This window comes from Vulpes vulpes, chromosome X (genome assembly GCF_048418805.1).
Source record: "Vulpes vulpes isolate BD-2025 chromosome X, VulVul3, whole genome shotgun sequence".
Taxonomy (NCBI): domain Eukaryota; kingdom Metazoa; phylum Chordata; class Mammalia; order Carnivora; family Canidae; genus Vulpes; species Vulpes vulpes.
In genome coordinates this window covers 46052724-46124812 of record NC_132796.1, presented here as the reverse complement: position 1 = coordinate 46124812, position 72089 = coordinate 46052724, and the positions used below count along the sequence as shown (strand labels likewise).

The 72089-nt window shown below is 38.6% G+C and overlaps 2 pseudogenes; both read right to left on the bottom strand.

The window, feature by feature from the left end:
* Positions 1 to 25840: 25840 nt before the first annotated feature.
* LOC140596197 (ubiquitin-conjugating enzyme E2 E3 pseudogene) lies at positions 25841 to 26477 on the bottom strand (annotated as a pseudogene).
* Positions 26478 to 41257: 14780 nt separating this feature from the next.
* Positions 41258 to 42875, bottom strand: LOC140596109 (zinc finger protein RFP pseudogene; annotated as a pseudogene).
* Positions 42876 to 72089: the final 29214 nt, after the last annotated feature.

Sequence of the window (72089 nt, the reverse complement as noted above, 5' to 3'; positions counted from 1 at the left end):
TTACTCTTTGGCCTAGAAATTCTATCTTGTAGGAATTTATCCAAAACTGTTACTAATAAAAATGAAAACATACTCCTACGTACACATATAATGCATTCATTGCAGCATTATTTGTGATAGCAATTGGGCATATCTGAACACTGAATATTTGATGATATTAAGAAATTATTGTTAATTTTTATATGTGATAAAGATGTGGGAAACAAAGGCAAAAGAAAAATTAAATTTCCTTACTACCTATAAGGACAAGTCCTTACCTACCCACTGACAAGTCCTTGAAGCAGGCAGAGTGACATTCCTCTAGAAACTCAGCTGCCTGGATGTTAATACTTTGCTAAGGGCAAAAGGCAATCTAAGCCGGACCCCCCAGGATCCTGTAAGTCTACTTTAACATATAAGAATTCATTTGGAAACTTCCTTTATCTCTATCCACCACCACAACCACCCTCTGCTCAAGATACCTGTTAGCAATCATCTCCCAAGCATATAGCCCACCGATATACATCTGAAGAGTCTCATGACTGAGTTTTTACTAAGTAGTAATAAATGACCTTTTCCTAACAATATCTAGCCCCCTTGGGATCCTGGAAACCTTGTTTCTGAAATGCCTGGGAGGCTTACGCTATCCCTAATTCATATTATATGAAACCATATAATCAGTCACTCTTTACAACCCCAGTACAGCTCTTTCTTCCCATGGTTCCTGTCCTTGTGCTTTAATAAAACCACCTTTTTTGCACCAAGATGTCTCAAGAATTCTTTCTGGGCCATTGGCCTCAAACCTTTAACATCTTTCCTACATCAATAATAGGATCATGGTTATGCTTTAAAATAATCTTTGTCTTAGAGATTAATTCAGATACAGAGAATAATTTGTATTATTTGTAATACAATAATTTGTAATAATTTGGTATCTGTGATTTGTATTATTGTATATTGTATTGATTGTATTATTTGTAATACAATAGTTTGTAATGATTTGGTATCTGTGATTTGCCTGAAAATAATTGGTGTTGGCTAATGGATTAAGAAAAAAAAAAGATAGCCATTGAAGCTGGGTGATGGGAACATGGAAGGTCCATTCTGTCTTCTTTGTATGAGTTCAGAATTTCTCATGTTAAGAGAAACTAGTTCAAGGTGGAAAATTGGAAAATTATAGAAAAGTGTAAGTCAATAATAATAATTTTGAAATCCACTGTCAGTTTTCCTGCGTAAGAATCCCATCTCTGTCATTTATTAGCTGTCTAATGTTGGACAGGGTACTTATGTTCCCTAGTCTCAGTGTTTCCATTTATGCAATGAGAATGATACTGTACTGTATATTGCCAAATCCAGTCAATAGTAAGATGCACTATTATTATTTATTTGGTCTACCATGGGAAAAAAAAACCCTTCCAAGTATACTGATGCACATCTTGAATTCAGAGCTGATAGAATATGACAATATATGAATCTTAGATCTAAGGAAATATAGTGGTGACTACCTCATAGGTTTTTTTTGACAAGTAAATAATTTTAATGACCATCAAATGTGTGATACCTGGGTACTCATTTAATATGAGTTATCATTATCCTCATTGCCATCATCATGAGTGCCATCTAGGAGTGCTTATGTAGTCAGCTTCATGCATGTTTCTCCCACTTAAACAAGAAGGGCAAATTATCTGGATCTTGTTTGGGGTTTAATAGCCATAATACTGGGTGGTGGATTCTCTTGGAATATTCTAAATTGATAATGTATGAAAATATCATTGCATTATGGTTGATGAAGGGGAAATATTTGTAGTAGTCTAAATGCCCAGCAACAGGAAATGTCCCAAAGACATTATGGAGATTACTCTCTAAGATATTTACACTGTGCAATATGGGGAAAGAATGAGGGAGGAGCTAGATGTACTGACAAGGCAAGATATCTCTGTCATAATGATTAGTAAAGAAAGCAAATCATTAAACAAAATGTATAGTTGAAGTAGGAAACAGCTTATCTTCTTTATACATGTGTGTATGTGTGTGTGTGCATGATGATAGGTAGGCTCCAAAACTCTTAAAATGCTTGCCTCTGAAGGATGAGATTTGGATCAGAGGGAGCTGAAATGACACTTTTATTTTTCCCCCTATGTAATTAGTATTGTTTGATATTTTATACTGTGTATTACTTTTGTAATTAAAGCATAATTTGGGGGACGTCTGGGTGGCTCAGCGGTTTGGAGCCTGCCTTCGGCCCACGGCGTGATCCTGGAGTCCTGGGATTGAGTCCCACATCGGGATCCCTGCATGGAGCCTGCTTCTCCCTCTGCCTGTGTCTCTGCCTTTCTCTCTCTCTCTCTCTCTCTCTCTCTCTCTCTCTTTCCCCCCCCTCTGTCTCTCATGAGTAAAAAAAATAATCTTTTTAAAAAAGCATAATTTTGAAAGAGTCAAGCTTGAAATTTTTTTTGAGAGTATACGAATCAACTCAGTAAGTTTTTCTACTAAAATATGTCCCTTTAACATCTTGCCATAAGCTTGTACCATGAAACTTTTAAGAATAAAATGAATAAAGCTTAACACACTCTATATTTTTGCCAAACCCACCTTCTACAAACTGTGATGTTCTCACAGCCAGGACATTGTGGCAAGTCCTCAAGTGTTAAGCCCGTTAATAATGGACCGTGTATGTTATTAATATATAACACATGACTATTACCATAGCCTAAAACTATTAATTACATTTGTCCCCAAACAAGATTTGATAAGAGATATCATAGACATTAACTTTAGGGTTCCTCACACTAAAATTGGAATACAGAGAAATTTTATTCCATCTATAGGGAAACCACAAAGTATTTTTCAAAAGTCTTCACAACGAGTTCATGTGAAATTTGAGCTGCCTATAGTCTGATTTTTTTTAGGTTGATTATTCCAGTATACCTCACAGGAAAATATACCCTTAAGGGCTTGGGTTGGTGGGAGATCCTTTCTTAGTGACCTAAAGCTTCAATACGGCTCTAAGCTCCCTCTCTCTGCCCTCTCATATCAAGCATAGATTTTTTAAATTTATTTTCACTTTTATTTTAGATTTTACTTATTTATTCATGAGAGACACAGAGAGAGGCAGAGACATAGGCAGAGGGAGAAGTGGGCTCCTCACTAGGAGCCTGATGCAGGACTCGATCCCCGGACAGGGAGTACACCCTGAGCCAAAGGCAGATGCTCAACCACTGAGCCACCCAGGTGTCCCAAGCACAGATTTTTATAAGATATATTCTAAAATAGGAGTTACCATGATCGCTTAATTTTTTGCTAGTCAAGCCTTGAGAATGAACAAATAGCCCTGAGAACTCACTAACTTACAACAACAAAGATTTGTTCACATTACTCGTTAGCTGTGGGGGTGTTCTATGTATCATTTTATTTTAGAATCTAGGTTGGATGACTAGCCCTTATCTGAGACAAGTTATTCTTGTGATACAATGCAAAGAGGAATGATAGAGCCATGTGATGTCTCTTAAAGCTTAGACATGGAACACACCAACCTTCAACTTGACATCAGTAGGTCAGGAAAGCATAATCCTCCTAGGGGAAGAAGTAGCAGATAGTGTGCAACACTAAGGCAATATACTGCACACGGTATTTGACACGTTGTAATAATTTTGCAACATGATATGCATCAATTTATATGGATACACATTAATAATTACAATCAAAAGGGAGGCCGATGTGGGACTCGATCCCAGGACCCGGGGATCATGACTTGAGCCAAAGGCAGACCCTCAACCACTGAGCCACCAGGCATCCCAGGATGTGACCTTTAATCTCATTTTCAAAATAACTCAGAGCTCTGCGGGTCAGTCCATACTCCTTGCAGCAGAAAGAAAAGAAAAATGGTGCAACTTGGTGGTAGGCAGAAGTCGCATACCAGCTATCTTTTAATGAGTTATTAGGAATCTGTCACATTGTCTTTCTACTTAAAACCCATTGACCAGGGGGCAAGATGGAGGAAGAGTAGGGTCCCCAAGTCACCTGTCCCCACCAAATTACCTAGATAACCTTCAAATCATCCTGAAAATCTACGAATTCGGCCTGAGATTTAAAGAGAGAACACCTGGAATGCTACAGTGAGAAGAGTTCACGCTTCTATCAAGGTAGGACGACAGGGAAAAAAGAAATAAAGAAACAAAAGGCATCTAAGGGGGAGGGACCCGCGAGGAAGCGGGCTAAGGCCGGGGCGAGTGTCCCCAGGACAGGAAAGCCCTGCCTGGAGAAGCAGGAGTTTCACTAATCTTCCTGGAGGGAGAGGCGCTCAGCAGGGAGTTAGAGCAGGATCCCAGGAGGGGCGGGGATGCCCTCAAGCTCCCTGGAACACTAACAGAGCACCTGCGCCCCAGGGAGAGCGCGCCACACCCCCCCGCGGCTGAGCTCCCTAAAGGGCTGCAGCGTGCGCAGGGCACCGCCAGGGAGCAGGTCGGAAGCGGCTCCAGCAGAGGCTCTACGCCGAGGGGGCAGCGCGGCCAGGAGCACGAATCCAACAGCGCAGGCCCGGGACCACAGGGGGCCGGGGACACAGCCTAAGATCCGGCGCTCCCCCTGGACAGGCAGAAGCCAGGAGGGCACAGGACAACAAAGACACTCCTACCCCAGGCTGAACAGATCAGCGGCCCCGCCCCCGGAGCATCCAGGCCCCTGCAGACTGAGAGCTCCATAGTTACTGCGGGAGCTGAATCCAGGGCTGGAGACGTGGCCTCCGCTGACACTGTTGTTCCACCTGGGGCCTCACAGGATAAACAACCCCCACTGAGCCTCACAGTGGCCTCACCTGATGAACAGGGTAAACATCTTTGTCTGAGCCCTGCCAGGCAGTGGGCTGAGCAGCTCCCCCAAGGGCTAACACCTGAAAATCAGCACAGCAGGCCCCTCCCCCAGAAGACCAGGTAGACAGACAGGGGAAAAACAAATTAATGACCAAGCAGCACTGGAAAGTTCCAGGGGAAGTCGAGGGACTTACAGTATACAGAATCAGAGGATACTCCCCCTTGTTTTTATTTTGTTTTTTGATTTCCGTTTGCTACCCCCCTTTTTTCTTCTTTTGTTTTTCTTTTTTTCTCTTTTTTTCTTCCTTTTTACTTTTTTCTTTTTCTTTCCTTCTTTCTCTTCTCTCTTTTTCTCCTTTTCCCAATACAACTTGTTTTTGGCCACTCTGCACTGAGCAAAATGACTAGAAGGAAAACCTCACCTCAAAAGAAACAATCAGAAACAGTCCTCTCTCACACAGAGAGGAAAATCTGGATTTACAATTACAAAATCTGGATTACAATTCAATGTCAGAAAGCCAATTCAGAAGCACAATTATAAAGCTACTGGTGGCTCTAGAAAAAAGCATAAAGGACTCAAGAGACTTCATGACTGCAGAATTTAGATCTAATCAGCAGAAATTAAAAATCAATTGAATGAGATGCAATCCAAACTAGAGGTCCAAACGACGAGGGTTAACGAGGTGGGAGAACGAGTGAGTGACATAGAAGACAAGTTGATGGCAAAGAGAGAAACTGAGGAAAAAAGAGGAAAACAATTAAAAGATCATGAGGATAGATTAAGGGAAATAAGTGACAGCCTGAGGAAGAAAAACCTACGTTTAACTGGGGATCCCGAGGGCGCCGAAAGGGACAGAGGTCCAGTATATGTATTTGAACAAATCATAGCCGAAAACTTTCCTAATCTGGGAAGGGAAACGGGCATTCAGATCCAGAAAATAGAGAGATCCCCCCCTAAAATCAATAAAAATCATTCAACACCTCAACATTTAATAGTGAAGCTTGCAAATTCCAAAGATAAAGAGAAGATCCTTAAAGCAGCAAGACACAAGAAATCCCTAACTTCTATGGGAGAAGTATTAGGTTAACATCAGACCTTTCCACAGAGACCTGGCAGGCCAGAAAGGGCTGGCAGGATATATTCAGGGTCCTAAATGAGAAAAACATGCAGCCAAGAATACTTTATCCAGCAAGGCTCTCATTCAGAATAGAAGGAGAGATAAAGAGCTTCCAAGACAGGCAGGAACTGAAAGAATATGTGACCTCCAAACCAGCTCTGCAAGAAATTTTAAGGGGGACTCTTAAAATTCCCCTTTAAGAAGAAGTCCAATGGAACAATCCACAAAAACAGGGACTGAATAGGTATCATGATGACAGTAATCTCATATCTTTCAATAGTTACTCTGAACATGAATGGGCTTAATGACCCCATCAAAAGGCACAGGGTGTCAGACTGGAAAAAAAAAAGCAGGACCCATCTATTTGCTGTCTGCAAGAGACTCATTTTAGACAGAAGGACACCTACAGCCTGAAAATAAAACGTTGGAGAACCATTTACCACTCAAATGGTCCTCAAAAGAAAGCAGGGGTAGCCATCCTTATATCAGATAAACTAAAATTTACCCCGAAGACTGTAGTGAGAGATGAAGAGGGACACTATATCACACTTAAAGGATCCATCCAACAAGAGGACTTAACAATCATCAATATGTATGCCCCGAATGTGGGAGCTGCCAAGTATATCAATTAATAACTAAAATCAAGACAAACATAGATAATAATACACTTACTCTTGGTGACTTCAATCTAGCGCTTGTACACTCGATAGGTCTTCTGGCACAACATCTCCAAAGAAACAAAGGCTTTAAATGATACACTGGACCAGATGGATTTCACAGATATCTACAGAACTTTACGTCCAAACGCACCTGAATACATATTCTTCTTAAGTGCACATGGAACTTTCTCCAGAATAGACCACATACTGGGTCACAAATCAGGACTGAACCGATACCAAAACATTGGGATTACCTGTGCGTATTCTAAGAACATAATGCCTTGAATTTAGGACTAAATCACAACAAGAATTTTGGAAGGACTTCAAACACATGGAGGTTAAGGACCATCCTGCTAAAAGATGAAAGGGTCAACCAGGAAATTAAGGAAGAATTGAGAAGATTCGTGGAAACTAACGAGAATGAAGATACAACCTTTCAAAATCTTTGGGATGCAGCAAAAGCAGTCTTGAGGGGGAAATACATCACAATACAAGCATCCATCCAAAAACTGGAAAGAACTCAAATACAAAAGCTAACTTTGAACGGAAAGGAGATAGACAAAAAACAGCAAATAGATCCTACACCCAGCAGAAGAAGAGAGTTAATAAAGATTCGAACAGAACCCAGTGAAATCGAGACCAGAAGAACTGTGGAACAGATCAACAGAACCAGAAGTTGGTTCTTTGAAAGAATTAAGAAGATAGATAAACCCTTAGTCAGACTTATTAAAAAGAAGAGAGAGAAGACTCAAATTAATAACATCATGAATGAGAAAGGAGCGATCACTACCAACACCACGGAAATACAAACAATTTTAAAAACACATTATGAACAGCTATACGCCAATATATTAAGCAATCTAGGAGAAATGGATGCATTTCTGGAAAACCAAAAACTACCCAAACTGGAACTGGAAAAAAATAGAGAAAGATTGCTAGAACTCATCCAGCAATTTGGCAGTGTGCCAGGATACAAAATCAATGCCCAGAAGTCAGTGTATTTCTATACACTAACAAGGAGACTGAAGAAAGAGAAATTAAGGAGTCAATCCCATTTACAATTATACCCAAAAGCATAAGATACCTAGGAATAAACGTAACCAAAGAGGTAAAGGTTCTATACCCTACAAACTATAGAACACTTCTGAAAGAAATTGAGGAAGACACAAAGTGATGGAAAAGTATTCCATGCTCATGGATTGGCAGAATTAATATTGTGAAAATGTCAATGCTACCCAGGGCAATTTACACGTTTAATGGAATCCCTATAAATATACCATGAACTTTCTTCGGAAAGTTAGAACAAATTATTTTAAGATTTGTGTGGAATCAGAAAAGACCCCGAATAGCCAGGGGAAAATTACAAAAGAAAACCATAGCTGGGGGCATCACAATGCCAGATTTCAGGTTGTACTACAAAGCTGTGGTCAGCAAGACAGTGTGGTACTGGCACAAAAACAGACACATAGATCAATGGAACAGAATAGAGAACCCAGAAGTGGACCCTGAAATGTATGGTCAACTAATATTCGATAAAGGAGGAAAGACTATCCACTGGAAGAAAGACAGTCTCTTCAGTAAGTGGTGCTGGGAAAATTGGATATCCACATGCAGAAGAATGAAACTAGACCACTCTCTTTCACCATACACAAAGATAAACTCAAAATGGATGAAAGATCTAAATGTGAGACAAGCTTCCATCAAAATCCTAGAGGAAAACACAGGCAACACACTTTTTGAACTTAGCCACAGTAACTTCTTGCAGATACATCCACAAAGGCAAAAGAAACAAAAGCAAAAATGAACTATTGGGACTTCATCAAGATAAGAAGCTTTTGCACAGCAAAGGATACAGTCAACAAAACTGCAAGATAACCTACAGAATGGGAGAAGATATTTGCAAATGACATATCAGATAAAGGGCTAGTTTCCAAGATCTATAAAGAACTTCTTAAAATCAACACCAAAGAAACAAACAATCCAATCATGAAATGGGCAAAAGACATGAAGAGAAATCTCACAGAGGAAGACATCAACGTGGCCAACAGGCACATGAGAAAATGCTCTGCATCACTTGCCATCAGGGAAATACAAATCAAAACCACAATGAGAATCCACCTCACACCAGTGAGAATGGGGAAAATTAACAAGGCAGGGAACCACAAATGTTGGAGAGGATGCAGAGGAAAGGGAACCCTCTTGCACTGTTGGTGGGAATGTGAACTGGTGCAGCCACTCTGGAAAACTGTGTGGAGGTTCCTCAAAGAGTTAAAAATAGATCTGCCCTACAACCCAGCAATTGCACTGCTGGGGATTTACCCCAAAGATACAGATGCAATGAAACGCCGGGACACGTGTACCCCGATGTTTATAGCAGCAATGTCCACAATAGCCAAACTGTGGACAAATACCCACCATTTGCTTCTACATGGATGGAACTGGAGGGTATTATGCCGAGTGAAATAAGTCAATCAGAGAAGGACAAACATTGTATGGTCTCTTTCATTTGGGGAATATAAATAATAATGAAAGGGAATAAAGGGGAAAGGAGAAAAAATAAGTGGGAAATATCAGAAAGGGAGATAGAACATGGAATACTCCTAACTCTGGGAAACGAACTAGGGGTGGTGGAAGGGGAGGAGGGCGGGGGGCCGCAGTGACTGGGTGGTGGGCACTGGAGGGGGCACTTGACGGGATGAGCACTGGGTGTTGTTCTGTATGTTGACAAATTGAACACCAATAAAAAATAAATTTATTATTTAAAAAAAAAAACAAAACATTGACCAGGGCCGCCGCAGTGGCTCAGTGGTTTAGCTCTGCCTTCAGCCAGGGGCGTGATCCTGGAGTTTCGGGATGGAGTCCCGCATCTGGCTCCCTACATGGAGTCTTCTCCCTCTTCCTGTGTCTCTGCCCCTTCTCTCTCTCTGTGTCTCTCAGTGAATTAAATCTTTAAAAAAAAACAAAAACAAAAAACAAAAAAAAACATGGACCGGGGATCCCTGGATGGCTCACTGGTTTATTGCCTGCCTCTTCCCAGTGCGTGGTCCCGGAGTCCTGGGATCCAGTCTGACGTCAGTCTCCCTGCATGGGAGCCCGCTTTTCTCTCTTCCTGTGTCTCTGCCACCCCCCGCCCCGTGTCTCTCATGAACAAATAAATAAAATATTAAAAAAAAAACATTGACCTTGGGGCACCTGGGTAGCTCAGTGGTTGACTGTCTGCCTTTGGCTCCAGTCAGGTCGTTATTCTGGGGTCCTGGGATTGAGTCCCACATCAGGCTCCCCACGGGGAGCCTGCTTCTCCTTCTGCCTATGTCTCTGCCTCCCTCTGTGTGTCTCTCATGAATAAGTAAAATCTAAAAAATAAAAATAAATAAATAAAACCCATTGACCGGAATTTATTCTCATGGCCACAGATGAGAAGAAAGGCTTGGAAATACAATCTTTAGTCTAGAAAATCATGCATTCATTTGAAGTCTATTCTTGAGAAATGACAGTACACGATTACCAACCTTTGCTCTATTTATTTGTAGGGTTATAGTAATCAGTAAGTGCATGTCAGCTTTTTCTCCTCCATTAAATTTTTATTTATTTATTTATGATAGGCACACAGTGAGAGAGAGAGAGGCAGAGACACAGGCAGAGGGAGAAGCAGGCTCCATGCAGCGGGAGCCCGACATGGGATTCGATCCCGGGTCTCCAGGATCGCGCCCTGGGCCAAAGGCAGGCGCTAAACCCCTGCGCCACCCAGGGATCCCCATTAAATTTTTTAATTACAAAGATAATATTTACAGTTCAAGCTCATTGTAAGAATCCAAATAATACACAAGTATATACAGTCAAGAATCTCCTCCCTTTCTCTGAGGAGTTTAGCATGTATTCTTTACACCTATTGTTATGCTTGATGGTCTGCACATGTATACATGTATCCATCCATTCATCCAGATATACGTACCTACATATGTATATAACTTTTTGTTTCTGTGTTGTCCCCTTAAGCAAGAACAAGCTTGTGTAATAACATCTTACTCTGTGACAGACAGTGTCATGAATGCAATTGTGCATGTTTCATATCACTTAATGATATGTGCCTGCTCATATGGTCAGCTTGTCCAGAAATGTCTTAATGAAACTAATTTCTTTTTGCAATAACATGTTTTAGTTCTTTTCTTACTTATAAAAGTAATATCTCATCGTTATAGGAAATTTGAGTAAGTATACATGTGATTGCATAATAAAGCAAGAGCAAAATAAACTAGAATAGACTGCAGTTGCTTTGCTTTCCAGAGTAAATGGCATAATTCATAGCAGTGTGGAAATAAATATCTTTGTTGCTCTCTTCTCTCCAGAGTAGTAGGAACAGGAAGAAAGAAGTGTGACATTAAAATGTCAAGGCCTGTGCTGATTTTTGTGTGTGTGCTTCTGTAGTGTGGGACTGAAACAGATGGTCTGCCTTTTAGCTGTTTATCGGAGCCCATTAGTCAGTCTTTGGATAGGTAGAAGAAGATGCACAGTATAACTTAATATTTATAAGGAGTGGTGGTGAGTGTTATGTGTGTGGTGGATGAGGCCTGAGGGAAAGGTCCTTAGAAAGAGGGGAAGCAAAGCATCTAGAAGTGATAAATGGGGCCAAGAAAGAAGGTGCAAGATTGGAGCCCACAAAAGCAGTGAACAAGTGAAAAATTACACCTTACAATGTCTCCTTTTAGGTTGTAAATGTTCAGTGTTTGATTATTTCCCATGTCTTCTTGTAATCTCCCCCTCTGCTTCTCAGACCATCAGTAATGTGTAAACTCACACAACTATCTTGGTTAAGTGATTCTGAAGTGTGACTATCATGGAAACAGCTGTTTATCTGCAAGTAAATTAAAACAATGATGAGTTGGCATTTTAATTTTTTTTCATATTGCCATGGAATAAAAAGAATGACAGGTGAGTGATCATCATGCATTAGTTTCCAGTCCATTTAATCGGTCTGACAAAGCAGTAGAGACCATTCCTGGGTTCTTGACTCATTACACTGTGATCCCAGTACACAGGATGTATTTTTGTGTCCAGTCAATATTTCTACTTTCATTTTAAAATTGTGGTCTTTGGGGGAGAATGTAGGCTAGGGAAATGGGAAGTGAGAGGAGGCAAGCCCTGACTAGAGTGCTAGAATATGTGATCTTGGTAAGGTTTATTGCCCAACTGTTAATGAAGGAGAGAAAAGGAGAGATCAGAAGTGGGAATAGGAGAAAGGAATTAAACTTAGACCTTTTATTTCTCAACGAAATGTCTTCCTACAGATGAAGAGTATCCAATGGCTGGAATTATGCAGTATTGTAACATCTAAAAATATAGATGACTTCTACCCAATTAGGAAGGCAGTTTTGGGGCAGACCATGACCCCAAGCTTCCTTGATGAGATCACCACCTAGATATTCAGGAGAATAATCATAGATTAGTCAACTCTCCAATTATGGCAGTATATTTGCAAGTATAGAATAACTTTTTTAAAAATATTTTATTTATTTATTCATGAGAGACACATAGAGGCAGAGACACAGGCAGAGGGAGAAGCAGGCTCCCTACGGGGAGCCCGATGTGGGGCTCAATCCCAGGACCCCGGGATCACATTCTGAGCCAAAGGCAGATGCTCAATCACTGAGCTACCCAGGTGCCTCTAGGATATCTTTTTTTAAAAAGAGTTTTTTTACTATTTATTCATGAGAGAGAGGGAGAGAGAGAGAGAGAGAGAGAGAATGAGAGCATGAGCAGGGGGAGGGTCAGAAGGAGATGAGAAGCAGACTCCCTGCTGAGCAGGGAGCCCCACACCGGGTTTGATCCCAGAAATCCAGGATCTTGACCTGAGCTGAAGATGGATGCTTAACAGACTGCGCCACCCAGGCACTATAGAATATCATTTGTGACATTTATGAAAGGTCCAGAAAATATAAGATAAATATTACCTTAGCATCCTCTCTTTCCCTCATGGGGTGACCAAAGTCACAACAGTGACCAACCCAGTTTGCCCAGGTTTTCCTGGTTTTAGCACTGAAAGATGTGCATTCTTGGAATTCCCTCAGGCCTGGGCAAACCGGGGTTGGTCACTGTACTCCAAGCCTTCCTCTCTTGCCCCACCCCCACCCCCATCATCCACCTCTTCCACTGACCTAGTTTTGGGAGCCTTAGCGCGGTCTTTTCCTTCTTCAGGAAACCTATCATCCAGGATGCCTGGGTGGTTCAGTGGCTGGGTGTCTGCCTTCGGCTCAGGGCGTGTTCCCGGAGTCCCGGGGTGGAGTCCCACATTGGGCTCCATGCATGGAGCCTGCTTCTCCCTCCGCCTATGTCTCTGCCTCTCTTTCTGTGTGTCTCTCACGAATAAATAAATAAAATCTTAAAAAAAAAAAAACCTATCATCCAAACAACATGAGGAAAATGAAGGTGCTCCAATGACATTACGAATAAGGAAAACCTAAGATTGTTTTCTATCCTTAACAGCAACAAGAAAAATTAAGTAGTCTTCATGCCCAGCGTGGAGCCCAACATGGGGCTCGAACTCACAACTGTGAGATCAAGACCTCAGCTGAGATCAAGAGTCAGATGCTCAACCAACTGAACCACCCGGGTGCCCTAACAAAAACATTTTTTAGTATTCCCTCATTTAAATTTCAATCATATTAAACTTTAAGGTTTTTCCTGAGCTGTTACCCAACTATTAGAGTTGTCTATAATTTTACATTCTTTTTGTATATATATAAAACAATGGTTTTTTTTTTTTTTTTGTATTCTTTACTGGAGTGTAATTGGCACACGATGTTACATTATTTTCCAGTGTACAGCATAGTGATTCAACAACAACTGTGTGCTTTATGCTATGTTCACCACAACTGTAGCTATCATCTGTCACCATGCAACACTGTTATAATACCACTGACTGTATTCCCTATGCTGTACTCTTTTTTCTGATTTATTCCTTCCATAACTGGAAGCCTGCCTCTCCCATTCACCTTCAACCATTTTGCACCCACCATTGGAGCACCTAAATACATAAAACAAATGTTTTTTTCTAAGTTAGCTATAATCTTTTTTAAAAAAAGATTTTATTTATTTATTCATGAGAGACAGAGAGAGAGATAGAGAGAGAGAGAGAGAGAGAGGAAGAGACACAGGAAGAAGGAGAAGCAGGCTCCATGCAGGGAGCCCGACGTGGGACTCAATCCTGGTCTCCAGGATCAGGCCCTGGGTAAAGGCGGCGCAAAACCGCTGAGCTACCTGGGCTGCCCACATAAAGCAAATCTTAAGGGACATAAAGAGAGAAACTGATGGTAATACAATAATAATAGGGGACTTTAACACCTCATATCAATGGATAGATCATCCAGGCAGAAAATCAATAAGGAAGCTGTCTTTGAATGTCACTTTAGACCAGTTGGACATAGCAGATACATACAAAATATTCCATCCCAAAAGAACAGGATACACATTATTTTTCAGGTGCACATAGAAAATTCTCCAGAATAGATCACGTGTTAGGCAAAAAACCAAGTCTCAGTAAATTTAAGAAGATTGAAATCATACTACATATGTTTTCTGACGACAACAGTATGAAACTTGTAATCAGTTGCAGGAAGAAAACTAGAAAAACCACAAATATGTGGAGGCTAAACATGCTACCAAACGGCAAATGGGTTGATGGAGAAGAAATCAAAGACAATTTAAAAAATACGTGCTTTAATTCTTCTTTAAATACTTGATAGAATTGTCCAGTGAAACTATCAAGGCCAGGAAATTTCTTTTTGACAGTTTTTAAAATATAAATATGGAAACTATTTCCATCACAATTAAAGGAATATTAAACCTATGTATTTCATATCGGATGAGTTGTGATAGTTATTTGTTTCCTACAAATTGGTGAGACATGTAAGTTGTCAAATTCATTTGTGTAGTTATTCATTGTATTCTTTTATTATCCTGTTGTCTGTAAGACTTGTAGTGATAGTCCTTTTCATTCCTTATACTGCTGAGTTGTTTCTTCTCTCCTTTTGTTTTTGTCAGTCTTGCTAGAGGTTTGTCCATTTTTATCTTTTCCAAAGAACCACTTCCAACTCTGGCAACCACTAATACGTTTTCTATATTTCTGAGGGATTTTGTTTCTGTGTTTGTTTTAATTTCAAATATAAGTGAGGTCATACGGTATTTGTCTTTCTCTGGATGACTTATTTCACTTAGGATAAGGCCCTCAAGTTTCCTCCATATTGTCACAAAAGGAGGGTTTTCACATTTTTTGTGGCTGAATAATATCCAATTATATATAATATATGAAATATTATATATAAAATCACATTCTCTTTCTTTATTCATCTGTTGTGGGCAATTAAGTTGTCCTCATGTCTTGATTATTGTAAATAATGTTTTAATGAACATGGGGTTACAGATACAGATAACTCTTTGACATCATGATTTCATTTCCTATAGATAAATATCTAGAAATGTAATTATTGCTGGACCATGTGCCAAATTTATTTTTAACTTTTTTGAGGAAACTCCATATTGTTTTCTGTACTAATTGCACTAGCTTATATTTCCACCAACAGTGCACATGGGTCCCCTATACTCCACATCTTAGTCAACAGTTATTATTATTGTTTTTTGTAATAGCCATTCTAACAGATTTAAGGAGATATATTGCTGTGGCTTTGATGTACATTTCCTCAGTGATTAGTAATGCTGGGCACTTTTTCATGTACCTATTGGCCATTTGTTTGTCTTTGGAAAAATAACTATTCAGATCCTCTGCCCATTTTTTTTAAAGATTTTATTTATTTATTCATGAGACAGAGAGAGAGAGAGAGAGAGAGAGGCAGAGACACAGGCAGAGGGAGAAGCAGGCTCCATGCAAGGAGCCCGACACGAGACTCGATCCTGGGACCCCAGGGTCACACCCTGGGCCGAAGGCAGGCACTAAACCACTGAGCCACTCAGGGACCCTCCCCCCCTGCCCATTTTTAATTGGATCATTTGCTTTTTTTCCTATTGAGTTGTGTAAGATATTTTTATATTTTGGATATTAAACCTTTATCAAATATATGGCTTGTAAATATTTTCTCCAATTCTGTAGGTTGCCTCTTTATTGGCTGATAGCTTCCTTTGCTGTTCAGAAGCTTTTTAGTTTGCTGTAGCCCCCCATGTTTATTTTTGCTTTAGTTGCCTTTGCTGCTGGTGTCCAATCCAAAAATATCATTGCCAAGATTGATGTCAAGGAGCTTAGCCTCTTGTGCTTTCTTCTAAGAATTTTATGGCTTCGGGTCTTATGTTAACTCTTTAGTCCATTCTGAGTTTATTTTTCTCTATGGTGTATGATAGTGGTCCAGCTTCATTCTTTTGCATGTAGCTGCCCATTTTTCCAGTAGCCATTTATTTAAAAAATAAAAATATTTATTATATATTCTGTCTTCCTCTAAATTAATTCAGTATTGTGTGTATATACACACACACACACGTATATATATATTTTTCTGGACACTTTATTCTTTTCCATTGACTTATGTGTCTTTTTTCATGCCAATGCCACACTGTTTTAATCATGCTAGCTTTCTAATCTTGTTTATTTTTTAAATTTTTAAAAAGATTTCATTTATTTATTCATGAGAGACACACACAGAGAGAGAGAGAGAGAGGCAGAGACACAGGCAGCGGGGGAAGCAGGCTCCATGCAGAGACCCCGATGTGGGACTCGATCCTGGGTCTCCAGGATCATGCCCTGGGCCGAAGGTAGATGCTCAACCGCTGAGCCACCCAGGCGTCCCTCTAATATAGTTTAAAATCTGGAAGTGTGATGCCTCCAGCTTTATATTTCTTTCTCAAGACTATTCTGGACAGTCTAGGTCTTCTGTGGTTCCATGCAAGTATTTGGATTATTTGTTTTAGGAATAATTTTCTAAATTTCCTTTCAGGATTGTTTATTGCTAATGAATGGAAATACAACTGATTTACTTTTTTTTTCCAACTGCAGATTATTTTTTGTCCAGCAAATTTGCTGAATTTATTAGTTCTAACATTTTCTTGGGTAAATCTTTAGACTCTCTTACATACAAGACTATTTTATTTCCACGTATAAATGATTCTAGACCTTCATTTCCAAATTTTATTTCTCTTTCTTGCCTAATTGTCCTGGCTACAAATTCCACTTTATTGTTGAATAAAGTTGTCAAGAGCAGTCATGTTTTTTTCAGATTTTTATATCAGAGTAAATGTTTTTGGGTTCTATATTCAGTATGATGTTTGTGGTGGGCTTTTTTCATTTGTTAATTTTTTAAGATTTATTTATTTATTTGAGAGAGAGAGACAGAGAGACAGAGAGAGAGGTGGAAGGAAAGAGAATAAGAGAGTCTCAAGCAAAATCCCCACTGAGTGGGGAACCCAACAGGGGGCTCGATCTCATGACCCTGAGATCATGACCTGAGCTGAAATCAAGAGTCAGATGCTTAACTGTTGAGTCACCTAGGTGCCCTTGCTGTGGGCTTTCTATATATGGCTTCTATATATATGGTTAGAGAGTTGTCTTCTAGTTTTTTTTTAAGATTTTTAATTTATTTATTCATGAGAGACACAGAGAGAGAGATAGAGAGAGAGAGAGAGAGAGAGAGAGAGACAGAGACAGAGATACAGGCAGAGGGAGAAGCAGGCTCCATGCAGGGAGCCCGGTGTGGGATTTGATCCCAGGACTCCAGGATCATGCCCTGGGCCGAAGGCAGGCTCTAAACCACTGAGCCACCCAGGCATCCCATCTTCTAGGTTTTTTTTTTTTAATTTTTATTTATTTATGATAGGCACACAGTGAGAGAGAGAGAGAGGCAGAGACACAGGCAGAGGGAGAAGCAGGCTCCATGCACCAGGAGCCTGATGTGGGATTCGATCCCGGGTCTCCAGGATCGCGCCCTGGGCCAAAGGCAGGCGCTAAACCGCTGTGCCACCCAGGGATCCCCATCTTCTAGGTTTTTTAAATTGTTTTTGTGTGATAAAAGGGTGTGGAATGTTCTCAAATGCTTCTTCTGCATTGACATGATCCTGTGTCTTTTTCTTCATTCTGTTAATGTAGTCCATTTCAATGATTGATTTGTACATGTTGAACCATCCTTGCATTTCAGGAATTAATTCCACTAGGTCCCACCATATAATCCTTCTTTTAGTGTGCTGTTGAATATGATTTGCCAGTATTTTTCTAGGGATTTTTATGTGACTATATAACATGAATATTGTTCTTTAGCTTTTGTTGTTTTTCTATTGTCTGGTTTTGATATCAGGGAAATGCAGGCCACATTGAACGAGTGGGATATGTTTTATCCTCTTTGGGCTTTTTGAAGAGGTTGGTGTGATTGGCATAAATTCTCATTTATGTGTTTTGTTGTAGTAGTAGTAGCAGTAGTTGTTGTTGTCATTTTAATTCACCAGTGAACCTTTGGACCCGGGCAATTTTAGTTTTTGGATGTTTTTGGATTAGCGATTCAATCTGTTTACTTAGCACAAGGTCCATTTAGGTTTCCCATTTAGTCATGCTTCTGTTTTAGTAGTTGAGTGTTTTGAAGAATTTATCCATTTCTTGTAAGTTATCCAATTTATTGTTCAACAATTATTGGTAGAATTTTCCTTTTCTTTTCTTCTAAGCTTTTATTTAAATTCCAGTTAATGGGCATACAGTATAATATAATTTAAGGTGTAAAATTTATTGATTGAACACTTGGCTAAAACGTCTAGTGCTCATCACAAGTGCACTCTTTAGTCTCCGTCACCTATTTAACCCACCCCACCCCACCCACCTCCCTGCTGGTAACTATCAGTTTATTCTTTTAACTATAGTTAAAAGAGTCAATTTCTTGGTTTGCCTCTCTCCCTCCCTCTCCCTTTCTTTACGCTCATTTGTTTCCTTTCTTAAATTCTACATATGAGTGAAATCATAATGGTATTTGTCTTTCCTGACTGACTTGTTTTGCTTACCATCATATTTTCTAGCTCCCTCCATGTTTTGGCAAATGGCAAGATTTCATTCTTTTTTATGGCCGAGTAATGTTCCGTTGTATATATACACCACCTCTTTTTATCTATTCTGTAGTCTTTGACATCTGGACTCTTTCCATAACTGGGCTATTGTAGATAATGCTGGTAAAATCTCAGGATGCTTGCATTATGTCTAATTAATATTTTGTATTTTGGGGGTAAATACCTCATGGTGCAATTGCTGGATTATAGGGTAGTTCTATTTTTAACTTTTTGAGGAACCTCCATCCTGTTTCCCAGTGTTGGTGCACCATTTTGCATTCCCACCAACAGTGTAAGAGGGTTCCTTTTTCTCTACATCCTCACCAACACCTGTTGTTTCTCGTGTCGTTGATTTGTATTTCCCCAGTGATGAGTGATTTTGAGCATCTTTTCATGTGTCTGTTGGCCATCTTCATGTCTTCTTTGGAAAATGTTTATTCATGTCTTCTGCCCATTTTTATAATTGTATTATTTGATGTTAGGGGATGATGAGTTTGCAAAGTTCTTTATAGATTTTGGATTCCAAACCTATCAGATATGTCATTTGCAAATATCTTCTCCCATTCTGTAGGCTGCATTTAAGTTTTGCTGATTGCTTCCCTTGCTGTGCAGAAGCATTTATTTTGATGAAGTCCCAATAGTTTATTTTTGTTTTTGTTTCCCTTGCATCAGGAGACATATGTAGTAAGAAGTTGCTAAGGCCAACATCAAACGGGTTACTGCCTGTGTTTTCCTCTAGAAATTTAATGGCTTCCTGTCTTATTTCTTCCTTTTGCATGTTAGTCCAGTTTTCCCAACACCATTTGTTGTAAATACTGTTTCCCCCCCCCTTTGGATAGTCTTTCCTATTTTGTAGAAGATTGGTTGACCATATATAGTGGTAGGTTCATCTCTGAGTTTTCTATTCTGTTCTAGTGATCTAGGTATCCATGTTTGTGGCAGTACCATACTGTCTTGATCACTACAGCTTTGTAATGTAAGTTGAAGTCCAGAATTGGGATGCCTCCAGCTTTGATTTTCTTTTTCAAGGTTGCTTCATTTATTTGGGATCTTTTGTGGCTCCATACAAATTTTAAGATTATTCTAGCTCTGTGAAAAATGATCTTCGTGGATGGCATTAAATGTGTAGATTGCTTTTTGTGTAGCATAGACATTTTAACAATATTTCTTCTTCCAATCCATGAGCAGGGAGTGTCTTTCCAATTCCTTGTATCATCTTCAATTTCTTTAATCAATATTTTATAGTTTTCAGAATATAGAACTTTTACCCCTTTGGTTAGGTTTCTTCCTTGGAATCTTATGTTTTTTGGTGCATTTGCAAATGAGTTTGATTCCTTGATTTCCGTTCCTGCTGCTTCATTATTGGCGTACAGAAATGCAACTGGTTTGTACGTTGATTTTATATCCTGTGATTTTCTGAATTTGTGTATCAGTTCTAGCAATTTTTTGGTGGAGTCTTTTGGGTTTTCTACGAAGACTATTGTGTCTTCTGCAAATAGTGAAAATTTGACTTCTTCCTTGCTGATTTGGATGACTTTTATTTCTTTTTGTTATGCAATTTCTGTGGCTAGGACTTCAATGTTAAGTTACAGTGGCAGGAGTGGATATCCCTGTCCTGTTCCCGACCATAGGGGGAAAGTTCTCAGTTTTCCATCTAGTAGGATGATATTAGCTGTGGGTTTTTGGTATATTTCATATATTCTTGTATTTATTAGGTTGAGGTATGTTTCCTCTTCCTACTTTGTTGAGGGTTCTTATTGTGAAAGGTTGTTGTACTTTGTCAAATGCTTTCTCTGCATCTATTGAAATAATCCAATGGTTCTCATCATTTATTTTATTAATGTGGTGTATCACGTTGATTGATCTGTGAATATTTTTTTAAGATTTTATTTATTTTTTCATGAGACACACACACACACACACAGAGAGAGAGAAAGAGAGAGAGAGAGAGAGAGGCAGAGACATAGGCAGAGGGAGAAGCAGGCTCCATGCAGGAAGCCTGACATAGGACTCGATCCCGGGTCGCCAGGATCTCCTGAGCTGAAGGGGCGCTAAACTGCGGAGCCACCTGGGCTGCCCTGATCTGTGAATATTGAACCACCCCTGTGGCTCAGGAATATATCCCACTTGATTGTGGTAAATGAATCTTTTAATGTACTGTTGGATTTGGTTTGCTAGTATTTTATTGAGAATTTTTGTATCCACGTACATCAGGGATATTTGGCCTGTTGTTTTCTTTTTTAGTTGAGTTTTTATCTAGTTTTGGTATCAGGGTACTTCTGGCCTCATAGAATGAATTTGGAAATTTCCCTTTCCATTTTATTTTATTTTATTATTTTACTTTTGGATAGTTGGGGAAAATAGGTATTAACTCTTCTTAAATGTTTGGGAAAGTTCATCTGTGAAGCCAGGTAGCCCTGAACACTCGTACGGTGGGATTTTTTTTTTTTTTTTTGATGACTGATTCGATTTCTTTACTCTTGAAGTTTTCTATTTCTTTTTCTTTTAGTTTTGGTAGATTATAGGTTTCTAGGATTTATCCATCTTTTTTTCTGGTTGTCTGAATCCTTGGCATATAGTATTTTATAATATTTTCCTAGAATTGTTTGTACTTCCATGGTGTTGGTTATTACTCCTCTCTCATTTGTGATTTTGTTTATTTGGATCTTTCCTCTTTTCTATTTGATAAGTCTGGCTAGAGGCTTATCAATTTTATTTTATTTTTTTCAAAGAACTAGCTCCTGGTTTCTTTGATCTGTTCTATTGGGGTTTTGTTCGTTTGTTTTGTTTTGTAGTATGTGTGTGTTTGTTTTTAGTTTCTATATCCTTTGCTTCTGCTCTAATCTTCATTATTTCCTTCCTTCTACTTGCTTTAGGCTTTGTTGGTTTGTTGTTGTTGTTGTTTTGTAGCTCCTTTAGGTGTAAGGTTAAGTTGTTTTGGGGATTTTTCTTGCTTCTTAATATGGGCATTTATTGCTCTATACTTCCCTCTTAGGACCACTTTTGCTTCATCCCAACGGTTTGGGACCATTGTGCTTCATTTTCATTTGTGTCCATGTATTATTATTTTTTAAAATATCTTCCCTGATTTCTTAGTTGACCTATTCATTCTTTTCTGACATGCTGTTTAGCCTCTATATATTTGTGGTCTCCCCAGGTTTTTTTTCTTGTGGTTGACTTCAACTTTCATAGTATTGTGGTCAGAAAATATGCATGGTATGATCACAGTCTTTTTGTACTTTTTAATACTTGGTCCTCATTTGTGACCTAGTATGTGATCTATTCTGGAGAAGGTCCCATGTGCACTTGAAAATAATGTGCGGGGAGGCCTGGGTGCCTCAGTGGTTGAGTGCCTGCCTTTGGCTTGGGGCATCATTCCAGGGTCCCGGGATCGAGTCCTGCATCATGCTCCCTGCGAGGGGTCTGCTTCTCCCTCTGCCTGTGTCTCTGCCTCTCTCATGAATAAATAAATACAATCTTTAAAAAAAACGAGAGAAAAGAATGTGTATTCTGCTGCTTTAGGATGAAATGTTCTGAATATATCTGTTAAGTTCATCTGGTCCAGTGTGCCACTGAAAGCCATTCTTTCCTTGTTGATTTTCTGTTTAGATTATCTCTCCATTGATGTAAGTGGCATGTTAAATTTCCATACTATTTTTGTATTATTATCCATGAGCTTCTTTTGTTTTTGTTATTGTTTTACATATTTGGCTGCTCCTATGTTGAGTGCATATTTATAATTGTTAGATATTATTGTTGGATTGTCTCCTTTATTTTTATTTCTTTTAAGATTTTATTTATGTATTCATGAGAGACAGAGAAAGGCAGAGACACAGGTAAAGGGAGAAGCAGGCTCCATGCAGGAAGCCCGATGTGGGACTCGATCCTGGGACCCCAGGATCACACCCTGAGCCGAAGGCAGATGCATTCAACCGCTGAGCCACCCAGGTGTCCCGATCGTCTCCTTTATTATGATATAGTGTAGTATGCTTCCTTACCATCTTTGGTTTAATGTTTCGTTTGTCTGATATAAATATTGCTAATCTGGCTTTTTTTTGACATCCATTTCCATGATAAATATTTGTCCATCCTCACTTTCAATGTGCGGGTGTCTTTAGGTCTAAAATGAGTCTCTTGCATGCAGCATATAGATGGGTCCTGTTTTTTTTTTTTAAATTTTTTAGTCCATTCTGACACCCCATGTCTTTTGATTGGAGCTTTTAGTCCATTTATATTCATTAATTATTGGTAGACGTGTATGTATTTCCATCTTGTTATTTGGCTTGTCATTGTTTCTGGAGATTTTCTCTGTTCCTTCCTTGCCTTTGTTGTTTTTGGTCTTTCCTTTGCACTCAAACAATCCCCTTTAATATTTCTGCAGGGCTGGTTTAGTGGTCATGAAGTCCTTTCGTATTTGCTTGTCTGGGAAACTCTTTATCTCTCCTTCTACCCTGAATGATAGCCTTTCTGGGTATTTTTCCCATTCAGCACGTTGAATATGTCATGTCACTCCCTTCTCGCCTGCCAAATTTTGTTGAAAGATCTGCAGCTAGTCTTATGGGTCTTCCCTTGTCAGTTATGTACTTTTGTCTACCTTCTCTTAAGATTTTTTTTCGTCACTATAGTTTGCAAATTTAATTAAAAGATGTCTTGGTGTTGGCCTGCTTTTGTTGATGTTGATGGGATTTTTTTCTGTACCTCCTGGATCTGAGTGTCTCTTTCCTTCCCCAGATTAGGGAGATTTTCAGCTGTTATTTCTTCAAATAGATTTTCTGCCCCCTTTTCTCTCTCTTCTTCTGAGACTCGTATAATATGAATGATGTTACATTTGATGGAGTCACTGAGTTCCCTAAGTCTACGCTCATGTTCCATAATTCTTCTTTCTCTCTTTTGTTCAGCTTCATTATTTTCCATTATTTTTTCTTCTTTATCACTGATTCATTTCTCTGCTTCTTCCGTCCTGTGTCCATTGCATCAAGCTTATTTCCACTCTCAGTGAATTGCATTCTTCATTTCTGACTGATGGTTTTTTTAAACTCTTTTTTTTTCTCTGTGGTAAGGTCCTCCCAGAAGTCTTCCATTCTTTTCTCAAGCCCAGTGAGTATCCTAATGATTGTTGCTTTAAATTGGCCATCAGGCATGTTACTTATATTTGTTTCACCTGGATCTCTGGCCATGACCTTACCTTGTTGTTTCATTTGGGATGAATTCCTCCATGTTGGTGCATTGTCGAAGTCTCTGCCTTCTTCTCTGTGTTAGAAAAGCCCATTATATTTCCTGCTCTTGAGAGTAATGACTTCATGAAGAAGAGGTCATATAGTGTCCAGGGCCTGACACTTCAGGGAGTCTCTCCGGTGTGTGCTGCCTTCACTCTGCTGTTGTGTTTTGGCTACTCTGTCCTTCAGGGTGGTCTTCTGCAGAGACTCCCCTTGCCTGTAGTGGCAGTGTTTGGTCCTCGGCCGGTGTGGTGAATTTTAACAAAATGTACTCTGGTCTGCTTGCGAAATGAGACCCAATGCTATTTCGACTAGATTTGAAGCTGTGTAGAATTCTGTTCAAGGGATATGGTGTGGGTGGAGGTTTCAGCTGGTCCTCTGGGGGAAGGGGTATGCCACACTGGGACTGAGGCAAGCTTGACCAAGAGGGGCAGTCTTGCATGACTGCAAGCGTGTGGGACTTGGTGTCAGCAGGTTAGGACACCAGGATTGGTGCTTGCACTGCTTACTGCAGGTGGTTTTGTGATTATGCTGAGGGGTAGGCATTGGAAATGTCCTGTGTCTTAAGGGGCCAATCCCTGAATGCTGCTTCTCCTTTCTGTGTAGCCCCAGGCATTCTCCAGATTGCTGTTTCCACAGTGTCTGCCCCAGTATTATTTGCCCACCTTCTCTCCAGGAGTAGGGCAGAACCCTGCCCTCAGGGTTCTGTCTCAGCCAAGCCTGGTGACTTTAAGCCCTGCTGTTTGAAAAACTGATGAAAATCAGCCCCTCTCCTCTCATTTTCCCTGCCAATGGCTTTGGGGAAATGTTCTCCTCCTGCATTCCATTTTGTGCTCCTCCCTTTCTCTCTCTCTCTCTCTCTCTCTCTCTCTGTCTCTCGCTCTCGCTCTGCTCTCGCTCTTGCTCTCTTTCCCCCCTCCCCCCTGCTCCCCCAGCCCAATCTACAGCACCCAAGATCCATTTCTCCCCTAAACCATGTCTCTGCACTTTCTACTTTCTTCAGTGTGGCTTCCTCTCTCCCTTTAGTTGTGGAGTTTCTTCTGTCAGGCTTCAGGTTGATTTCTGGGGTATCTAGAATGATTTGATAGTTATCTAATTGTGTTTGAGGAAAGAGATGAGCCTAAGGTAATCCTGTTCTGTTGCCATCTTCAACCTCTCCTCCATAGTATTTCCTTATACTGCTTTATTTCTTCCTTGTGACCTCAGTGGTAATAACTCCTCTTCCATTTCTGATTTTAGTATTTGGGTCTTGTTTTTTTGTTTGTTTTGTTTTGTTGTTTTTATGTTGTTGTTGTTAATCTCGCTGATGTCAGTTTTAGTGATCTTTTCAAAAAGCCTACTTATTTTTTTTTCAATTTAACAATTCATTTATTCGTACTCGTCCTTAATAGTCAGTCTTCATATCCACATTTTTATTTCATCAACAATCATCTCAGACACACCCTCTAACAGGAGTGACTTAAAATATTACGACAGGAAACTATGCCATGCTTATTGTGTTTGAGATGATACATCAGGTGCTCTCTGAACTACAAAGGGTAAAAGGAAACCCTCTCATTACAAACTGACAAAGGTAAAAGGTACAACATTTTTCACAACACATGAACCACATATTCAGAAATAGATCTGAGTTTAATACAAATGACATAATTCCTAGTCAACTACGGCTACTTTTATAACTTCATATAGATAATGAATTAGGCTACAATGCACTATAATATTTGGTAGACTTCAGGGCCAGTATCCTTAGTACATCACAATATACATTTTGATATCCCAAAGAAGCAAGACTTGCAAGTAGGCATTTTAAACATAACTAATCTACAGCTACAAAGTTCTACCCTTGATAGCATTTACCTTTTTGGGGAGTCTCCCAGTCTCCAAAGGATAAAGGCAGAGAGTAGAATCAGTATAACAACGACAACAACAAAAGGAATCAGTATAACATTTACACAGAAGTCCGTATTGTAAAAGCTATAAAGACTTGCAGCATAGTGGGAAGGGGCCTTCCGCTCCTTCACACTGCATACAAGTTCTGTAAATTATGTGGCATATCTCTTGGTCCACTGTCTGGCTATCCTGTCATGTTCTGCTCTGTTGGTCAAATACGGAGTGGCTATGCTTCCAACCAGAGGATCCACAGGGTTGCAATCAGTCAAAAGAGAACAAATCGACAGCAAAATCTTTGAAATAGTCGAAGCAGGACTCCAGTTGTCTTTAAGGATGTCCAGACAGATGACTCCCTGACTGTTGATGTTGCAGTGATAGATTCTGGTGCAGAAAGTAACCTTCGGTGGTTTAAATGGATAATCAGATGAAAAAGTGATATCCAGAAAAAACACACCACCTTCATATACAGAACCTGGTGGACCAAGTATAGTCAATCTCCATTCATAAATGTTATCTCCTTTAGGCCCAGCACTGCAGTTAGGAGGAAGATCAAGAGATATTTCAGCTAGCTCCTTCTGAATTCTTTTAGCACTAGTGGATAACAGCAGTGGTTTTGCTAGAGAGTTTGGTGTTTTTCTTCTGCTGGGTGGTAGAAAGTTTTCTTTCTTCTTGTTCCTCAGGTTCTGGAGCGGCCGAGTCTCGCTGGTCTGCACCTGAACTACCACTGCCGGTGCTGGGGCTCTCATCATTGGACCTTTGCCTATCACTGGACATCTTGGTGAAGTTATTTCTTGGAAAACTCAGCTGCCTGCCTGGCCCGCTCACACGCCGCTACCAAGCCTACTTAGTTTTTTTAAATTTCTCTTCTCTTTGGTTGATTCTGCTCTAATATTATTACTTTCTTTCTGTAGATTTGGGTTATCATTTCTTCTTTTTTTTACTTCTGTGACGATAGCTTTGGATTTTTGATTGGAGATGATTCTTTTTTGAATATAAGTGGTCACAGCTATCAACTTCTGTCGTAGCACTACTTTTACTGTGTTCCATAAGATTTGGTAGATTTTGTTTTGTTTTGTTTTCTCAATATGTTTTATAAGTCCTATTTTCAATTCTTCAGTCTATCAGTTGTTGAATACTGGATTGTTTACTTTCTACGTATTTGTGAATTTCTCAGTTTTCTGTCTGCTACTGATTCATTCCGTTATGGTTTAAAAAAAAAGGTATTTTGTATTATTTCCATCTTTTTAATTTTGTTCTGTGGCTTAATATGTGGTTTATATTGGAGAATATTGCATATGCACTTGAGTAGGTTATGTATTCTGCTTTTCTATATGTTTATTAAGTCCAATTGTTCAATAGAGTTTTTTAAGTCTTCTACTTCTTTATTGATCTTTTATTTGGTTGTTCCATCCATTATTCAATGTGATTATTAAAGTCTCCTTTATTGTTGTGTTCTTGTCTTTTTCTCCCTTAAATTCTATCAATGTTTGCTTCATTTGTTTAGTGGTTCTGATATTTGGTGCATATACATTTATTATTATATACTTCTGGTAAATTAACTCTTTAATTATATAATGTCCTTCTTTGTATTTTCTGTTGAACTTAAAGTCTGTGTTGTCTGATATTATCAGATCCCTGCTTGCTTGTGGTTCCCATTGGCATAGGATTTTTTTCATCCTTTCACTTTCAGTCCATGTTTCCTCAAATATAAAGTGAATGTTTTGTAGCCAGGATATCTTTAAGTCCTTTTTAAAATTTTTTCTTTTGTTTATTTATTCATGAGACACACACACACACAGAGAGAGAGAGAGAGAGAGAGAGAGAGAGAGGCAGAGGGAGAAGCAGACTCCCTGTGGGGAGCCCGATGTAGGACTCGATCCCAGGATCCCAAGACCATGACCTGAGCCAAAGGCAGACACTCAACCACTGAGACACCCAGGTGCCCCTTTAAGTCCCTTTTTAAAAAGACAATATTATGCCCATCTGTGTTTTCTATTGAGGAGTTTAATCCACTTACATTTAAAGTAATTATTGATGGGGAAATAGTTACTACTGTCATTATCTTAATTGTTTTCTATATACTTGGTATGTTTTCTGGTCCTCATTTCCTCTTTAACTGATTTCCTTTATATTTTGTTACTTTTCTAGTGATGTGCCTTGACTCTCTTCTCATCTCCTTTTATGTGTATTCTATATACATTTTCTTTGTGGTATGAGAAATATATAAAATATCTGAAAGAACAATATATTTAAAACGAATGGGAACTCAATTTCAATCACATGGAAACTGTTCTTTACAGTGCTGCCCCACCGACTTTATGTTATTGATAACACAAACTACATTTTTATATTTTATGTACTCATTACATAGACTTTCAGTGCTTTCTATGGTTTTGGTTTTGAAATTATATTCCAGAATTAAACTCACCAAAATTGGCATATACAAGATTCTCTATTTATTCATATATTTACTTTATATGAAAATTTTATATTTTCATATGGCTTCATGTTTTTATCTTGTGTCCTTTTATTTCAATTTGAATTCAACTTTTCTCATAAAGCAACTCTAGACTTAATGAATTCCCTCATCATTTGTTTCTCCAGGAAGGCTGTAATTTTTTCATTTCTGAAGCACAGGTTTACCTATATCTGTACTCTGGGCTGAAATTTTGTTCTTTCATCTTTTAAATATATGACCTCACTGCCTCTGGCCTGCATGGTTTTTGCTTATAACTTCATAAAAGCTCCTTTGTACATGACACATCACTTTTCTCTTGCTGCTTTCAAGGCTTTCTTTTTTCATTTGACTTTCTACTATTGAAGTGTGTCTCAATATGGATCTCTTTGGGGCGGAATGGGGGGAAGCTGGGTGGATTAGTTGGTTCAGCATCTGCCTTTGGCTCGGATCATGATCCTGGGGTCCTGGGATCTAGCCCCACATCAGGTTCCTTGCTCAGTGGGGAACCTATTTCTCCCTCTCCTATCATCTCCTGCTCTCTCTTGCTATCTCTGTGTCTCTCTCTGTGTCTCAAATACATAAATTAAATCTTAAAAAAAAACAAATGTTTAAAACATTGTTTAGGGATCCCTGGGTGGCTCAGCGGTTTAGCGCCTGCCTTCAGACCAGGGCGTGATCCTGGAGTCCTGGGATCAAGTCCCACATCGGGCTCCCTGCATGGAGCCTGCTTCTCCCTCTGCTTGTGTCTCTGCCTCACTCTGTGTGTCTCTCATGAATAAATAAACAACAAAAAAAATTTTGTCCCTCTCTCTCCCTCCTTGCCCCCAGCTCTCTCTTTCATTTGACTGCCTAGCAAAATGTTGTCAATTTGAAAATAATTTTATTCAAGAAACCGAGTTTTTAAAAATTTCTTCTTTTGCATTTTTTTCTCTATTTTATTTCCATCATAATATAATATTTTTCCTTTCCTCTGCTTTCTTTATGTTGAGTTTGCTCATTTATTTTAGTTTTTTAGTGTGGATTTGGGGGGTTTGATCTGAGATTTTTATTATTTAATAATCTAGGATATCAGAGGTATTAAATTTTTCTTAGATCTTTTTTTCTTTCCTTTTCTTATTTTATTTATCTATCTATCTATCTATTTATTTATTTATTTATTTTCTGTATTTTTTTATTGGAGTTTTATTTGCCAAAATATAGCCTATCACACAGTGCTCATCCCGTCAAGTGCCCCCCCTCAGTGCCTGGCAACCAGCTACCCCATCCCCCTGTCTACCTCCCCTTCCACTACCCTACGATCGTTTCCCAGAGTTAGATGTCTCTCATGTTCTGTCACCCTCTCTGAAATTTCCCACTCATTTTCTCTCCTTTCCCATTTAATCCCTTTTCCCTTTTTTTATATATTTCCTGTGTGAATGAAACCATATGTTTGTCCTTCTCCGATTGACTTACTTCTCTCAGCATAATACCCGCCAGTTCTATCCACGTTGAAGCAAATGGTGGGTATGCGTCACTTCTAATGGCTGAACAATATTCCATTATATATATATATATATATATATATATATATATATATATATACACTACATCTTCTTTATCCATTTATCTTTCGATGGACACTGAGGTTCCTTCCACAGTTTGGCTATTGTGGACATTGCTGCTATAAACATCGGGGTGCAGGTGTCCCGGCATTTCACTGCATCTGTATCTTTGGGGTAAATCCCAGGCAATGCAATTACTGGGTCCTAGGGTAGTTCTATTTTTAACCCTTTGAGGAACCTCCACACAGTTTTCCAGAGTGGCTGCAACATTTCACATACCCACCAACAGTGCAAGAGGGTTCCCCTTTCTCCACATCCTCTCCAACATTTGTTGTTTCCTGTCTTGTTAATTTTCACCATTCTCACTCCTGTGAGGTGGTACCTCATTGTGGTTTTAATTTGTATTTCCCTGATGGCAAGTGACGCGAAGCATTTTCTCATGTACTTGTTGGCTATGTCTATGTCTTCTTTGGCGAAATTTCTGTTCATGTCTTTTGTCCATTTCAGGATTGGATTGTTTCTTTCTTTGCTGTTGAGTTTAATAAGTTCTTTATAGATCTTGAATACTGGCCCTTTATCTTGAAATGTCATTTGCAAATATCTCCTCCCATTCTGTGGGTTGTCTTTTAGTTTTGCTGACTGTTTCTTTTGCTGCACTGAAGCTTTTAATCCTGGGTAAGTCCCAGTAGTTCATTTTTGCTTCGGTTTCCCTTGTCTTCACAGATGTATCTTGCAAGAGTTTGTGCTGTGGCTAAGTTCAAAAAGGGTGTTGCCTGTGTTCTCCTCTAGGATTTTGATGGATTCTTGTCTCACATTTAGATCTTTCATCCATTTGAGTTTATCTTCATGTCTGTTGTAGGAGATTGGTCTAGTTTCATTCTTCTGCACGTGGCTGTCCAATTTTCCCAGCACCATTTATTGAAGAGTCTGTACTTCTTCCAGTGGAAAGTCTTTCATGCTTTGACAAATTTGAGATGACCATAGAGTTGAGGGCCCATTTCTGGGTTCTCTATTCTGTTCCATTGATCTATGTGTCTGTTTTTGTGCCAGTACCACATGGTCTTGATGATCAGAGCTTTGTATTACAACCTGAAATCCGGCATTGTGATACCCCCGACTCTGGTTTTCTTTTCCAGTATTCCCCTGGCTATTCGGGTTTTTTTCTGATTCCACAGGAATCTTAAGATGATTTGTTCCAACATGGTATTTCGATAAGGATTTCTTTGAATGTGTAAATTGCCCTGGGTAGCATTGACATTTCACATTACTAATTCTTCCAATCCAGGAGCATGGAATATTTTTCCATCTCTTTGTGTCTTCCTCAATTTCTTTCAGAAGTGTTCTGTAGTTTTTAGGGTATAGGTCCTTTAGCTCTTTGGTTAGGTTTATTCCTAGGTATCTTATGCTTTTTCGGTGCAATTGTGAATGGGATTGAGTCCTTAATTTATCTTTCCTCAGTCTCATTGTTAGTGTACAGAAATGCCACTGATTTCTGAGCATTGATTTTGTATCCTACCACACTGTTGACTTGCTGCATGAGGCCTAGCAATCCTGGGGTGGGGTCTTTTGGGTGTTCTATGTACAGTAACATTTCATCTACGAAGAGTGAGAGTTTGACTTCTTCTTTGTCAATTTGAATGCCTTTCATTTCTTTTTGTTGTCTGATTGCTGGGCTAGGAGTTCTAGTACTATGTTGAATAGCAGTGGTGAGAGTGGACATCCCTGTCTTGTTCCTGAACGTAGGCTCCCAGTGTTTCCCCATTGAGAATGATATTTGCTGTGAGCTTTTCATAGATGGCTTTTAAGGTGCTGAGGAACATTCCCTCTATCCCTACACTCTGAAAATTTTTTATCAGAAATGGACTGTATTTTGTCAAATGCTTTCTCTGCATCTATTGAGAGGATCATATTATGGTCCTTGTTTTTTCTCTTGTTGATATGATCTGTGACGTTGATGGCTGTATGAGTGTTGAACCAGCCTTGCAAGCCGGGGATAAATCCCACTTGGTCATGGTGAATAATGTTCTTAATGTACTGTTGGATCCTATTGGCTAGTATCTTGTTGAGAATTTTTGCATCTGTGTTCATCAGGGATATTGGTCTATAATTCTTCTTTTTCATGGGGTCTTTGTCTGGTTTTGGAATTAAGGTGATGCTGACCTCATAAAACGTTTAGGAAGTATTCCATCCCTTTCGATCTTTCGGAACAGCTTTAGTAGGATAGGTATTGTTTCTCTTTAAATGTTTGATAGAATTCCCCTGGGAAGCCATCTGGCCCTGGACTTTTGTGTCTTGGGAGGTTTTTGCTGACTGCTTCAATTTCATGCCTGCTTATTGGCCTGCTCATGTTTTCTGTTTCTTCCTGTTCCAGTTTTGGTAGTTCGTGGTGTTCCAGAAGTGTGTCCATTTCTTCTAGTTTGAGTTGTTTCCAATTTTTTGAGCGATGCTTGTATTGCGATGTATTTCCCCCTCAGGACTACTTTCGTTGTATCCCAATTATTTTGAACAGTTGTATCTTCACTCTCCTTAGTTTCCATAAATATTTTTAATCCTTCTCTAATTTCCTGGTTGACCCATTCATCTTTTAGCAGGATGCTCTTTAATCTCCACCTGTTTGATTTTCTTCCAAATCCCTTCTTGTGATTGAGTTCTAGTTTCAAAGCATTGTGGTCAGAAAACATGCAGGGGACAATCCCAATCTTTGGGTATTGGTTGAGACCTGATTTGTGACCCAGTATGTGGTCTATTCTTGAGAAAGTTCCGTGTGCACTTGAGAAGAAAGTGTATTTGGTTGCGTCGGGATGCAAAGTTCTGTATATATCTGTGAAATCCATGTGATCCAGTGTATCACTGAAGGCCGTTGTTGTCCTGGTGATTTTGTGCTCAGATTATCTGTCTGTTGCAGAAATTGCCTTGTTGAAGTCTCCCAGTATTAGTGTATTATTATCTAAGTATGCGTTTGCTTTGGTTGTTATTTGATTGATATACTTGGCAGCTCCCACATTAAGGGCATAAATATTGATGATTGTTAGGTCCCCTTGTTGGATAGATACTTTAAGTATGATATAGTGTCCCTCTTCATCTCTTACTACAGTCTTTGGGATAAACTTTCATTTACCTGAAATGAGGATTGCTACCCCAGCTTTCTTTTGAGGACCATTTGAATGGTCAGTGGTTCTCTAGCCTTTCATTTTCAGGCTGGAGTTGTCCTTAGGTCTAAAATGAGTCTGTTGTGGATAGCCAATAGATGGGTCTAGCTTTTTTGTCCAGTCTGAAACCCTGCATTTTTGATGGGATCATTTAGCCCATTCATGTTCAGAGTGAGCATTGAAAAACATGAATTTAGTGTCACTGTAATACCTATTCAGTCCCTGTTTTTGTGGATTATTTCTTCGTGCTTCCTCTTTCTTTTATAGGGTCCTCCTTAATATTTCTTGCAGAGCTGGTTTGGTGGTCACATATTTTTTTCAGTTCCTGCCTGTCTTCGAATCTCTTTATCTCTCCTTCTATTGTGAGTGAGATCCTTGCTGCATAGAGTCTTCTTGGCTGCATGTTCTTCTCATTTCGGACCCTGAGTATATCCTGCCAATGCTTTCTGGCTTGCCAGGACTCTGTGGATAGGTCTGATGTTAATATAATAGTTCTCCCCATATAAATTAGGGATCTCTTGTCTCTTGCTGCCTTAGGATTTTCTCTTTATCTTTGGAATTTGCCAGTTTCCCTATTAAATGTCGAGGTGTTGATTGTTTTTATTGAACTGGGGGGGGGGGAACTTCTCTATCTCCTGGATCTGAATGCCTATTTCCCATCCCAAGTTAGGAACGTTCTCAGCTATGATTTGTTCAAATATGCTTTCTGGCCCTCTGTCCCTCTCGGCACCCTCTGCAACCCCAATTAAACGTAGATTTTTCCTTCTGAGGCTGTCATTTATTTCCCTTAAGCTTTCCTCATGGTCTTTTCATTGTTTTCTCTTTTTTCCTCAGCTTTCTTCTTTGCCATGACCTTGTCTTCTATGTTGCTCACCCTTTCTTCTACCTCATAACCTTCGTCTTTAGGACCCCCAGTTAGGATCTGGTCTCATTTAATTGATTCTTAATTTTGGCCTGATTGGGTCTAAATTCTGCAGTCATGAAGTCTCTTGAATCCTTTATGCATTGTTCCAGTGTCACCAGTAGCTTTATATTCATGTTTCTGAATAGCTTTCTGACATCGAATTGTAATCCAAATTCTGTAACTCTGTTGAAAAGAGTACTGGTTCTGATTCTTTCTTTTGAGGTGAGTTCTTCTTTCTCGTCTTTGCTCAGTGTAGAGTGGATATATGAGTGGGCTGAGTCAAGAATATCAACCACTTCCTAAGTAAATTTCACGCTAGATGATTCTGCTGAGGTCAGAGACCAGATATTGAAAACAGAGATCAGAACGAAATAAAACCAAAGGATCAATAAAGTGAAAAACAAATTTTAAAACACAGTGGTAAAAAAATAAAGGGCAACGAATCCCAAAGAGCAAGAGGGAAAAAAAAGAAAAGAGAAAAAAAAGTGGAAGAAAACAAAAGGGGGGGTACTGGGAGATGGTGGTGGTGATGAAGTTGTAGTGGAGGGAGAATGTAGTCAACCTGAGGGATTTTAGAGGGTAATCCTCTTGTTTCTGAGCATATGAATTTCTCTACGGTAGAAGTTGCTCAGTTCCAAATCTATATAAACCAGAAATACTTGTGGAGGACCCCAACATTGACCACCAAAACATAAGAGATAAAAGAGGGGCCAGAATGAGAATGAGAAGTCTCACAGAATGAACCAGCATGGTATACCACTTGGTTCTGGGTGAATGCTGGTCATGTTTTAGAAGGTATTGACTTCTGCCATTTTAGAACCAAATGAATCAGAGAAAACAAAAAATATAAAACAAATATATCTTGTGTATGTCCCAAAATTAAGTTCAGTATGTTGAGGGGAATCTAGAAGTGGAAAATATATCCACTTATAGAAGTATGGAAGTCAAGAAGGCAGAATCTTAAAAATGAAGAGGTGGTAAATTATTGTAGTTAGGTGGGAAAAGAGTAAAAAAAATTGGAAATTTACAGTCTGATGTAAAAACGAAGTGTACTGGAAAAAGGAAGAAAAAAATAGAAAGGATACCCTCTGGTTCCATATACTGTAAATCCCTGGACTTGTCTTGGAATTTTCCAGTGCTGCTTGGTCAAGAACTTCCTCTTCCCCTGTCCTTCCAGCTGCTCTTCTGGGGGAGGGGCCTGCTGTGCTGATTCTCAGGTGTCTGCACCTGGGGGAGCTGCCACGCCCCCTGCAGGTGCTGGGCTCAGTGGGCGCTGTTTACCCTGTTCCCTGGTGGCCATGCCTCTCCCAGGCACAGGGTGATACCAGGAGGAACAACCATACTGCCACTGCCAGCGGCCAGGTCTCCAGCTCTGGAGTCATGCCCCCCACCCCCCGTAACTACTGTAGTCTCGCAGTCCACACTGGCCTAGGTGCTCCTGGGCCAACACGGGTGCACTGATCTGCACAGCTTGGGTGGCGGCCAGTGGCAGAAGAGTCCTCGCTGTCCTGTGCCCTCCCTGCTTCTGCAATATTCCCCTGGGTATTCAGGGTCTTTCCTGATTCCACACAAATCTTAAGATGATTTGGTCCAACTCTCTGAAGAAAGTCCATGGTATTTTGAAAGGGATTGCATTAAATGTGCAAATTGCTCTGGGTAGCAATGACATTTTCACAATATTAATTCTTCCAATCCATGAGCATGGAATATTTTTCCATCTCTTACACCATACACAAAGATAAACTCAAAATGGATGAAAGATCTAAATGTGTGACAAGATTCCATCAAAATCCTAAAGGAGAACACAGGCAACACCCTTTTTGAACTTGGCCACAGCAACTTCTTGCAAGATACATCCATGAAGGCAAGAGAAACAAAAGCAAAAATGAACTATTGGGACTTCATCAGATAAGAAGCTTTTGCACAGCAAAAGGAACAGTCAACAAAACTCAAAGACAACCTACAGAATGGGAGGAGATATTTTCAAATGACGTATGAGATAAAGGACTAGTTTCCAAGATCTATAAAGAACTTATTTAACTCAACAGCAAAGAAGCAAACAAACCAATCCTGAAATGGGCAAAAGACATGAACAGAAATTTCACCAAAGAAGACGTAGGCATGGCCAACAAGCACATGAGAAAATGTTCCGCATCCCTGGCCATCAGGGAAATACAAATCAAACCACAATGAGAATCCACCTCACACCAGTGAGAATGGGGAACATTAACAAGGCAGGAAACCACAAATGTTGGAGAGGATGTGGAGAAAGGGGAACCCTCTTGCACTGTTGGTTGGAATGTGAAATGTTGCAGCCACTCTGGAAAACTGTGTGGAGGTTCCTCAAACAGTTAAAAATAGATCTGCCCTATGACCCAGCAATTGCACTGCTGGGGATTTAACCCAAAGATACAGATGCAGTGAAACGCCGAGACACCTTCACCCTGATGTCCACAATGTCCACAATAGCCAAACTGTGGAAGGAGCCTCGGTGTCCATGGAAAGATGAATGCATAAATAAGATGTGGTATATGTATACAATGGAATATTAATCAGCCATTAGAAATGAGAAATACCCAGCATTTGCTTCGACATGGTTGGAACTGGAGGGTATTATGCTGAGTGAAATAGGTCTATCGGAGAGGGACAAACATTATACGGTGTCATTCATTTGGGGAATATAAAAGATAGTGAAAGGGAATAAAGGGGGAAAGGAGAAAAAATGAGTGGGAAAAATCAGAAAGGGAGACAGACCATGAGAGACTCCTAACTCTGGGAAACGAACAAGGGGTGGTGGATAGGCGGGGGTGGGGGGTGTGTGGAGGTGGGGGTGACTGGGTGGCAGGCACTGAGGGGGGCACTTGATGGGAGGAGCCCTGGGTGTTATGCCATATGTTGGCAAATTGATCTCCAATTCAAAAAAATATGTAAAAAAATAAAAATAAAAAAATAAAGACCTCTGTCCTTGGAAAAAAATAAATAAGTAAAGTTCCTGCTTCTCTGGGACTGGCCTTTCCTGTCCCGGAGGCTTTCACTACCAGGCTTTTGCTGGGGTCCTCGTGGGGCCCCTCTGCCACTTGATTCTTTTTTATTTTATTTTTTCTGCCTTCCTACCTTGTTAGAAGTGAAAACCCTTCTCTCTGTAGCATTCTGGCTCTTCTCTCTTTAAATCTCAGGTCGAATTTGTACGTTTTCAGGATGGTTTGAAAATAATCTAGATAATTTGGTGGGGCCAAGTGAATTGAGGACCCTGACTCCTCCGTCATGTTCTTAGCTCCAATTTTTTCTTAGTTCTGCTTTTCGTGCATTTTGTAAGTTTTAGTTTCTTACATTTTTTTTTCACCTCAAAATATTTTGTAGATCTCCCTGTGATTTCTTCTTAATCCCACTAGTCCATGAAATGTGTTTTGTGAGGCACCTGGAGTGCACAGTCAGTTAAATGTCAGACTCTTGGTTTTGGCTCCGGTCCTATTCTCAGGGTCCTGAATTGAGCCCTGTGTCGGGCTCTGCACTCAGCACAGAGTGTGCTTAAGTTTCTCTCTCCCTCTCCCTTTGCTCCCCCCCTCCATGTTCATGTGCCGGTGCTGTATCTCAAATAAATAAATAAATCTTTTAAAAAATGTTTTAAAATATTTCATCCATTTCTGATTTTCCAAATCTGCATGGGAGATCTCACTCATGGAATGTAATTCCATGCACATTCTATGATTTCAAGAATTTTAAATTTATTGGTAATTGTTTTGTGTCCTAATGTGTATCCTGTCCTTCAGAGTGTTTTATAGGCCCTGGTGAAATATGTCTATTTCAACCTTTTGCTGTTTTGGTTTTGGCTTCATCTGTTCTGGAGCTCTGTGGCTAAGTGCTTATATGTTTATAATTATATTTTTTGAGGGATTGCCCCTGTTATTATTATATAATTACTTTTTTTCCTCTTTTATAGCCTATTTTCTATTTGCATCTGTATACTAGCCCAGCTCTCTTTAGTTTACTGTTAGCATGGAATATTTTCCATTCTTATAGTTGCTTTTTTTTTTTCATTCTTATAGTTTCAACCAATTTGTGTCTTTGAATGTAAAGTGAGCTTCTGTTGAACCATATATTTTTAAATTCATTCCATCAATGTCTGTGTTTCATTTGGAGATTTTGAAACCCATTTACATTTAATGTTATTACTGCTGTGATGGAATTTAATCCTGCCACTCTGCTTTTTGTTGTCTTTATGTCGTATATCTTTTTTGTTCTATGTCCCTCTATTGCCAACTTTTTGTAAGTACATATTTTCTCTTGTGTCTTTTTAATTCCATTGTCCCTTCCTTTATATAGATTCTTAAGTTTTTGTTTAAATTCCAGTGAGTGAATACAGTGTAATATTAGTTTAACATAGTGTTTCACCATTTCAAGTGTACTCTTTAATCCTCATCACCTGTTTACCCTATCTGCCGGCCCCCCCCCTTCCATTCTGGTAACCATCGGTTTGTTCTCCTTAGTTAAGAGTCTGTTTCTTGGTTTACCTCTCTTTCTCTCGCTCTTCCCCCCTCCTTGATCATTTATTTTGTTTCATAAATTCCACACACGAGTGAAATAATCTGGTATTTGTCTTTCTCTGACTTATTTCACTTAGCATAACACTCTCTAGCTCAATCCATTTGAGTGACATGGATGGATTCATTTTTATGGCTAAGTAGTATTTGATTGCATGAGCATACCATATCTTTATCCACCTATCAGTCAAAGGACACTTGGGCTGTTTCCATAATTTGGCCATTGTAAATAATGCTGCGATAAGCATTGTGGTGTATATATCCATTTGAATTAATAGTATTGTATTATTTGAGCACCTAGTAGTGCAATTGCTGGAAGGTAGGGTAGATCTATTTTTAACTTTTTGAGGAATTCCATACTATTTCCAGAGAAGCTGCACTATGTTGCATTCCCATCAAAAGTGCAAGAGGCTAGTCCTTTCTTCACATCCTTGCTACCACCAATTGTTTCTTGTCTTGTCGATTTTAGCCAATCTGACAGTGTGAGATGATATCTCGTTGTAATTTTGATTGGCATTTCTGTGATGATCAGTAATGCTGAGCATCTTTTCATGTGTTTGTTGGCTATCTGTATGTCTACCTTGGAAAAGTGTCTATTCATGTCTTCTGCCCATTTATTTATTTATTTATTATTTATTTATTTATTAATAATAAATTTATTTTTTATTGGTGTTCAATTTACCAACATACAGAATAACACCCAGTGCTCATCCCGTCAAGTGCCCCCCTCAATGCCCATCACCCATTCACCCCCACCCCCCGCCCTCCTCCCCTTCCACCACCCCTAGTTCGTTTCCCAGAGTTAGGAGTCTTTATGTTCTGTCTCCCTTTCTGATATTTCCCACACATTTCTTCTCCCTTCCCTTATATTCCCTTTCACTATTATTTATATTCCCCAAATGAATGAGAACATACAATGTTTGTCCTTCTGCCCATTTTTGAATCAGATTACTTATTTTGGGGGACTTGAATTTTATAAGATCTTTATAGATTTTGGATTCTTTATAGATTTTGGATCAGATATGTCATTTGCAAATATCTTCTCCTATCCTGTAAGTTATGTTTTAATTTCCTTGATTGTTTTCTTTGCTGTGTAGAAGCTTTTTTTTCTTTAATGAAAACCCAACAGTTAATCTTTCTTTTTGTTTCCCTAGCCTCAGGAGACATATCTAGAAAGAACTTGCTAAAGCCAATGTTAAAGAAGTTACTACTTATGTTCTCCTCTAGGATTTTTATGATTTCAGGGGTCACATTTGAGTCTTTAATACATTGTGAATTCATTTTTGCATACAATATAAGAAAGTGGTCGAGTTTCATTCTTTTATATGCTGCTGTCCAGGTTTCCCAACACCATTTGTTGAGGAGACTGTCATTTTCCCATTGGATATACTTTCCTGTTTTGTCAAAAGTTGGCCATATAGTGTGGGTTCATTTCTCAGTTTTCTATTTTGTTTTATTATTCTATGCATCAATTTTTATGCCAGTACCATACTGTCTCGATCACTACAACTTTTATTTTTTTTATAGAACTTGAAGTACACAATTGGGACGCCTCTAGCTTTGGTTTTCTTTTTCAAGGTTGCTTTAGCTATTTGGGGTCTTTTGGTGTACTGTACAAATTTTACAGTTCTTTCCTTCCTCTAGCTGTGTGAAAAATGTTTTTATTTTGATGGCAATATAATTAAATTTATAGATTGCTTCGGGTTGTATAGACATTTTAATGATACTTGTTCTTCCAGTGCGTGAGCAGGGAATGTCTTCCCAATTCCTCATATCACCTTCAATTTCTTTCATCAGTGTTTTATCGTTTTCAGAGTACAGGTCTTCCATGTCTTTGATTAGGTTTAAACCTAGGTATCTTATGGGTTTTGGTGCAATTATAGATGGGAACAATTCCTTAATTTCTCTTTCTGCTGCTTCGTTATTGGTATATAGAAATACAATAGATTGCTGTACATTGATTTTGTATCCTACAACTTTACTGAATTTGTGTATCAGAGCTAACATTTTTTTTTGGTGGAATCTGTTGAGTTTTCTACGTAGAATATCTTGTCTGCAAAGAGTGAAAGTTTGACTTTGTCCTTGCTGATTTAGATGGCTTTTATTATTTCTGTTGGATGATTGCTGAGGGTTGGACTTCTGGTACTACGTTATAAAACAGTGGTGAGAGTGGACATCCCGTCTTCTTCCTGACCATAGAGGGAAAGTTCTCAGCTTTTCCCCATTGAGAATGATACTAGCTGTGGATTTTTCACATATGGACTTCATGATTTTGAGGTATTTTCCTTCTATGCCCAGTGTTTTGGTGGTTATTATTTTTTTTCTAATCAAGAATGGATGTTGTACTTTGTCAAGTGCTTTTTCTGCATTCACTGAGAGGATCACATGGTTCTTTTATTAATATGGTGTATCACATTGATTGGTTTGTGAATGTTTAGCCCACCTGGCAATCCAGGAATAAATCCTAGTTGATCATCACAAATGATTCTTTTAATGAACTGTTGGATTCTATCAGCTGGTATCATGTAGAGAATCTTTGCATTCTTGTTCACCAGGGATATTAGCCTGCATTTCTCTTTTTAACGGGTTCTGTGTCTGTCTTTTGTAACAAGGTAATGCTGGCCTCATAGAATGAGTTTGGAAGTTTTCCCTCCATTTATATTTTTTGAAATAGTTTGAGAAGAATAGGTATTAACTCTTCTGTATGTATGTATGTATGTATGTATGTATGTATGTATGTATTTTGATCATCTGGTTTTTATTTCCAGGCAATCTTGTTACTTCTCATTATATCTCACAATTTGCATGGATAGGGAAAGAATAGTAGAAAATGTGGACATCTTGTCTCCCACCTTAGGAGCATGGAGAGTGGTAAGGAAAGCCAGCTGCAATGAACAAAAAGTGGCAAGGCAACAAGGCATTGTATGCCTGGGGTTGGATTATGGCCAACAGCCCTTTTGGCCCAAGTTCACGTCATCAACATAAGGTCTCCATGGAATGAGCATGATTGCCTACATGGCCAGAAAACCCATCAATCCTACTCAAGGGGCAGATGATGAAAGGGGCTGCACTCTTCCCTCCCAAGTATCTCAGACTGAATTCGGGCTGGACAGGCCCACAGAAGGTAGCATGAGAGAAAGTAAAAATTTGACACCTGTCTGTCACGTTGTAGAAGGAGACCTCACCAGAATCATAGTCCAAGAAAATCCCCACCCACTGGAGAGGGGTCCACTGGGGGAGGGAAGTCCCTGGGGAGGTAAGAGCCCAGTATTCTTTCCCATACCACAAAGACACTGTCCAGAATCCATTCTGGGTGGACAAAATTACTCTACCTTTTCTGCACACTGAGTTTTCACATACATCAAGGTCTGCTTGGCCTTATCTCTCATCTCTACCTCCCAATGGTGTCTCCCAGCGACGATCTTGGAGCACCAAAGACGCAGGGAAACAGATTTAACAGCTCTGGGTTGTTGGTTAGGTCCTGCTAGAAGTAACTATGCCAAAGGTACATGCTGCAGGAAAGGATTCAGGTGGGGTAGGCCGTGTCTGGGTCTAGAGTCATACCTACTGAGTATGATTGAGCCTCTCTCAATTTTTGAATTTTCCCCATATTGGCTGAATTTTTCCTGTGAACTGCTTCAGATTTTCAGGCAAGAAGAGACGGTTTGGGGTGAAAATGTGGCTTTTTTTCCCTCTTGCAGATCTAGAAGTGTGATCAAAGGATCAGGGATCCTGATTGTTTCACGTATGTTCAATGAGTCCCTGATGTTCTGCAGGAGCTCCCTGGTAGGCTGCTGCTGCTTCTCTTCCATCTGGGTGATCAGGCTACTCGGGTGGTAGACATTGCAGGAGATCTGGTGTTGACACCACTGATGCTGTCGTAGGTAGCTAAATCTAGCTCCTCAAGGTGGCCCAGGAGATGATACTCATGATCCTTTAAGGAGTGAGAGAGCTGCTCAAACTTCCAGACGATCTTCTCCCTCTCCATCTGGTTCAGGCTCAAGATTTCAGCTCGTGTCTGCTCCCCCTGTGCCCAGCACCTCTTCTTTAAGTCTTTCAGTCTTTCCAGGTGGTCCAGCTGGTTCTGGATTTGCTCCTTGAAGTCCTCCACTGCCTTCTTGAGCGGCAGCATGCTATGGCCAATGTGCTTGCAGAAGCAGCCACACACCACACAGATGGGCACATGGTCCGCCTCACAATACACCTTCAGGGACTTGTGGTGCTTCTCCCACACCCCCATCTCGGCCAGGGCCCCCAATGACCACAAGGTGCACATCTGTTTCACTAGCTGTGTTATGTTGGCCAGGTGCCAACTGGGTCTCATGTGCTGCTGCAGGAAGATCTCCTGGCGCTGTGGGCATCACCTGTCGGTCTCCATCTCGCCCTAGCAATGGGTGAGGCATGCACAACAGTTGTTGCACCTGCAGTCGAGCCTCATGGGGTTGGCAAAGTACTGCAGACACATTGGGCAGGTGGACTTCTGCACACCCTCCTGATTGCCCCTTCCTGGCAGCCTTGCAAGTTGGGCAGGCAGAGGGCTGCACCTCTGCCTGGATCTCAAATGCATGCACTGGCCCCAACTGTTGCTGGCCATCCCTGTGCAAGTGCCCTGCTGAGTGAGCATGAATTCTTGTCTCCCAGCAGAGTCCTGTGACTGCACCAGGGGGCTGCCAAGGTGGGCTTCCTGTGGGACTGGGACAGTCATTGTTCGGATCCCTTTAACTCTCCTTTAAATGTTTGGTAGAGGGACATCTGGGTGGCTCAGTTGTTGGGCGTCTGCCTTCGGCTCAGGGTGTGGTCCCAGAATCCTGGGATTGAGCCTCACATTGGGCTCCCCCGCGGGAAGCCTGCTTCTCCCACTGCCTATGTCTCTGCCTCTCTCTCTTTGTCTCTCAGGAATAAATAAATAAAATATTTAAAACAAAAATAAATGTTTGGTAGAATTCAGCTGTGATCATCTGGCCGTGCTTTTGTCTCTTGGTTGATGTTTGATTACTGTTTCTATCTATCTATCATCTATCCATTTATTAATTTTTGCTTGTTCTGGATCTGTTCAAGTTTTCTTCCTGTTTTAGTTCTGCTAGTTTAGAAGATTCTAGGAATGCATCCATTTCTTGAGATTTCCCAATTTGTTGCCATTTAATTTTTCATAATATTCTCTTATAATTGTTTGTATTTCTGTGGTATTGGTTGTGATTCCTCCTCTCTCACTCATGATTTTATTTATTTGGATTATTTTTTTATATGTGACTTTTTTGAAAGTTTTATTTATTTATTCATGAGAGATACAGAAAGAGAGGCAGAGGCATAGGCAGAGGGAGAAGCAGGCTCCCTGCTAGTAGCCTCATGTGGGACTCGATCCTGGAACCCTGGGATCATGCCCTGGGCTGAAGGCAGATGCTCAACCATTGAGCCATCCTGGCTTCCTTATTTAGATTTTCCCTCGTTTGATGAATCTGGCTAGGAGTTTATCAATTTTTTTAGTATTTTTCAAAATCCACCTCCTGGCCTCATGGATCTGCTTTACTGCGTGTGTCTGTGTGTGTGTGTTTCTCTATCATGTATTTCTTCTCAATCTTTATTATTTCCTTTCTTCTGCTGACTTTAGGTTTCATTTGCTGTTCCTTCCCTATCTCCTTTAGGTATCAGTTTATGTTTTTATTTGAGATTTTTCTTGCTTCCTGAGGTAGGCCTTTATTGCTATATAGTTGCCTCTTAAGGCTGCCTTTACTGCATCACAAAGGTTTCTAAGCATTGTGTTTCCATTTTCACTTGTTTTCATGTATTTTTATTTATTTATTTAATTTCCTTATTGATCCTTTCATGCTTTAGTAGATTGCTTTTTAGTCTCCATGTATCTGTGGTCTTTCCAATAATTTTCTTGTGATGGAATTCAAGTTCATAGTATTGTGATGAGAAAATACACATGGTATGATCTCAATATTTTTGTACTTGTTGAGGACTGATATGTAACCTGATACATGATCTATTCTGGAGAATAGATCCAGAAATAGATCCTATTCATAGGACATTTCCTATGTGCAATCAAAAAGAATGTGTATTCTGCTGCTATGTGATGGGATGTTCTGACTACATATGTTAAGTTCATCTGGTCCAGTGCGTCATTCAAAGCCATTATTTCCTTATTGGTTTTCTGCTTAGATGACCTGCCCATTGTTGTAAGTGGGATGTTAACGTCCCCTACTTTTATTGTATTATTACCAATGACTTTATGTTTCTTATTATTTGTTTTATTCATTTGAGTATTCCCAAGTTTGCAGCATAAATATTTGCAATTGTTAGATCTTCTTGTTGAATGGACCCCTTTATTATGATGTAGTGTCCTTCTGCATCTCTTCTTATGCCTTTGGCTTAAAATCTAGTTTTTCTGATATTCCCCATTGTTACTTGGTCTTTCTTTTGACAACCATTTGCATGGTAAGTATTTCTCCATCTCTAGTTTTCAGTGTACTGGTGATTTTAGGTCTGAAATGATTCCCTTGTAGGCAGCATATAAATGGGTCTTGTGTTTCTTTTTTTTTTTTTCATCCATTCTGACACACTATGTCTTTTGATTGAATTATTTTGTCCATTTTCATTCAGCATAATTATGGCTCGATATGAATGTACTGCCATTTGATACTTTTTTGGTCATCGTTTCTGGAGATATTCTATGTTCCTTTTCTAGTCTTTGCCATTTTTGGTCTTTCCTTCCCACTCGAAGAGTCCTCTTTAATATTTCTTGCAGGGTTGGTTTAGTGGTCACAAATGCCTTTAGTGTTTGTTTGCCTGGGAAACTCTTTATCTCTCCTTCAATTCTGAATGATAATCCTACTGGATATTCTTGGGTGCATATATTTTTTTTTTCTATTCAGCCTGTTGATCATATCATGCCACTTCTTTCTGCCCTGCCATGTTTCTGTAGAAAGATCTGCTGTTAGATTATTTGTCTTCCCTTGTAAGTTAAGGACTTGTTTTTTTGTCTTGCTGTGTTTAAGATTTTTGCTTTATCTCTATAGTTTACAAAATTTAACTGTGTTATGTCTTGATGTTGATCTGCTTTTGTTGATTTTGATGTAAGTTTTCTGTGGCTCCTGTATTTGGAAGTCTGTTTCCTTCCTCGGATTACGGAAGTTTTCACCTCTAATTTCCTCAAATAAATCTCCTGCCCTCTCTTCTTCTGGGACTCTTATGAATATTATTATGCTGTATGGAATCACTGAGCTCCCTATGTCTACATTTGTGAGCCAATGTTTTTCTTTCTGTTTCTTTTTCAGCTTCATTATTATTTTCCATTATTGTATCTTCTATATCACTTATTCGTTCCTCTGCTTCTTCCATCCTACGTTCATTACACCCAGTCACTTTGAATCTTGGTTTTTGCATTTTCATTTTGGCCTGGGTAGTTTTGTTCTTTTATCTCTGCAGTAAGGGAGTCCCTGTAGTCTTCTATGCTTTTCTCAGGCTCAGCTAGTATCTTTATGATTGTTGCTTTAAATTCTAGATGAAACATACTACTTATAACTGTTTCTATTAGATCTGTGGATGTGACCTTTCCTTGCTCTTTCTTTTGGTATGAATTCCTTTGTCTTGACATTTTGTCTAGGTCTTCATTTTCTTCTTTGTGTTAGAAAAGTCTATTAGGTCTTCTGCCCTTGAAAGTACTAGTCTTATGAAGAAGATGTTACATAGTGACCAGGGCTTAGAGCTTTAGAGATTATCTCTGGGTGTGCTGTGTGTGTTCTGCGTTTTTTTTTTTTTTTCCCTACTCTATCTTTTAGGCCATTTGTCTGCAGAGACTCTCCTTTCCTTCTCTGGACATTGTTTGGTCCCTATTCTGATTGTGGTGAGCTTTAAGTAAGTGTATTCTGGTATGCTTGTGGAATGAGACCTGACAGCACCTCCAGCAGAACTGAGACCCTGCATGTCTCTGTTTGGTCAACATGTATTGGGCAGGTGTCTCTGCTGGAGGAAGGATCTGCTGCACTGGGACTGATGCAAGGTTGACTGAGAGGGGCAGTCCCACAAGAGTGTTTAGGGGGTGATGCCTGATGCATGCACATTAGGCATTAGGCAATCAGTGTCCGCGCTTTGCTGCTTCCTGTAGGTGACTCCACGTTTATGCTGATCAGTGGGCAATAGAAATGATTCTAGCCATCTCCTTTGTTTCCATAGATGTGTTTCTGTGAATGCTGCCTTTCAAGGATGCATTCTAAGTAGCGCAAATTACGTCCTTCTGTGTGATCCAAGTATTCTTCATATCACTGTTTCCATGCTCTCTGCCCCAAGGTTGTGTGACTGCCTTCTCTCCAGGTGCAGTGCAGTGCGCATAGGCCCTATCTCAGCCAAGCCACTGACCTTTAAACCTCCAGGCTTTAAGTCCTGCTGGTTGTATGAACTCATGAAATTCAGCCTCTCTCTCAATTTGCAAGCCAATGGCTTTGGGGAAACCTTCTCCTTGTGTATTCCCCTGTGTTTTCCTTTCTCTCTTGCCATGGCTCCCTCCATTTCACAGTACCTGAAATCTGTTTCTCTACTAATCCATGTGTCCACATTTCCTACCTTAGTCAGTATGGCCTCTAGTCTCCCTTCACTTGTGGAGTTCTTTCAGTGTTCATGTTGATTTCTGGGTTATTTAGGGTTTTATAGTTTTCTATTTGTGTTCTTGGGTCCAGGTGAGCATAAGGCCCTTCTATTCCACCACCATCTTCTTCTTTTACTTTTACTCTATATTTTTGAGTTGTTTTGTTGTTCTCCTGGGTAAATACAACTAATATCTTAATTTATAAATACAACTGGTAAATACAACTAATATCTTAATTTATAACACTATAGGTTAATACCAACTTAATTTCAGTAGATATGAAAGCTTTCCTCCTATATTGCTTCATCACCTTATGTTGTTATTGTCACAAATTTCATCTTTATACAATCTGTACCCACTAATGTAGATTTTAAATTATTGTTTTATTCGTTTGTGTTTCTAATCTGATTGGAATAAAGTGGAGCTATGAATTGTAATGATATTAATACCAATCGTTATATACCAACTTTTATATTTACCTATGTAGGCGTCTTCTCTGGTGTTCTTTATTTCATTATGCAGATTTGGGTCACTCTTTAGTGACCTTTCAATTCATCCTGAAGGATTGCTTTTATCACATCTTATGAGGAAGTTTTACTATTGACAAACATATTTTGTTTAGTTTAGATTATCTTAATTCTTTATAACAAAAGTAATTATACTTAGTGGGAAGAATAGAAAAAAAAATGTTATACCCACTCTTCCTGGATGTGGAAGTACATATGGCATTTTGTATATACTTGCTCTGCCTAGATTTACATCATTACAAGTCTAAATGAAGAATTTGTGGGCCTCATGATGTAACTAAAATAATGAGAGGATCAGTAGGTAACAAGTGTTCATGCAAAAGACACCATTGAGAAAATCCCAGAACATGAAGGTGAGGCTGAAGCAACCCCCTATACCACAAAGATGGAGATGGATCACATTAGAAGGGTAATAGTAACAGCTATACATGACCACTTGGCCTCTCCTCCAGTTTAGTATAGCATCACACTGAAAGGTACCTCTGAGCCTAAAATTCCTCTAGTGGGAAAAGATATCCCAGGACAAATTTCTGTCTCTCCCAGAGACATTGTGAGTTACCTCCTGGGCGTCCTACTCTGGCTTTGCCTACTGGAGATTATGGGGGAAATCTGCAGAGCTTGATCAGTGGGAATCAGATTATGATGGAGATGTGGGGAAGGACTTCCAACATCAGCAGTTGAATCTTGGCAGACCAAGATTCCATACCTGCAGGACCCAAGTACTAGTCTCAATCAATAGCTCTTCTCTATCTGCAGACCCAGACAGTGGTGCAATCTGATTAGAGAACTTGTCAGAATACAGGTATGCCTCATTTGGTACCTCAAACAAAGAGCCTTGTAGGCCCTAGACTCTGATTGGCCCCCCTCCTCAGGCAGGGGTGATAATTCATAGCCCTATCCATGGGTGAGTGTTGTTCCTGTTCCCACATGACCCGAAAGCCTGACCAAAACACCTAGGAGGCTGTTTGGATCTGAATCTCCTGCTCTGCCTGGGCAGAGGAGATCATATAATCCTACCCACTCCTGAGTGTAGCTCCTGGCTTCTCACAACCAGAAAGCCTTTTCTACACCTAGGGAAGGTATAGAGTCCAGCAATGCTTGAGTAGAGAATCCAGCAGGCAGAGCTGATTGTTTGCATAGCAAATCCAGTGGAACCACTTGGCCAGAAGATTTAAGGATCAGATTATTGTGGATGATCCAGAAACAAAGCGCTTTGCCATCTTTAGACCTGGCTGTCCTGCTCTACCTGGGCAGGGAGCTAATTCATAGTTCCACCCTCTGCTAAGTATAGTGCCTCAAAAAAAGGGGCCTGATCTGAGCACCTGGAAAGCTGCATGACTTTCAGTAATCCAGAATCTCCCAACAAAGAAAAACCCAGGATCAGATGGCTTTACTGGTGACTTTAAGGATGAAAGACATTACTCTTTCTACATGACCTCATATATATGGTATATGTTTTAGATTTTGTTTTTATTAATATTCCCTTGACGATAGTAAGGAGTTGCAGTGCAAATTTGGAAAGTAACTTATTCTTGAGATTCAAACATACCTTGTTTAATTATACTTTATTATGTTTTGCAGATATTTTCTTTTTTACAGATTGAAGGTTTGTAGCAACCCTGCATTAGCAAATATATTGCCACCATTTTTCCAAGAACATTTTCTTATTTTGTGTCCCTGTGTCACATTTTGATAATTATCTCAATATTTCAAAATTTATAACTATTATTATATAATAATGACATATAAGTATTACTATATTTGTTATGATGATCACTGTTCCTTGATGTTAGTGTTATAATTGTTTTTGAGGCATGATGGGCCACATATGAGGTGGTAAATTTAATCAGGAAATATGTGTGTTCTAACTGCTCCACTGACCACCTCTTCCCAAATTTTTCTTCCTACCATTGGGGCTCCCTATTCCATAAGACACAATATTGAAATTAGGCCAATCAATAACCCTATAATGGCCTCTACATTTTCAGGTTAATGAATGAGCCACACATCTTACTTTAAATTAAAACTTATAAATGATTAAACTTAGTAAGGAAGGCATGTTAAAAGTGAAGATATACCAAAGCAAGGCCTCTTGTGCCAAATGGTGATCTAAATTGTGAATGCAAATAAAAGCTTTTGAAAGAAATTAAAAGTGTGAGCCAAGTGAACACATGACTGATAAGTAAACAAAACAGATTTGTTGGTGACATGAAAAAACATTTCAGTGGTCAGGATAGGAATCCAAACCACCTATAATATTCTCGTAAGCTAAAGGCTAATCTAGAACAAGGCCCTAACTCTCTTCAATTCTTTGAAGACTGAGAGAAGTAAGGAAGCTGTAGAAGAAAAGTTTGAAGCTAGCAGAGATAGATTCATAAGGTTTAAGGAAAGAACGCATCTCCAAAACAAAAACATACAAGTTGAAGCATTAAGTGGTGATATAGAAACTGCAGAAAGTTATCCAGAAGATCTAGCTAAGATAATTAACCGAAGTGGCTACACTAAACAAGAGATTTTCAGTGTAGATGAAATAACCTTTTATTGGAATAGGATGGCATCTAGGACTGTCAGAGAGGAAAAGTGAATGGTTCACTTCAATACTTCAATCCTTTGAAGGATAACTCTCTCGCTAGAGTCTAAGAAAGCTGGTAACTTTCATTTGAAGCCAATGCTTATTTGCCATCCTGAAAATCCTTAAGAATTATGCTAAATCTTTTACACAGCAAAGGAAACCATTAACAAAACTAAAAAATGACCTACAGAATGGGTGAAGATATTTGCAAATGTCTTCTTAGATAAAGGACTAGTATCCAAACTCTATAAAGAACTTATCAAACTCGAGACCCGTACAACACACACACACACACACACACACACACACACACACACACACAATCAGGTCAAGAAATGGGCAGAAGACATAAATAGCCATTTCTCTAAAGACATACAAATGGACAACAGATAAAATGATCAACATCTCTCGGCATCAGGGAAATCCAAATCAAAACCACAATGAGATACCACCTCACACCAGTCAGAATGGCTAAATTTAGCAACGGAGGAAACAACAGATGCAGAGAAAGGGGAATCCTCTTACATTCTTGGTCAGAATGCAAACTGGGGCAGCCAGTTTGGAAAACTATGGAGATTTCTCAAAAAGTTAAAAATAGAACTACCCTATACCCCAGCAATTGTACTACTAGGTATTTACCCCAAAGGATACAAATACAGTGATTCAAAGGGGGCACATACACCCCAATGTTTACAGCAGCAATGTCCATAACAGCCAAAATATGGAAAGAGTCCAGATGTCCATCAACAAATGAATGGACAAAGAAGAGGTGAGATATGTATATAATGGAATATTACTCAGTCATCAAAAAGAATGAAATCTTACCATTTGCAATGATTGAATAAGACTGGAGGGTATTATGCTGAGCAAAATAAGAGACAAATAGTATATGATTTTACTAATATGTGTAATTTATGAAACAAAACACATGAACATAGTGAAAGGGTAGGAAATATAAAATAGGATGAAAACAAAGAAGGAAACAAACCATAAAAGACTCTTAAGTATAGGAGACAAGTTGAGGCTTGCCGGAGAGGAGATGCATGCAGGGATGCTGTATCTGGGCGATGGGATCTAAGGAGCACACTTGAAGTAGTGAGCACTGAGTGTTGTAAGTACTGATGAGTCACTAAATTCTATCTCTGAAACTAACAATACAGTATATGTTAATTAAAAAAATAATTATGTTAAATCTACTCTGTGCTATATAATGGAACTAAAAAGCCTGGATGACAGTACACCTATTTACAATATGGTTTACAGAACATATTATTCCCACAGTTGAGATACACTTCTCAGAAAAAAATCCCTTCAAAATACTATTACTGCTCATTTATAAGGCACCTAGTCACCCAAGAGCTCTGATGGAGAAGTATGAGATTAGTGTTTTCAGGCTTGCTAACACAACATCCATTCTGTAGCCCATGGATAAAGGAGTAAGTTTTCCTCTCACATCTTATTACTTAATAAATACATCGTGTAAGGCTATAGCTACATTAATACTCATTCTTCTGATGGATCTGGGCAAAGTAAATCAAAAACTTTCTGGAAAGGATTCACCATTATACATAATAAAAACATTTGTAATTCTTGGGAAGAGGTCAAAATATCAACATTAACAGGAGTGTGGAACAGGAGTTTGGAAGAAATTTATTCCAAAACTCTTGGGTAACTTTGAAGGGTTCAAGACTTCAGTGGAGGAAGTAATTGCAGATGTTTTGGAAATAACGAGAACAAAATTAAAGGTGGAGCCTGAAGGTATGGCTGAATTGCTGCAGTCTCATGATAAAACTAACAGATGGTGTGGTCCTTCTTATGAATGAGCAAAGAAAGTGGTTTCCTGATATAAAATGTATGCCTGGTAAAGATGGTGTGAAGATTGTTGAAATGACAACAAAGGATTTAGAATATTACGCGAACTTAGTTGATAAGCGGCAGCAAGATTTTGATGGCTGACTCCAGTTTTGAAAGAAGTTTTACTGTGTGTAACATGCTATCAATCACCATCACAAAAAAAAAAAAAAAAAAACACCATCACATACTACTGAGAAATCATTCATGAAAGGAAGAGTCGGTCAATGTGACAAACCTCATTTTTCTCTTATTTTGAGAAATTTCCACAACTACCTAAGCTTCAACAACCACCCCACCCAGCAGCATCAAGATAAGACCAGCCTCTGCCAGCAAAAAGATATGGGCTTCCTGAAAGCTCAGGTGATGGTTAAATTTTTTTAGCATTAAAATATTTTAAATTAGGGTATATATTTTTTATACACATAATGCTATTGCAAACCTAATAGACCACGGTATAGTGTAAAGATAACTTCTATATTCACTTGGAAACAAAAAAATGCATTTGTCTTTCTTTATTGTGATATTGGCATTTCTGTGGTGGCTTGGAATTGACCTTGAGATAAGCCTGTACTAAAAATATCCCAAGATAAATTTATATAAGATTAAGAATGAAATTATTTTAAAAAATGAGAAAATTTAGATGTGGTAAGATGTATAACAAAATGTTATTGACTGGAAAATTATATTTTATAAATATTTAAATTTTTATAATTTTTAAATTTCCTTTTTAATGCTTTTTCATTTTGTGTATTGTCTGTAATGATATTCAATACATTTACACTGAGAACAATTTAACAAAAAAAATAGTATGTAGTCTACACCTAAAGAAGTGTGCATGGGCCAGTTTTTGTTTTTGTTTTGTGACTGTGTGTGTGTGTGTTTACAAAATTAATTTTTTTTGGCTGGTGCTACTAATCTGTCTTAGTTATCATTATGTAATTTGAAAAAATAGCACAGAAATCTTAAAATCATTGGCTTTGAAAGGGTGGTGTGTTCTTATCCATATGTATGTTTTACTGTACTGAGATAAGATACTTATTTTGTTTTCTGTGAGTTAAAATTGTACCTAGATATTTTTAATATTACAACTGACTCTTAAAAAATGTAAGTTTGAATTGTGCAGATCCACTTACATGTGGACTTCTTTTGACAAATGTAGTACAGTGTTATAAATGTATCTTCTTTTATGATTTTCTTTTCTAGCTTTATCGTAGGAATATTGTATATAATACACCTAACATACAAAATATGTGTTAGTTGATTGATCATATTATTGGTAATGCTTCCCAGTCAGCAGTAGACTATTAGTTAAGTTTTTGGTGAGTCAAAAGTTATACATAAACAGTTTTCAACTGTGTCAGGGGTCAGGACCCCTAACTCCCATGCTGGTCAAGAGTAAACTGTATCTTTGTCCCTAGAATGTATTAATTGAAATATTATGTTTAACACTTCTGTGAAGTGTGAATGCAAGCTAAATTAGAAAAAAAAGTATAAGAGAAAACAAGCACATTTGTATTATTGAGTCTTGATTGCATCAGTTACTAAAACTTTGTTTAAAGAATGTGTTCTTATATCATTATACCCATTAATTCCTAGGAATAACTGAAAATATTTTTTAAAAATTTACACTTTGAATTTCATAAAGGGATGCATATTTTCTTTTACCAATAAATTCCATCAAGGTATAACATTGCCTTATTACTAAATGAGTATCTTATATGTTGGTAATACATGTAAATTAAACTATGATTCCTAACTAATTTTTTTCTATCATGGCTATTAATTACTTGGTGTTTGGCCTTATGTTTAGCCATTTATCTCCATCAAGATTTCTTTAAACTTTACCTCTCTGATTTATTCTTGCTTGTTTTTCTAACCTCACTTTATTCTTCTTCTTTTTTTTTTTCTAATTACAGAAGCCTCCTACACTCCTCTAACATTTTAAAACTTCTTTGGTTTCTTGGTTCATGCTGTTTCCAAGATATTTTATGACTGGAATTTTTTTAATAAATTAATTTTTTATTGGTGTTCAATTTTTATGACTGGAATTTTAATGAATGATTAGTAACTCAAGTTCCTTTGATATTTTAGTTTCAAAACGTGTTTACATAAACATAGCAAAGGAATAATCTTATATTTTAGCTTTTCCTTTGTAATATGTTTATTTGCATGAGAAAATCAACAAAATAAATTTTAAAGTACTGAATTATATACAGACAATCCCACTTTGTTCAGAATTAATAGTCAAAATTTCATTCTTATCTAATCTTTTTCCTTTATTTTCCTCTATATGCCTTGTCATTGAAACTAACATAATGCCAACTCTTCTACTTTTTTTTTTCCAAGATAATACTGGATCTTTATTTTGTTTTAATTAATTTTTATTGGTGTTCAATTTACCAACATACAGAAAAACACCCAGTGCTCAACCCGTCAAGTGTCCACCTCAGTGCCCGTCACCCATTCCCCTCCAACACCCGCCCTCCTTCCCTTCCACTACCCCTAGTTCGTTTCCCCGAGTTAGGAGTCTTTATGTTCTGTCTCCCTTCCTGATATTTCCCAACATTTCTTTTCCCTTCCTTTATATTCCCTTTCACTATTATTTATATTCCCCAAATGAATGAGAATATACACTGTCCTTCTCCGATTGACTTATTTCACTCAGCATAATACCCTCCAGTTCCATCCACGTTGAAGCAAATGGTGGGTATTTGTCGTTTCTAATTGCTGAGTAATATTCCATTGTATACTTAAACCACATCTTCTTTATCCATTCATCTTTCGATGGACACCGAGGCTCCTTCCACAGTTTGGCTATTGTGGCCATTGCTGATAGAAACATCGGGGTGCAGGTGTCCCGACGTTTCATTGCATCTGAATCTTTGGGGTAAATCCCCAGGAGTGCAATTGCTGGGTCGTAGGGCAGGTCTATTTTTAACTCTTTGAGGAACCTCCACACAGTTTTCCAGAGTGGCTGCACCAGTTCACATTCCCACCAACAGTGTAAGAGGGTTCCCTTTTCTCCGCATCCTCTCCAACATTTGTGGTTTCCTGCCTTGTTAATTTTCCCCATTCTCGCTGGTGTGAGGTGGTATCTCATTGTGGTTTTGATTTGTATTTCCCTGATGGCAAGTGATACAGAGCATTTTCTCATGTGCATGTTGGCCATGTCCATGTCTTCCTCTGTGAGATTTCTCTTCATGTCTTTTGCCCATTTCATGATTGGATTGTTTGTTTCTTTGCTGTTGAGTTTAATAAGTTCTTTATAGATTTTGGAAACTAGCCCTTTATCTGATATGTCATTTGCAAATATCTTCTCCCATTCTGTAGGTTGTCTTTTAGTTTTGTTGACTGTATCCTTTGCTGTGCAAAAGCTTCTTATCTTGATGAAGTCCCAATAGTTCATTTTTGCTTTTGTTTCTTTTGCCTTTGTGGATGTATCTTGCAAGAAGTTACTGTGGCCGAGTTCAAAGAGGGTGTTGCCTGTGTTCTCTTCTATGATTTTGATGGACTCTTGTCTCACATTTAGATCTCTCATCCATTTTGAGTTTATCTTTGTGTATGGTGAAAGAGAGTGGTCCAGTTTCATTCTTCTGCATGTGGATGTCCAATTTTCCCAGCACCATTTATTGAAGAGACTGTCTTTCTTCCAATGGATAGTCTTTCCTCCTTTATCGAATATTAGATGACCATACATTTCAGGGTCCACTTCTGGGTTCTCTATTCTGTTCCATTGATCTAGGTGTCTGTTTTTGTGCCAGTACCACACTGTCTTGCTGACCACAGCTTTGTAGTACAACCTGAAATCTGGCATTGTGATGCCCCCAGCTATGGTTTTCTTTTGTAATTTTCCCCTGGCTATTCGGGGTCTTTTCTGATTCCACACAAATCTTAAAATAATTTGTTCTAACTCTCTGAAGAAAGTCCATGGTATTTTGATAGGGATTGCATTAAACGTGTAAATTGCCCTGGGTAACATTGACATTTTTACAATATTAATTCTGCCAATACATGAGCATGGAATATTTTTCCATCTCTTTGTGTCTTCCTCAATTTCTTTCCGAAGTGTTCTATAGTTTTTAGGGTATAGATCTTTTACCTCTTTGGTTAGGTTTATTCCTAGGTATCTTATGCTTTTGGGTGCAATTGTAAATGGGATTGACTCCTTAATTTCTCTTTCTTCAGTCTCATTGTTAGTGTATAGAAATGCCATTGATTTCTGGGCATTGATTTTGTATCCTGCCACGCTACCAAATTGCTGTATGAGTTCTAGCAATCTTGGGGTGGAGGCTTTTGGGTTTTCTATGTAGAGTATCATGTCTACTTTTTAAAGCAATTTTACACTATCATATTGCGTAACTTATATTTTAAATATTTGTAACATACTCTCTTTTTTGTATATTCAAAATACATATGTTTTCTCAATATATTTAGCTGTGTCCCTATCACAATGGGTATTAATTATTTTGTTATTTTAGACTAGAGTCTGATGTTTCAGCCTGTTACATCACATTCCTGTCTCAGGGAAACTGACTGCCTGCCTGACCCCAATGCTGAAAAGAATTAAAACAAATTTTAGTTTGTTCTTCAATTTACAGCAAATAAGACACTGTGAAACTTTGATTTATTTTATACTTTTCACATCATGTAATCTTTTTTGTTTAACTGAGGGAAAACATATATAACAAAAATTCATCAAGTTAATCATTTTTAAAAGATTTTTATTTATTTATTCATGAGAGACACAGTGAGAGAGAAAGGCAGAGACACAGACTGAGGGAGAAGCAGGCTCCCTGAAGGGAGTGCTATGTGGCACTCCATCCCAGATCCTGGGATCACGCCCCGGGCCAAAGGCAGCCAGCCACTCAACCACTGAGCCAGCCAGGTGTCCCCAATTTAATCATTTTAAAGTGTACAATATAGTGGCACTTAGTACATTCAAATTTTTCTGCAACCGTTTCAACTGTTTCAACTGCTTCTGTATCGGATTTCTCTCACTTGTAATATTTTCAGTTTATCTATATTGTAGCTTGCATCACTATTTATTACTTCGCATATGTGAATAATTTTCCAATGAATTGATATGCCACATTTTGTTTATCAATTTCTCAGCTGGTGACATTTGGATTTTTACCACATTTAGGTGTTGGGTATTTGAGTGCTAATGCTGTTGCTGTGAATATTCATATACAAGTTTTTGATTGAACAGCTGTTTTCAATTCTTTTCATTGCTGCAAACCTATAACCATTCCCTAGAGTTCAGACAATCTTGTTTCTCACAGTTTCTGCTTGTTTTTCAATGTTTCTTTTGGGAGCAAGAGCTTAAAGTTACCTACTGTGACATTTTGGGCTTATGTAACTAAACAACTTTTTCTTTCAATTTTTAAATTTAAATTCAATTTGCTATCATATAGTGTAACACCCAGTGCTCATCCCATCAGGTGCCCTCCTTAGTGCCTGTCACCAATTTACCCCATCCCCCTACCCTCCTCCCCTTCCACAACCCTTTGTTTGTTTCCCAGAGGTAGGAGTCTCTCATGTTTTATCTTCCTCTCTAATTTTTCCTATTCAGTTCCCCTCCTTTCCCTTATAATCCCTTTCACTATTTCTTATACGTCCCATATGAGTGAAACTATATGATTGTCCTTCTCTGACTGACTTATTTCACTCAGCATAATATCCTCCAGTTCCATCCATGTTGAAGCAAATGGGGGGTATTTGTCTTTTCTGATGGCTGAGTAATATTCCATATAGCCTATATATATATATATATACCACATCATCTTTATCCATTCATCTGTTGAAGGACATCATGGCTCCTTCCACAGTTTGGCTATTGTGGACATTGCTGCTATGAACATTAAGGTGCAGGTGTCTTGGCATTTCACTAAATCACTATCTTTGGGGGAAAAAAACTGTACTGCAATTGCTGGGTCATAGAGTGGCTCTATTTTTCCTTTTTTAAAGATTTTGTTTATTTATTCATGAGAGACACAGAGAGGCAGAGACACAGGCAGAGGGAGAAGCAGGCAGGGTGGCTCTATTTTTAACTTCTTGAGGAACCTCCAGAGTGGCTTGCATTCCCACCAATGGTGCAAGAGAGTTCCCCTTTCTCCAAATCCTCTCCAACATTTGTTGTTTCTTGTCTTGTTAATTTTCACCATTCTCACTGGTGTGAGGTGGTATCTCATTGTGGTTTTGATGTGTATTTCCCTGATGGCAAGTGATGTGGAGCATTTTTTCATGTGCTTCTTAGCCATGTGTAGGTCTTCTTTGGAGAAATATTGGTTCATTTCTTCGGCCTATGTCATTACTGGATATTTTGTTTCTTGGGTGTTGAGTTTGATAGGTTCTTTATAGATCTTGGATACTAGCCCTTTATCTGACATGTCATTTGGAAATATCATCTCCCAATCTGTAAGTTGTCTTTTAGTTTTGTTGACTGTTTCTTTTGCTGTGTAGAACCTTTTTATCTTAAGTCGCAATAGCTCATTTTTGCTTTGTTTCCTGTGCCTTCACAGATGTATCTTGCAAGAAGTTGCTGTGGCCAAGTTCAAAAAGGGTGTTGCCTGTGTTCTCCTCTAAGATTTTGATGGATTTTTGTCTCACATTTACATCTTTCAACCATTTTGAGCTATCTTTTTGTGTATGGTATAAGAGACTGTTTCAGTTCATTTTAACTCTCCTTGCCTTCCTAGAATAAATCTCACTTGGTCAGAGAGTAGTAATTTTGGAATTCCATTGAATACAATTTGCTAATATTTTACTTTGAAAATAAGCATTAATACTCTTGAATGAAATTGGTCTATAACTTCTTTTGTTTCAGTATATTTATTAGTTTCTGATATCAAAGTTCTTAGTTTATAAAAATAATTTGATAAAACTTTCAGTAACACTAAATGGTTAAATAGTATAAGTGTTATTAATTTACAGGGCACCTGGGTGGCTTAGTTGATTAAGCCTCTTACTATTGATTTCAGCTCAGATTAGGATTCAGGGTTATGGGCTCTAGCCCCACATCAGGTTCCACACTCAGCAGGAGTCTGTTTGAGGTACTCTCCCTTTTCCTCTGCCCCTCACCCTGCTTGTGCTCTCTCTTTCTCTCTCAAGTAAATAAATATTTTAAAAACGTTATTAGAATTTATACCTAGCACTTTTTTTCTAAATTTTCATTTACATTCTAGTTAGTTAAAATACAGTGCAATATTGGTTTCAGGAATAGAATTCAGTGGTTCATCACTTGCATACAACACTCTGCTCATCAGAATAAGCACCTTCTTTAATACCTATCATCCATCTAGCCCACGGCCCCCACCTCCCTCCAACAACCCTTTTCTGTTCTCTATTGTTAAGAGTCCCTTAGGGTTTGTTTCCCTCTCTCCTTCCCCCTTCCCATATATTCATGTTTTCTTTCTTAAATTCTACAATGAGTAAGATCATATGGTTATTTGTCTTTCTCTGACTTATTTTACTTAGCATAATACACTCTCGTTTCCTCCAAATCATTACAAATGGCAATATTTCATTTTTGAAGGCTGAGTAATATTCTATTATATATGTATGTCACATCTTTATTCATTCATCAGGTGATGGACATTTGGGCTCTTTCCATAGTTTGGATATTATTGATTATAAGGTTATAAATATCAGGGTGCAGGTACCACTTCAAATCTGTACTTTTGCATCTTTTTTTAAAAGATTCATTTATTTATTCATGAGAGACACAGACTGAGAGGGAGAGAGGCAGAGACATAGGCAGAGGGAGAAGTAGGCTCCTCACAGGGAGCCTGATATGGGACTCAATCCTGTATCCTAGGATCATGACCTGAGCTGAAGGCAGGCACCCAACCGCTGAGACACCCAGGCGTCCCTGTATTTTTGCATCTTTTGGGCAAATACTCAGTAGTGCAATTACTGGATAATGTGGTAGTTTGTTTCCAAATTTTTGAGGAACCTCCATACTGGTTTTCACCATGACTGCACCAGTTTACATTCCCATGAACTGTACAGAAGTATTCCTTTTTCTCCACACCCTTGACAAAACTTGTTTCTTGAGGTTTTCACTTTAGCAATTCTGACAGATGTGAGGTGATATCTTATTGTGATATTGATTTGCATTTCCCTGATGACATATTGAGCATCTTTTTATGAGTCCACTGGCCATCTCTAGTTCTTCTTTGAAGAAATCACTATTCATGTCATATGCTCATTTTGTAATTGGATTATTTATTTCTTAGGTGTTGAGTTTTACCAGCTCTTTATGTATTTTGGATTCTAACCCTTTATCACATACACCATTGCAAATAATTTCTTTCATTCAGTAGGTTGCATTTTAGTTTTATTGACTATTTCCCTATGCAGAAGCTTTTTATTTTTTTCTAATTTTTACTTAAATTCTAGTTAGTTAACCTATAGAGTAATATTAGTGATTCATTATTACATATAACACTGAGTGCTTATCACAGTAAGTGTTCTCCTTAATACTGATCATCCATTTAGCGCATCCCCAACCATCTCCATCTATCATCCCTGTTTTTTCTCTATCTTTAAGAGTCTCTTATAGTTTGTTTCCCTCTCTCTCTTTTCATTGTTTTTTTTTTCTCCCTCCTATATGTTCATCTATTTTGTTTCTTAAATTCCATATAGGAGTGAAATCATATGGTATTGGTCTTTGACTTATTTCACTTATCATAAAACTATTTAGCTCCATCTACATTGTTGCAAATGCCAAATTTCAGTCTGTTTGATGGCTGAATAAAATTCCTTTGTATATGTATACCGCATCTTCTTTATCCAATCATTAGTCAATGGATATTTAGCCTCTTTCCATCATTTGGCTGTTGTTGATAATGGTGATATAAACATTGGGGAGTATGCATCCCTTCAAAACTGTACTTTTGTGTCCTTTGGAGAAATACCTAGTAGGGAAATTGTTGGATTGTACGGTAGTTGTGAATGTTTTGAGGAATCTTCATAGTTTTCTCTGCAGTGGCTGTACAAGTTTATATTCCCACCAACAGGGCAAGAGGGTTCCCATTTATCTGCATCCACACAAAAACCTGTTGTTCCTGGTGTTGTTAATGTTAGATAATGTGACAGGTGTGAGATGGTATTTCACTATGATGTTGACTCCTATTTCCCTGTTGATGAAGTGATGTTGCATATTTCTTCATATGTCTGTTAGCCTTCTGGATGTCTTCTTTGGAAAACTGTCTATTCATGTCTTCTACACAATTCTTTCTTTTTTTATTTGTTTCTATTTTATTATTTTTGTTTTAAATTCAATTTAGTTAACATATAGTTTATTATTAATTTCATAGGTAGAATTCAGTAATTCATTGGTTGCAGATAGCACCCAGTGCTCATTACATCAAGCCCCCTCCTTAATGCTTATCATCCAATTACCTCAACACCCCTCTACCTTCCCTCCAACAGCCCTCAATTGGTTTACAGCAGTAGAGTTTCTAATGGTTTGCCTGCTCTGTCTTCATCTTATTTTTCTTTTCCTTCCCTTCCCCTATGTTCATTTGTTTTATTTCTTAAATTACACATATGAGTGAAATCATATGGTATTTGTCTTTGTCTGATTGACTTATTTTGCTTAGCATAATACACTCTAATCCCATTCGGGTTGTTGTAAATGGTAAGATTTCATTCTTTTTTATATGTATATCCCACCTCTTTATCCATTCATCTGACAAATGACATCTGGGCTCTTTGCATATTTTAACTATTACGGACATTGCTGCTATAAACATTGGGGTGCATGTGCCCCCTTTGAATCACTATGCTTGTATCCTTTGGATAAATACCAAGTAGTGCAATTACTGGGTCATAGGGTAGTTCTATCTTTAACTTTTTTGGAGTCAAATATTCCTGCTTTCCAGAGTGGCTGCACCTGCTTGCACTCCCACCAACAGTTTAAGAGTATTTCCCTTTCTGTTAATCCTTGCTAACATCTGTTGTTTCCTCAGTTGTTAAATTAAGCCATTGCGACTGGTGTGAGGTGGTATATCATTAGGGTTTGATTTGTATTTTCCTGATGCTGAGTGAAGTTGAGCAGTTTTTCATGTATCTGTTAGTAATTTGTATGTCTTCATTGAAAAAATGGCTGTTCATGTTTTCTGCACAATTCTTGCCTGAATTTTTTAGGTTTTGGGTGTTGAATTTGATAAGTTCTTTACAGATTTTGGATATTAGCCCTTTATGTGATATGTCATTTGCTAATATTTTCTCCCATTCAGTAGTTTGCCTTTTAGTTTTGTTGATTGTTGCCTTTACTGTGCAAAACCTTTTTATCCCAATGAAGTCCCAATATTTCATATTTGCTTTTGTCTCCATTGCTATTGGACATGTGTCTAGCAAGAAGTTGCTGTGGCCAAGGTCAAAGAGGTTGCTGCTTGTGTCCCCCTCTAGGATGTTGAAGAATTCCTGCCTCACATTTAGGTATTTCATCCATTTTAAACTAATTTTTGTGTATGGTATAAGAAAGTGATCCAGTTTCATTCCTCCAGATCCCTCAACACCATTTATTGAAGAGAATGTCTTCTTTCCATTGACTATTCTTTCCTGACTTGTTGAAGATGAGTTGACCATAGAGTTGAGGGTCTATTTCTGGGTTCTGTATTCTGTCCCCCTCATCTATAAGTCTGTTTTGTGCTATATGTCTTGATGATTACAGGTTTGTAATACATCTTGATGTCTGGAATTGTTATGCCTCCAGCTTTGGTTTTCTTTTTCAACGTTACTTTGGGTATTTTGGTGTCTTGTCTGGTTTTACACAAATGTTAGGATTGTTTGTTCCAGCTCTGGAAAATTGCTGGTGGTATTTTGATAAGGATTTCATTGGTGTAGATTGCTTTGGGTAGCATAGATATTTTAACAATATTTGTTCTTCCGAATATTGAAACATTCCAAATATAAGTATGGAATGTTTTTACATTTTTTGTGTCCTTCCTCAATTTCTTTCTTAAGTGTTCTATTGCTTTCAAATTACAAATCCTTTACCTCCTTAGTTAGATTTATTTCTAGGTATCTTATAATACCTAGGATTTTTGGTGCAATTGTAAATTGTATCAATTCCTTGATTTCTTTTTCTTCAGCTTTTGGGATCATGATAATGCTGGCCTCATAGAATGAATTTGGTAGTTTTCCTTCTATTTCTTAGAAAAGTTTTAAAATCATAGGTATTCTACTTTAAGTGTTTCATTGAATTCCCCTGAGAGGCCATCCAGCCCTAGACTCTTGTTTGTTGGGAGATTTGTGATCACTGATTGAATTTCTTTGGTGGGTATTCTATTTCTTGTTTCAGTTTTGGTAGTTATATGCTTCTAGAAATTTATCCATTTATTTCAGATTGCTTAATTTGTTGGCATATAATTGCTCAAAATATTCTCTAAGAATTGTATTTTTTGGTGTTGGTTGTGATCTCTCCTCTAAATTTCATTCATGATTTTATTTATTTGGATACTTTCTCTTTTCTTTTTGATAAGTCTGGTTAGTGGTTTATCAATTTCATTAATTCTTTCAAAGAACCAGGTTTTAGTTTCATTGATCTGTTCTATTGTTTTTTTTTATTTGTATATTGTTGATTTCTGCTCCAATCTTTATTAGTTCTCTTCCCCTGCTGGATTTAGACATTATTTCTTGTTCTTTTGCAGTTCCTTAAGTCCAAGGTTAGGGTGTGTATTTGAAACTTTTCTTGCTTCTTGAGGAAAGCCTGCATTGGTATATACTTTCCTATTAGAACTGCCACTGCTGAATCCTAAAAGTTTTGAACTGTTATGTTTTAATTTTCATTTTCTTACATATATATATTATATTATATATATATTATATATTATATATATATTAATTTTTAAAAAATTTCCTGGTTGATCCATTCATTCTTTAGTAGGGTGCTCTTTAACCTCCATGTGTTTGTGGTTCTTTCAAATTTCTTGTGGTTGACTTCAAGTTTCATAGCACTGTGGTCTGATAATGTGCATGGTAATGACCTCAATCTTTTAGTACTGGTTGAGCATACTAATGGGATCTTGTTTGCTTGTTTGTTTTTCCCACTCTGATATCCTATGTCTTTTCCTTGGAGTATTTAGTCCATTTACATTACGAGTAGTTATTGAAAGATGAATTTAGTGCCATTGTATTACCTGTAAAGTTGCTACTCCTGTAGATTGTCTCTGTTCCATTCTGGTGTTTATTAATTTTGGGATCTCTCTCCACTCAAAGGATCTCTTTAATATTTCTTACAGGGTTGGTTTAGTGTTCACAAATCCCTTTATTTATTTATTTTTTTTTGTTCATTCTGGAAACTCTAACTCTATTTCTATTCTGAATCATAGCCTTGCTGGATAAAATATTCTGGGCTACACATTTTTCCTCTTTAGCATATTGAATATATTATGTCAGTTCTTTCTCACTTGCTAGGTCTCTGTGGATAGGTCTGCTCTTAGCCTATGTTTCTACTCTTTTCCCAAGCTGCTTTTAGGATTTTCTCTTTATGTTTGTTATTTTCAAGCTTCACTCTAATATGTTGAGTTGTTGCCCTATCTGTTGATTTTGAGGGGGTCCTCTGTTACTCCTGGATTTGAATGCTTGTTTCCTTCCCCAGATTAGGGAAGTTCTCAGCTAAATTTGTTCAAATTAACCTTCTTCTGTTCTTTCCCACTCCTCTTATTCTGTGACTCCTATAATATGGTTAATAGTTCCCTTTATTGAATCATTGAGTTTTTATATTTACCTTTGTGATCTAATAGCTTTCTTTCCATCTTCTTTCCAGCTTTATTTTCCATCATTTTACCTTCTTGATTTGCTCTTCTGATACATTCATCCTCATTTTCATGGCCTCCACTTGGGATTGCATCTCGGTAATAGTATTCTTAATTTCGGCCTGACAAAAATTTAGTTCTTTTATCTCTACAGAAGGGGATTCTCCTGTCTTATCTACTTTTCACAAGCCAAGCTAGTATCTTTATAATTTTTGTTTTAAATTCTAGTTCAGACATCTCAACTTATGTCCGTATTGGTTACATCCCTAGCAGTGAGTGCTACCTCCTGTTCTTTCTTTTGTGGTGGATTTCTTCATCCTGTACTTTTGCTTAGAAAGGAAAAGAAGAAGCAAAGACAAAAAAACCTCATGAAAACAACAACAAAAACAAAATGCAACTAGATTCTGGGTGTGTTTTGGTCTGATTATTAAAAAAAAAAAAAAACTGGATCCCAAATAAGAGAGCAAGAATTACAATGAAAGAAAACAAAAATATGTGAAAATTTATGAAGAATGTATAAAAATTAAAATTACAGAAGAATTGGACAAATAAAATAACTGAAAAAATAACACTAAGTGACAAGAAATGCTGAAGCATTTGCAGCCCTCTATGATCAATAAACTTGATGCCAGAAAAGTGTTTGTGCTGGTCTTCTAGGGAAGAGGCCTATTGTGCTGTTTCTCATGTGGATTTTCCCTAGTGAAGATGCTTCTCCAGGGCACAGGGAATCATGGTGTTTACAGCTCCGAACTCCATGAGGTGGCACTGTTTTGCTCCCTGAAGACTTTCAACACTGGTGGGTGGGATGAATATGGTGGAATCCCACTCTCTAGCCCCCTGGGCTGAAAATTCATACCCACTAGTTTTCAGTGAGCCTCACAGAAAGTGATTGATTATCACTTTTCTGTTCCCAGTTTCCGTCAGAATTCTATGACCAAGCATTTTTATTTCAGGCACATGACCGAGTTTCAAAACTACAAATTTTACAGACTGCTGAGGTGAGGACCCGTGCTGTTCCTCCTGAAGGAAGGGGGGTTCTTTCCACACTTCTGCATGCTGTTGTACCTCTCACAAGAAAGTAGTTGCATTACTGTGCAATGCTTTGCAGTTTATAGCAACAGAGAAGAGAAACCTGGCACCTAGACTCCCTATTCTCAGCCAACTTCTCCACTATGCCTGGGAACAGGGCTGCACTCATGCATCACCAGTTCTTCTGATGCTGGGGATCCTGTGACCACATTGTCATAGCTGGGATTCTACCCCACTTCATCGCCTGAGCACCTTTAAGCCAGCAACCTCCCCTACTCTACCAGACTTCAGAGTTATGATATTGTGCTTCACTGCTTTATACTGAGTGGTCGCCTCTTTAGGCAGGATCGAACCCTGCCGCCATATCGTCCACTATATCACACAGGATTCAAGTCTTTGCACCTCCTACCTTCCCTATAGTAATTGTTTTTCTACTTCTGGATTTGCAGCATTTTTTTTTTCTAAGAAGTTGGTTTCATTTCTCAGGTGATCAGAATGATTTGATAAGTAACTAGTTGTATTTGAGGGAGGAAACAAACCTAAGGTGCCCATACCTCCTCTGCCATCCTAACTCTTCCGTCTACCATTTCTTAATTGGATTAGTTATTTTTTGGATATTGAGCCTCATAGTTTTATTTATTTATTTATTTATTTATTTATTTATTTATTTATTTATTTATCTATCTATTTTATTGAGTTCAATTTGCCAACATATAGCATAACACCCAGTGCTGCAGTGCCAAGTGCCCCCCTCAGTGCCCATCACACAGTCACGCCAACCCCTCACCCACTTCCCCTTCCACTACCCCTTTTTCATTTCCCAGAATAAGGTGTCTCTCATGTTTTCTCACCTTCACTGATATTTTCACTCATTTTCTCTCCTTTCCCTGTATTCCCTTTCACTAATTTCCCCAAATGAATGAGATCATATAATTTCCCCAAATGAATTTCCCCAAATGAATGAGATCATATCATGTTTGTCCTTTTCCGATTGACTTATTTCATTCAGCACAATATGCTCCACGTCCCTCCAAGTCAAAGCAAATAGAGGGTATTTGTCATTTCTAATGGCTGAGTAATATTCCATTGTATACATTTACCACTTTTCTCCATCCATTCATCTTTTTTTAAAAATAAATTTATTTTTTATTGGTGTTTAATTTGCCAACATACAGAATAACACCCAGTGCTCATCCCGTCAAGTGCCCCCCTCAGTGCCCGTCACCCATTCACCCCCAACCCCCGCCCTCCTCCCCTTCCACCACCCTTAGTTCATTTCCCAGAGTTAGTCTTTATGTTCTGTCTCCCTTTCTGATATTTCCTACCCATTTCTTCTCCCTTCCCTTCTATTCCCTTTCACTGTTATTTATATTAACCAAATGAATGAGAACATACAATGTTTGTCCTTCTCTGATTGACTTCTTTCACTCAGCATAATACCCTCCAGTTCCATCCACGTTGAAGCAAATGGTGGGTATTTGTTGTTTCTAATGGCTGAGTAAAATTCCATTGTATACATAAACCACATCTTCTTTATCCATTCATCTTTCGATGGACACTGAGGCGCCTTCCACAGTTTGGCTATTGTGGACATTGCTGCTATAAACATCAGGGTGCAGGTGTCCCGGCGTTTCACTGCATCTGTACCTTTGGGGTAAATACCCAGCAGTACAATTGCTGGGTCATAGGGCAGATCTACCTTTAACTCTTTGAGGAACCTCCACACAGTTTTCCAGAGTGGCTGCAACATTTCACATTCCCACCAACAGTGCAAGAGGGTTCCCCTTTCTCCACATCTTCTCCAACATTTGTTGTTTCCTGCCTTGTTAATTTTCCCCATTCTCACTGGTGTGAGGTGGTATCTCATTGTGGTTCTGATTTGTATGTCCCTGATGGCCAGTGATGTGGAGCATTTTCTCACGTGCTTTTTGGGCATGTCTATGTCTTCCTCCTTGAGAGTTCTGTTAATGTCTTTTGCCCATTTCAGGATTGGATTGTTTCTTTCTTTGCTGTTGAGTTTAATAAGTTCTTTATAGATCTTGGATATTAGCCCTTTATCTGATACGTCATTTGCAAATATCTTCTCCCATTCTGTAGGTTGTCTTTTAGTTTTGTTGACTGTTTCTTTTGCTGTCCAAAAGCTTCTTATCTTGATGAAGTCCCAATAGTTCATTTTTGCTTTTGTTTCTCTTGCCTTCGTGGATGTATCTTGCAAGAAGTTGCTGTGGCCAAGTTCAAAAAGGGTGTTGCCTGTGTTCTCCTCTAGGATTTTGATGGAATCTTGTCTCACATTTAAATCTTTCATCCATTTTGAGTTTATCTTTGTATATGATGTAAGAGAATGGGATAGTTTCATTCTTCTGCATGTGGATGTCCAATTTTCCCAGCACCATTTATTGAAGAGACTGTCTTTCTTCCAATGGATAGTCTTTCCTCCCTTATCGAATATTAGTTGACCATAAAGTTGAGGGTCCACTTCTGATTTCTCTAATTTGTTCCATTGATCTGTGTGTCTAGTTTTGTGCTAGTACCACACTGTCTTGATGACCACAGCTTTGTCGTACAACCTAAAGTCCGGCATTGTGATGCCCCCAGATATGGTTTTCTTTTTAAAAATTCCCCTGGCTATTCGGAGTCTTTTCTGATTCCACACAAATATTAAAATAATTTGTTACAACTCTCTGAAGAAAGTCCATGGTATTTTGATAGGGATTGCATTAAATGTGTAAATTGCCCTGGGTAATATTGACATTCTCACAATATTAATTCTTCCAACCCAAGAGCATGGAATATTTTTCCATCTCTTTGTGTCTTCCTCATTTCTTTCAGAAGTGTTCTATCGTTTTTAGGGTATAGATCCTTTACCTCTTTGGTTAGGTTTATTCTTCGGTATCTTACACTTTTGGGTGCAATTGTAATTGGGATTGACTCCTTAATATATCTTTCTTCAGTCTCATTCTTAGTGTATAGAAAGGCCACTGACTTCTGGGCATTGATTTTGTATCCTACCACTCTGCAGAATTGCTGTATGAGTTCTAGCAATCTTAGGGTGGAGTTTTTTGGGTTTTTCTATGAATAGTCTCATGTCATCTGCAAAGAGGGAGAGTTTGACTTCTTCTTTGCCAGTTTGAATGCCTTTTATTTCTTTTTGTTGTCTGATTGCTGAGGCTAGGATTTCTAGTGCTATGTTGAATAGCAGTGGTGAGAGCAGACATCTCTGTGTTGTTCTTTATCTTAGGGGAAAGGCTCCCACTGTTTCTCCATCGAGAATGATATTTGTTGTGGGCTTTTCGTGGAAAGGTTCCCAGTGTTTCTCCATCGAGAATGATATTTGTTGTGGGCTTTTCGTAGATGGCTTTTAAGATGTTGTGGAATGTTCCCTCTCTCCCTACACTCTGAAGAGTTTTGATCAGGAATGGATGCTGTCTTTTGTCAAATGATTTCTCTGCATCTATTGAGAGGATCATACCGTTATTGTTTTTTCTCTGCTGGATATGGTCTATGACGTTGATTAATTACGAGTCTTGAAGCAGCATTGCATCCCGGGGATAAATCCCAGTTGATCATGGTGATTAATCTTCTTAATGTATTGTTGGATCCTATTGGCTAGTATCTTGTTGAGAATTTTGCATCCATGTTCATCAGGGATATTGGTCTACAATTATCCTTTTTGGTGGGGTCTTTGTCTGGTTTTGGGAATCAAGGTGATGCTGGACTCATAGAATGAGTTTGGAGGTATTCCATCTCTTTCTATCTTTCTGAACAGTTTTAGTAGAATAGGTGTGCTTTCTTCTTTAAACGTTTGATAGAATTCCCTAGGGAAGCCATCTGACCCTGGACTATTGTGTCTTGGGAGGTTTCGATGACTGCTTCAATTTCCTCCCTGGTTATTGTCCTGTTCAGGTTTTCTATTTCTTTCTGTTCCAGTTTTGCTAGTTTGTGGTTTTCCAGAAATGCATCCATTTCTTCTAGATTGCCTAATTTATTGGTGTAGAGCTACTCATTATAAGTTGTTAAAATCATTTGTATTTCCTTGGTATTGGTGGTGATCTCTCCTTTCTCATTCGTGATTTTATTAATTTGAGTCTTTTCTCTCTTCTTTTTAATAATTCTGGCTAATGGTTTATCTAACTTATTAATTCTTTCAAAGAACTAACTGCTGGTTTGTTTGATCTGTTCCACAGTTCTTCTGGTCTCTATTTCATTGAGTTCTGCTTGAATCTTTATTAATTCTCTTCTTCTGTTGGGTGTAGGATCTATTTGCTCTTCTTTCTCCAGCTCCTTTAGGTGCAAGGTTAGCTTTTGTATCTAGGTTCTTTCCAGTTTTTGGATGTATGCTTGTATTGTGATGTATTTCTCCCTCAGGACTGCTTTTGCTGTAGCCCAAAGATTTTCCACGGTTGTATCTTCATTCTCATTAGTTTTATGAATCTTTTTGATTCTTCTCTAATTTCCTGGTTGACCCTTTCATCGTTTAGCAGGATGGTCCTTAACCTCCACGTTATGAAAACCTTCCAAACTTCTTCTTGTGATTGAGTTCTAGTTTCAAAGCATTATGGTCTGAGAATATGCAGGGGACAATAGTAGTCTTTTGGTATTTGTTCAGACCTGACTTGTGACCCAGTATGTGGTCTATTCTGGAGAAAGTTCTGTGTACACTTGAGAAGAATGTCTATTCACTTGTGTTTGGATAAAGTTCTGTAAATATCTGTGAAATCCATCTGGTCCAGTGTATCATTTAAATCTCTTGTTTCCCCCCCCCAAAATAAATAAATAAATAAATAAATCTCTTCTTTCTTTGGAGATGTGCTTCAAATATCTGTTGATTGTAGAAAGCGCTGTGTTCAAGTCACCAAGTATAAGTGTATTATCTAAGTATGTCTTAACTTAGGTTATTAATTGATTGATATACTTGGCAACTCCCACATTCGGGGCATATATATTGATGATTGTTAAGTCCTCTTGTTGTAGAGATCCTTGAAGTATGATATAGTGTTCCTCTTCATCTCTTTCTACGGTCTTTGGGATAAACTTTAATTTATCTGATGTAAGGATGGCTACCCCTGCTTTCTTTTGAGGACCATTTGAATGGTAAATGGTTCTCCAACCTTTTTTTTTTTCAGGCTTTAGGTGTCCTTATGTCTAAAATGAGTCTCTTGTAAACAGCAAATAGATGGGTCTTGCTTTTTTATCCATTCTGAAACCCTACGCCTTTTGATGGGGTCATTTAGCCCATTCAGGTTCAGAGTTACTATTGAAAGACATGAATTTAGTGTCATCATGATACCTATTCAGTCCCTGTTTTTGTGGATTGTTCCCTTGGACTTCCTCTTTCTTTTACAGACTCCCCCTTAATATTTCTTGCAGAGCTGGCTTCGTCGTCAGATATTCTTTCAGTTTCTGCCTATTTTTGAAGCTCTTTATCTCTCCTTCTATTCTGAGTGAGGGCTTTCCTGGATAAAGTATTCTTGGCTGCATGTTCTTCTCATTGAGGAACCTGAATATATCTTGTCACCCCTCTCTAGCCTGTCAGGTCTCTGTGGTGAGGTCTGCTGTTATCCTATTGTTTCTCCCCATAAAATTAGGGATTTCTTATCTCTTGCTGCTTTAAGGATCTTCTTTTTATTTTTAAAATTTGCAAGTTTCACTATTAAATGTTGAGATGTTGAGTGGTTTTTATTGATTTCAGGGGGGGTTCTCTCTATCTCTGGGACCTGAATGCCTGTTTCCCTTCCCAAGTTTGGGAAGTTCTCAGCTATGATTTGTTCAAATACACATTCTGGACCTCTGTCCCTTTTGGGCCCTTGGGAACCCCAATTAAACCTATATTTTTCCTTCTGAGGCTGTCATTTATTTTCCTTAACCTATCCTCATGATCTCTTAATTGTTTTTCTCTTTTTTCCTCAGTTTCCTTCCTTGCCATCAATTTGTCTTCTATGTCACTCACTCGTTCTTCTACCTCGTTAACCCTTGTCATCAGGACCTCCAGTTTGGATTGCATCTCATTTAATTGATTTTTAATTTCTGCCTGTGTAGATTCTGCAGTCATGAAGTCTCTTGAGTCCTTTATGCTTTTTTCTAGAGCCACCAGTAGCTTTATAATTGTGCTTCTGAATTGGCTTTCTGACATTGAATAGTAATCCAAATTTTATAACTCTGTGGGAGGGAGGACTGTTTCTGATTCTTTCTTTTGAGGTGAGTTTTTTCCTTCTCGTCATTTTGCTCAGTGCAGAGTGGCCAAAAACAAGTTGTACTGGGAAAAGGAGAGAGAGAAAAAAATGGGGGGGGGGGGAGGGGAACAAACAGAAAAAATAAGGGGAAGTATCCTCTGATTCTATATACTGTAAATCCCTCGACTTTCCCTGGAACTTTCCAGTTTTGCTTGGTCAATAACTTGCTTTTCCCCTGTCCTTCTAGCTTGTCTTCTGGGGAAGGGGCCTGCTGTGCTGATTCTCAATTTTGTGCACCTAGGGGA